This window comes from Panicum virgatum, chromosome 5N (assembly GCF_016808335.1).
Source record: "Panicum virgatum strain AP13 chromosome 5N, P.virgatum_v5, whole genome shotgun sequence".
Classification (NCBI taxonomy): Eukaryota; Viridiplantae; Streptophyta; class Magnoliopsida; order Poales; family Poaceae; genus Panicum; species Panicum virgatum.
The window spans coordinates 8352681-8422576 of record NC_053149.1 but is presented as its reverse complement, the minus strand read 5'-3'; the positions used below and the strand labels follow the sequence as shown (position 1 = coordinate 8422576).

Sequence of the window (69896 nt, the reverse complement as noted above, 5' to 3'; positions counted from 1 at the left end):
AGGAAACTTGACGCCGTCCAATTCCTCGAGCATGTACGCATTCCCAGGCAAAACCTGATCAACCTTGTATGGCCCGTGCCAAGTTGGAGACCATTTACCAAACTTTTTGTCTTTAGTTCCCAATGGCAATACTGCCTCCCAAACCAAGTCTCCCACCTGGAAATCCTTAGGCTTGACCTTCTTGTTGTATGCACGGGCGACTTTAGCCTTATTTTCTTTGATCTTTTCCAACGACCAAAGTCTTAGCTCTGTCAGGTCCTCCACATTATCGTTCATCAAGGCTGCATACTGTTCAGCAGATAGATCATTCTGAAACTCAACACGCCTTGATCCGGCCGTGATGTCCCATGGTAGCACAGCGTCCTGGCCGTAGACTAGATGGTACGGCGACGTCTTGGTGGACCCATGACACGAAATACGATATGCCCACAAAGCTTCTGATAACACCTCATGCCAGCGCCTAGGATATTCATCGATCTTTCTCTTTATGAGCTTGATGAGGCTTTGGTTGGATGCTTCAGCCTATCCATTAGCTTGGGCATAATACGGAGATAATCTGATCAGCTTAATCCCCATGTCATCGGCAAACTTTCTGAATTCCTCTGATATAAAGACCGATCCTCCATCGGTCGTAATGGTCTGAGGGATCTCAAATCTGTGAATGATGTGTTCTTTGACAAAGCTGATCACATCTTTCGATGCTACTGACCTCATGGGCACTGCCTCTACCCACTTTGTGAAATAATCTGTGGCAGCTAAGACCCATTGATGACCCTTGCTAGACGACGGGTTGATTTGTCCAATCATGTCCATGCCCCAACCTCTGAATGGCCACGGTTTGATGATAGGATTCATCACTGATGCTGGCACTATCTGAATCTTGCCAAACCTCTGACATGCTTGACATCCCTTATAATATTTGAAACAATCTTCAAGCATAGTGGGCCAGTAATAACCCGACCGCCTAATCAGCCACTTCATCTTATGAGCCGATTGGTGAGTACCGCAGGCTCCATCATGAACCTCATGCAAAAACCGATTTGACTCTGAAGGTCCCAGACATTTAAGTAGTAGTCCTTCCAAGGTCCTGAAGAACATGTCATCCCCTATCAGAACATACTTCATGGCCTTAAGTCTTATCCTTCTGGGTGCCCCCCGAGCCGAATCCTTCAAGTAATTGAAGATATTGGCTCTCCAGTCTCCGGGTTCTAGAAACTGAACCTCCACGTCGACTCCATCGACTGTCTCCTTGTAACCAGAAGCCATTTGTGCCAAATCATTGGCTTCATTGTTCAGAGTTCTGCGTATCCAGTGGAAATTGATGTATCGGAATTGTGACATCAACTCACGGCATTGCATCCATATTGGGAAAAGAGCCTCGCTCTCACATCTATATACCTCCGTGAGCTGAGAAATCACCAACTTTGAATCTCCAAAAATTTCCACCGCTTCCGCTCCAGCTTCGAGTAGCAATTCCATCCCTTTGCGAACGGCTTCATATTCCACCAAATTATTGGTGCATGGGGCAGTCATTCTGATGGAAAAGGAGTAAGTCGCTGTAAGCATCTAGGCCCTCAAGGTATGTTTCGGTGATTAATGACAACCATTATTGTGACTAATGAGTTTGTGCAGCTTAATAGATCATTATCGCTCATTTAGTCATATGTCAAAAGAGGCCCCTCAATTTCATTATTCAAAAAGGCGATCTCGGTATTCAACTCAATTTTATGTCAAGACTAAGGATCTTTCTAGTCCTAAGTGTCATAAGATTGAGAAGGACACTTAGGTTAGTATAGGTTTTATAGTTTTGTAGTGATCGCACTATTAAGAGGGGTTAAGGCTAAGTAACTTGAGCATGGACATGATCATTTGAAAATGGATGCACACTATGGTCACTCAGGTTTCTAGAAGTTCAAATAAGTGGTTCTCAAACTATATCTCAAGAATATTTGGATTTCATTCAAGACTCAAATCAGAAAAGACAAAATCAGAAAAAGTCTATACACCGGTTTAACCGACGCTCTCAATTTTCTATACGTCGGTTAAACGAAGTCAGCAGAGTCTGGACAAATTCAATACACCGGTTAAACCGACGTGTTTAAATTTAACATCGGTGCATTGGTCCAGAGTTGGTTTTTCCAGGGAAATTCAAGTTCTATTCACCGGATTAACCGATGATGTTTGAATCAAGACGTCGGTGCAATTGACCAGTGAGATGGTTTTTCAGAGGAATTTAAAAGTTGTACTCACCGGTTAAACCGACGATAGGTTTGAGTTAACGTCGGTGCAGTTGTCCAGAGACTTGATTTTTCAGTGGTTCAGTGGACAACTACACTCACCGGTTAAACCGATGCTACGTCGGTTAATCTGCCCCAGTTGTAACGGCTAGTCTTCAGAAGAGGCAGTTTACATTCACCGGTTAAACCGACGATGACAATGGGGGGTACGTCGGATTAACCGGCGCTACGCAGTTTTCTGGCAGCTTTCTCCAACGGCTCTATTTGTGTGAGCTGCCTATATATACCCCTCCAATGGGTCATTTCGCCCACTCTTGACACCAGGCAACATCCAAACACTCATACCATAGTCAAGAGCCACCTTGAGCTTCATCATTCACATACTTGTGCATTCAATCAATCAAGAAGCAAGATTAAGTACTTGAGTAGAGAGAAGCTAGTGTGCATCCGTTCTTGGTGATCGGTTCTTGCTCAAGTGAAGGCCTTAGCTTGTTACTCTTGGTGATTGGCATCACCTAGGCGATCTTGGTGATCGAGGTGTTTCTCGCGGAGCTTGCCAAGGATTGTGGGAGCCCGGAGAAGAAGATTGTACGTGGCTTGATCTCCACCACGCCGGGATGGTGAACGGAGACTCTTAGTGAGCGCCCTCGTCTCGGTGACTTGGGAGGTGACAATACTCTTTGTGAGTGTCACAACGTGGATTAGGGGTGTGTGCCAACACATCGATACCACGGGAAAAAATCCGGTTGTCTCTTGTCCATTCCTTTTATTCAAGCATTTTCTTTCATGCAATTTACTCATGTGCTTGACTTAGAGATCATAACTTAGCTCTACCTTGCTAGGCTTTACTTTGTTTTAGCTCTCTTAGCTTGTGTTAGTAGCTTAGCTATCCGGTTGGTGAATTGGTGCCCTACTAGCATTGCATAGGATAAGGTTGCTTTACTTTGTTTTAGAATTTGAAAAAGGCCCAATTCACCCCCCCTCTTGGTCCATCGATCCTTACAGTCGCCCCACGAGGCGACACCAGCAGAATTCCCACACCGCACCCATCATCACAAGCCGATCCGTCAAAGAACATAGCCCAAGCACGAATAAATAATGCAGCAATATCAGTGCTGATCCTATCTGCAACAAGATCCGCCAGTGCTTGTCCTTTGACTGCTTTTGCAGGCTGATACTGGATATCGAACTCTAACAATGCAAACATCCATTTTCCAAGTCGGCCTTTCAGGACAGGAGCCGACAGCATGTGCTTTATGACATCCGATTTGCATATGACAATTGTTTCCGCCGAGAAGAAAAATATGACGAAGCTTTGTACATGTAAAGTATAAGCAAAGACAAAGCTTCTCGATTTCAGGATACCTGGTCTCGGCGTCTAACATGCGTCTGCTGAGGTAGAAAACCACCCTCTCTTGGCCATCATGCTTCTGGACTAGCACCGAAGTAATGGAAGTGTCACCCACGGATAGGTACACATAGAACGGCCTATCTTGCTGAGGAGGAACCAACACTGGAGGCTTTGACAAATATTTCTTGATTTCATCGAAAGCTTGTTGCTGTTCTGCCCCCCAGCGAAACTCATCATCGGATTTGATCTTCACTAAACCCATAAACGGCTCAATGCGTCCAGACAGATTAGAAATAAATCGCCTGACAAAGTTAATTTTACCGATGAGCTTTTGTAACTTCTTCTTTGTAGTAGGTGGCTTCATCGTCTTCACAGCTTCTTGACTTTTTAGGCCGATCTCAATTCCCCGTTCATGCACCAGGAATCCCAGAAACTGACCGGCCGACACACCGAAAGCGCACTTCTTTGGGTTCATTTTGAGCCCAAACCTCCGAGTCCGCTCCAAAACTTGACGCAGATCTTCTAGATGCCCCCCAGCCGATTTGGACTTGACCACAACATCATCAATATAGATCTCTACCAGTTTGCCGATGAGATCATGAAAAATATAATTCATGGCACGTTGGTACGTTGCACCGGCATTTTTCAGTCCAAAGGTCATAACCAAGTACTCGAACAAGCCAACTGCGCCTGGTACTCTGAACGCAGTCTTGTTCACGTCTTTTGGGGCCATGAAGATCTGGTTGTAACCAAGATTGCCATCCATAAAACTCATCATTTTGTGGCCAGCAGCTGCGTTGATCAGTGTTTCTGCAACAGGCATCGGATATTCGTCCTTTGGTGTTGCTCTGTTGAAATCTCTAAAATCGACGCAAACACGCCATCGCCCATCCTTCTTTTGCACCGGTACCACACTGGAGATCCATTGTGCATACCGGCACGGCCTGATGAACCCAGCGTCCAGCATCTTCTCCACCTCTTTCTTAACTTCTTTTAGGACTTCGGCCTTCATCTGACGTGCTCGTTGCTGAAATGGCCGAAATCCTTTCTTCAGCGGGAGCCGATGCTCGACTATGCTTCTATCCAGTCCGGGCATCTCGGTGTAGTCCCATGCAAAGCAATCCCGGTATTCTTTCAGCAGTGCAATCATCTCCTCTCGCAAAGCCGGATCCAACTTCTTGCTGATAAATGTCGGCCGTGGCTTATCCCCAGGACCGATGTCAACCTCTTCCAAGTCATCAGCTGACGTCAACCCGTATCCGAGTTTGCCATCGTCTGAAAAATCAGCTGCGAACGCAAGTGAATCTTCGTTATCCACAAGATCAGCGGCAAACACAGGGAGATGACAAGAAAAATTATTTGGCCAACCGCACGGGCTGGCCGCTTCCATAAGTCCATTATCATTCGAAACCAGATAGTCGATGAGTGGCCAACTGCCAGAACAGGCCATTGTGTGTACATGATGTAATAATTTCGAACCTAAACATAATTTTTCTATTTTTTGGGGCCGATCGCTAGGACCGGCCTCTCTATTTCTATTACACCCCGTGGCATGCCAGGATGCATCTATTCTGTGAGGCCAGTGGATAAGACCAGCCTCAGTCCGTTTTTTGTCGCCTCGATCCGATCACAGTCTTCCAGGCCGATCCCTGAGATCGGCTCTTGTCCTTCCGCATCCCAGGCGTTCATATCTGCGAGCGAGACCTCGCTGGAATCGTCTGCAGGGACCACTTCTACTTCATCTCCATCCCATTGGACGAGGTACTGATGCATTGTGGAAGGGATACAACAGTTGGCATGAATCTAGTCCCTCCCAAGCAGCACTGTGTATGTACTCTTGCTGTTAACGATGAAGAACGAAGTCGGGATCGTCTTGCGGACCACTGTCAGTTCCACGTTAAGAACCCCCATCGCCTCTGATGGCTGTCCATTAAAGTCATTAAGCATCACATTGGTCTTGATCAGATCGGCAGAAGAACGACCCAATCGGCGCAGCACAGAGTATGGCATCAGGTTGACTGCGGCACCAGTGTCGACCAACATCCTGTTCATAGGATTGCCATTGATGAAGCCCTTGAGATATAACCCCTTTAGGTGCTTATAGCTCTTCTCCTTGGGCTTCTCGAAAATGATTGGCCGTGGACCGAGATCCAGCTGCGTGATGGCCAATTCCTCCGGTTGAGGTGCCCGAAACTCCGATGGGAGCACGAACACCATGTTCACATCAGCCGATGGCTTATCATCGGCTTCTGTCTGCTTGGGGCGCCACTCTTTTCTCGGAGGGCACCTTTCCTCCCTTCGTGGTCGTCTGACTTGCTCCGCAAGATCCGGACGCGCTTTCCTCAGCACGTCGAGGTACTTTGCTTCTGCCTCTTCCAGATTGCGCAAGCGCTGCACCCTGTGCTTCTGCGAGCGATTGAGCCCGTCAGGACACCACCGTGGAAGATGGTACCTGTCTTCTTCCTCTGGCTCGGAATCACCCCTGGATGGCCGCCTCACATGGTCATCCTGACGTGTTCTGGGCCCCAAGCGCCGGAACACCGATGTCTCGTCCTGCTGGCGTCCTCGAGGCCTGCACTCCAAGCAATCATCTATAGTAGGCAATCGGCTCATACCGGAATTCCAGCAATACCTGAAGAACAGGCAGTGCCAGTGGTCACGTATAGCCTGGCGTCTCCCCAGTGTCCTTCCTGTGCGATGCTCGTACTCGTCCTCCTCCGATTCGTATCGGCGACGCAACTTGTACTGGTACTGGTACTTTTCCAGAAGCCGATTAGAAGCTGGGAGCTGGTTGCGGATGTGACGCACTTGCTCTTCAGCCACATGTTGCTGCTCCAGCTCGCGTTCATCCTGCGGCCGTTTGCCAGAAGCGGCCTCTCTCCTCTGCTTGTCATGGCGGCGCATGGGTCCCACCATGTTGATCTGGAATGCCAGATCCTGGCCCTCGGATCCGAAGTCCGACAGCTCCACCATGTTAGCTTGTGGGAAGGGCTTTGTGTCAACCTTCATCGTGTGTTGAGCCAGGATTAATCGGCCTTGCTCGATAGCCGATTGGATCTGACGACGCAGCTCCTTGCATTCACCCGTGGCATGAGTGAACGAGTGGTGCCACTTGCAGTACTGCCTCCCCTGCAGCTCTTGTGCCGTCGGTAGCTTGTGATTTTCTGGGAGCTTCAGCTATTTTTCTTTGAGGAGCAGATCGAATATCTGCTCTGCTTTGGTCACGTCGAAGTCGAAGCCCTTCACAAGCCCCTGCTGCTTGATCCACTTGCACGGGACAGGGTTTGCCCCCCGAGTCCACTCTGCCACGGCCACTTCTTGCTCTTCGCTAGAGTCATCAGATTCTTCTGCCTGGGCCATATTTACATGGCGCTTGAACTTATCCTGGTACAGCTCAGGATGGTAATGCTCGTATGCTGTAAGCTTCTGCACCAGGTGCGCCAGAGATGTGAACTCCAACTGGAAAGCCGCATCCTTGATCGGCTTAGCAAGTCCGAGGACAGCCAGATCGACTGCCTCCTTCTCTGTGATGCGCGACGAGTAGCATCGGTTCTTGACATCTCTGAAGCGCTGTATATACTCCGACACGGTCTCTCCTCGCCTTTGGCTGACCTGGGCGAGGTCGGCAATTCCAGCTTCAGCAGCCTCCGAATGGTACTGGGTATGGAATTGATCTTCAAGCTGCCTCCAAGTTCGAATCGAATCCGGAGCCAGTGATGCATACCATCCAAAAGCTGGGCCTGTAAGAGATTGGCCAAAAAAACCGAACCCTCAACGGGTCCGACACTGAGATCATCCCAAGCTGCGTTAAGTATCGGCTCACATGCTCGATGGAGCTGGCTCCTTCTGACCCGTTGAACTTGGTGAACTCGGGAAGCCGATACTTGGGCGGCAGAGGGATCAAGTCATAATCACTTGGATACGGCTTTGAATAGCCGATCACTTTCCTCTTGGGCAGGATGCCGAATTGGTCTCTCAGTATTGCACTGACCTGCTCCACACTAAGAACTCCTGGGGCCGATGGCTCAGCACTCGGCCCAGTAGCGTACTTTACCAGCCACGCTTGTTTCTCCGCGTCTGCTCCAGAAGCTCATGGGTTTGCCATCTGCACTGAGCGTGTTGGATTGACGCTGTCAGGGATGTATGCGCACGTGTAGCCGTGCGGGATCTCCTTGGGTGGCTCTGTGAGGAATTGGCCTTCTCCAGGATCGCCGCCGATCTTATGGACGACGTAGATCGGCGAATTTTGTGGTCTTGGGGCCGCAAACGAGAATGGCAGCACCAGTCTAGAATGCAGCATAGCTTCCTCTATGTGACTCCCCAGGGTTGGCCCCGATGGAGAGTACTGGTTCTTGATTATCTCCTGGATGACGCGAAGCACCATGCGCTCAAGCTCGTTCATCAGGCTCTGAGAGTGCCGATGAAGTGCATGGGCCACCATGTAGTTCATCTCCTGACGCAGGGCCCTGGTGCGCTCCTCTGATGGTACAGACAGGTCCACGTTGTCGAGAGCGCCCTCTGGTGAGAACCCCTTCCACCTGATGCCATGGTTGCGGGTCCTCTCAAAAGAGCCGATGAGATCGGCTTCCAGCAGTGCTTTGATCTCATCATACTTCTTCTTATGTTCAGGAGAGAGAGCTCTTCATACGTGACGGGCTTGGGAGCAGGTTCTTGATCTTGAGCTCCAGTCATCTCTACGGTGGGCGTTGTTGCCGAGGAGGGTCCCACTGGGCGTGCCAGAATGTGTTGTCGGTCGAAACCAAGGTAAAAGCAAGAACAATGCTGCCCTGATCGCGAGAAGCGATCAGGGAAACATGGCACTTACTTGGATGAAACCCTAGGATTAGGGGTGGCGATGCGCCGAGAGTTGTTGTTTGTGAGTCGTGATGATGCTCTCCTTCATGAATAACAAAGGATACATATTTATAGTCCGGAGACTTGGGAAACAATCTAAACTAATCTTGTCCCGATTGGACTCTATCTCTAATCTTAAACTAAATCTAAAGATACATGCCCCATGTGGCCTAGATGCTCACCCAGGAGCCGATTTACAAGTCTTCTTCAGTCTTCTGCTTTAAGCCCATCTTGATTTCGGCCCATAAATTAATCCTGTTAATTTATGACGATAACAATATCACCGTTGGGCAGAAATAGAACACATGACAAGAATAAAAATTATAATATTACCATCATCAACTTTGGTCAGAAAATGACAACATCATAATAAACTTTAAATTTCGTTTCTTTTAAGAGCAAACTAATGCTCAACTTGACACTTACAATGGTAAAATGGTGCCAAAACAACCTTTCTTTGACTTTCAACAGCGGAAGCTTTTCTTAACCTTAAAATTACAGGCTCCTTTTTCCCACAGGGAAAAAACTCATCTGAGTTTATCTTTCTTATTGCAGCGGAGAACTTTTCTTTCTTTCATAAGCTTTTCTTTGTCTTTCTCTATTCTCTGAAAAAATGATCACTATGATGCAAAAATGTCAGAGAATTAACATTGAAATTAAAATCACAATGAAATTATAATATTGTTATCATCAACGTTGGTCAGAAAATAACAATACCATAATTAACTTTAAACAAAATATCTTTCTGCTCCTCTATTTAAGTTTTCCCGTTGGTTCCAATTTAAATAGAGGATGAAACTTTTACTTTGCAGCGGAAACTTGACAAAAACGCTTATTCAGAAGCATCTTTATACTCATCTATTTTCTAAGAAATTTATCCCGTTGTTTCAAAATTTCATAGAGATAAAAGCGTCATATTCGTATATTCTCTAAAACAATTCTCCCGTTGGTTCGAATTGAATAGAGATAAATAAAACTTGAACTTTGTTACTGTGCATAGTCGAACTTTGGCCCAGCAAAGGAAAAATGACCCGCAACCTGTTTTACTGTGAAAATGCCCAAACTTGCATTAACTCGGCTCGGCTTGCTCATGCGCAGTCGATCCGGTCCAGCAGCGAACGTGGCTCGGGCCTGGCTCCGCTCGCCACCTGGGCTGCCGGCCCAGCAGCAGCGCATCACGCGCGCAACCCAGCAACGCCTGCCCTCCTCTGCCTGGGCTAGAAGTCGGCCTGTTGGCCGCTATCCTTTCCTGGCCGTCCATCTTGATCGGATGGCCATCCGGCTTTCTCGCTGGACCAAAACCGGCGGCCGGCTCCTCCCCCGTAACCCTAGCTTCGTTTCAATCATTCCCTTTCTACTGTCCAGAGTGGACACCGCCGCCGGGCGGCGGCTCTCTCGCCGGCGCGCCGCCAAGTCCGTCCACCGGTACAAGGCCGGCGACCCTGGAGCGAGCCTTTCTTGCCTCCACCTCTTCTTTGCTTCGTCTCCCCCTCTTCTTTCCCAGCGCCGCACAGAAGCAAGCACAGGGCGGTAGCCACCCATGGAGGCGGAGGAAAATGGTCGGCGCCGCCGCAAGCCCACTCGCCGGCGTGCGCCTTCGCCCTCGCGCGAGCGCTCCGCCGTCGAGCAGCCGTGCTGCGGTGCTCCAGTCCGCGCGCCGGCGATGCAGCGGCATGCACGGCCGCGGCCCGATCTTTTCCGCACAGAGGCGGTGGAGCGCCGGCGGTCCGGTACCTCGGGGTGTTCTATCCCGCACGGCTACGGCCGGCGGTGGTGGCGGCTGTGAGGTGAGCCCCAGGTAGGACCCCCCTCCTCGCCGTCCTTTCTCTGAACTAGGTTAGGTTTTCTCTTACTTCAATTCGGTCGAATCCTTTCTTTCTTGTCTGATGCGCATCGAGATGATGCAATTCTTTCGAATCCGCACCCACCATCTAGGGTTAGGGTTCTTGAACATTGACTTTTTCGATCCGACGAGACCGATGTGGATTCTTTATGTTCTCTGATTCTTTTCCCAATACCGATCTACTCGCTATATCGAGGCGTCTGATACCATTGTTAGGACCTTTTGGATCATCTAGCGGTAGATCAGAGGGGTGACTCACTTGTTCTTGAGGAACTCGAGTCGCCCATCACTGGTCCGTTGGTGAAGGTCTGCTCTACGGCAGCGACGCACGGTGCAGAGGTACATCGCGGCGGTGTAGAGGCAGTCATGTAGTCGACGGCGAGCCGGTGGAGGCGATGGCGCGGCATAGTGGTGCTTCCCATCGCTGACCGCCCCCCTCTCTAGATCGGGTTAGGGTTTTGGACGGTGGAACCAGTGACGGCGACGAACCTTGTGTACCGAGCCGCTAGTTCCCACCTCCTCTTTATAGGGCTGCGCAATGGGGGCCCACCAGCCTCTTCTTGGGCTAGACGTCCCCGATCAGGACGCGAGTCAAGGTTCGGCCCAGTCGTTGGACTGGCCCGGTGGAGATCAATCTATCAGCTATAAGCCAAGCAAGAGGGGAATGCAAAGGCCAACATGTAGTCGGCCGGGGGAAGACGTGAATGCCCAACGGTTAATAAGGTTTCACTTTCACCGATGGTTATATGTCGTTAACCTTTTTTTTTATTTTTGTGTCAAGTGACACCCAAGCAGGGTTAGGTGTTCGCGGTAGAGCTTAAGCACAATCTTAACTAGGGCAGGCAGTGGTAAACAAATTAAGTGAATTAAGCTAAAATCTTCGCATGCATGTTATAGTAAACATCAGCCCCCCTCATAACTATGTATACATGGAGATAGAAGATGTCGTCGATCAGGGGTCGCTGCCCAACTTGGCCTATAGGAAGCTCCACCTCCACCCCCTGGGATAGATGCATATACAACAATAGTGCTAAAGGCGGCAAGCAATGTCGTTACAAAAGCAAAACAACATTGGCGGCTTATTCAATACTCCTTTCAATCACAAATAAGTGATGTTTTGGACATCGTATAATCCTCAAAACACAATATTGACTTGTAGTTATTGTTATAATAATGCATTAAATAATCATAGCAAGATTACAATTGTGAAAGTAGTTTTCTCAAACAAATCTGCTTGTGCCATTTTCAATTATGGAAAATTAACATATGAAAAGTAATATGTAATCCAGGTTAAAAATTTTGGCTCCAAGCAACCCAAAACGTCAGTTGTTTGTGACTTGAGAGAATATTTGCAAGGTAATAATTTCTTATAAAATCCTAAAAAATTCAAATTACTGCACACGTGCTGATTGATACTGTTCATTACACAAACCAATTAGACCAAGATGTAATGTAATAATTTTTGGCCTAAGTGGCCCGTCCTCACTGCATATATCTCTATCTCTACTATTTCTAAAGAAAGCAAAGATTCATTGGTCCGACAATTGGAATTCTAGATAATCGGGACCCGGATAAATGAATCGGAATCCGAACAAATCAATATGAATTCTAATCAAAACCTGGACAATCAATACCTCATGTGTTCCACGGCACGGCTTGTACACAGAATGAAAGAGCACTAATTAAAATTAGTGGTATCATGTAGATCTGCGTAAAATTTATATTACCTATAGGAATTGTGTAAAATTTATATTACCCATAGCAACGTTTATGCACTATGCTAATATATATGTAATAAATCCTAGCAGAACATTTTGATGCTGACCAGTGATCCGTTACTATGGGCACCCGATCGAAATCGGAAAGGGTAGTTTTAGGCATATATATATACTGCTGGTGGTAGCATGCTAAAAACGCCACGGTATATCATTAGCCGCCGTTAATTAAATATTTCCGGCTGCATGCATGAACATTGGAAAGTTCTGGACGTTATCATCACCACATGGTATTACAAAAGGGAAGCAAAAGTTTGGCAGGGAGCATGTGGCGAGCTGGACTTGACCTTGAATCTCTCCATCGCGCCGTGGCGCGCGTAGGAATTTTGACCACTTCAACGTTATCTCCTTTTCCCCCCCTTTTTGCTCCCGATTACAAAAGAGAAGACGCCAGGCACGCACGCATGCATGCATGCATGCATCTGGAGAAAGTTTCTGCATCAGCTGACATATATAGCTGCTATATATCTAACATGCATGGGATTGGCAGTTACCCATAAAATTAAATAAACAGAAAATACGTGCATGATTCGGCACATGGGTATAGATTACATGGGCGTAGTATAGAGGTTGCCCATCTAGAAAGTCATCTCATCTCCCTGCTGAATGGACCCGTTATTCGTGGACACCAAAAAACACAAGGCATTCATTCCGGTGGACGAGACCATCTCTTTTGTCGTCCATGGCGCCACGGTGGACCACTCATCCACCACTCTAGAAATTATGCACCAGCTAACGTTCAACACCCGGGTTAATTTTTTTGAAGCTGTATGTGCGTTCCATTTGTTTAGTTACTGCTAGTGCTGCAGTAATTTTGGCAGGAGAGAAACCCTAGGCCGGGTACAACAACTCCTAAAATAGTAACAGAGATAAGAGGTGGCACACATATGGTCACCAAATTTAATTTTTTTCCAACAATCGTAACATGGACATGTAACCGAAGAGTTTAAAAAGGAAAACGTGTGCATGTAACAGAAACAGCTGCCGCTGCGTGCCGACTTCTTGTTGCTCTCATCAGAAGAGAAGGGAAAGAACGAAGAACCAGCTAAGCTTGTTGCCAACAGGGACAAGTTGCGTCGCAAGAGGGCGGGGGCGATGAGTACCACGGAAAGCTAAGGGGCGCCCCGGCCCCTTTCGCATTCAGCTATGCTCGCAGCGGCCTGATCATCTGTCTGTGTGTGTGCGCCCCAGAGGCGCTGGCGACAAAACCAGCATGGTTTCTTGGGGACCTTCGCCCTAGTAGCTAGCTCTCCCCCACCAGCTTTGTAATGCCCATACCGTTCGATCCGATATTCCGATCCATCGCGTGACCAGTAGTAGCTACCGCACACGGTTTCTCAAACTCAAGGAAAGCACGCACACGTTACGTCGTGCCCAAACGAGAGAGTGACACTGACACGGTACTGTAGACGCAGACCGTGCAAACACTGGCAGCTAGCATGTAGAGAGATTTGAGCTAGTGAAGCTTGGGATCGAGGGTGACAGATCTAGGCGGCCGTTGTTTTGCCCAAGTTGCTCGTGTGCATATGGTTTTCTGCTGCGTGCTTTCAGATAGAGTAGCGTACGTTGATAGGTAGCAAACGCTGCAGTTCATCGCGCCTTACTTGTCTGTGGTCTAGAGCTGATATAGCCACCACTTGAGAGTTGAGAGATATGAGTTCGTAGCAATTTTAGAAAACGCATGCACCTAGTAATTAAATTTTGAAACCATGGAGGCTGTATACGAGTTGTTCATATATATATATATATATATATATATATATATATATATATATATATATATATATATATATATATATATATATATATATATATATATACATGCTGTACTACGTACGTACATATATACCCCCTTCCTGCGTAATACTGCAAAGACACTCTCACACGCATGCATGGATTAATGGAAACTTCCAAGGAGGCAAGGAGCTTGCATTTTTTTTCATTCCCCCTCTAGTAGCTATCCGTCCATGTGTGCGCAAGGGAACCGAGCGAAGCGATAAGCATCAGAAAATAGCAGCAAAGGGTAGACGACAAGTCGCCCAAATGGGGCACGAGACGACAAACCAATGCTCATGCTATGCTATACCAGACTATGGAGGGGGAGGTAGGGAGAGCAGTGGGCCCGCCCGCCTTTACAGGGGAGCTGAACTAGCAGGCAGCCTCTCTCTCTCTCTCGTTCGTGGGGGGCTCCTGTCACCTCATGTCATTGCTGGAAGGGCCTCCTCCCCAGTCCCCACAACTCTCTCTCCCCCACTTGGGCACTGGGCCATGTTGCTCCGCTAAATGCTGGGCGCACACGCGCTACGCACCAAGCCAAGTCCTAAGCATGGCTTTGCCACAAGGGCAATGCTTTTCTCTGTCAATGTGATGTGAGCCATGCGCAACCACGAAAATTATTCATATTCAGATTTGGGTGTAGTTTTGAAGAATTCTTTTTACTAACAATGCAATAAAAAATGTTTTGAAAACTACCAAATTCCACCGAACAACAGAAAATAGATCCTATTATTACAAAAAAAAGAAGAAGTTGACGGCACCTAACTGATGTCGACTCAATGCTTCATACAAATGTAATGGAGGCACTTAAAAAAACTAAAGTAATATTCTGCGGAGTGGCGAGTCACCCGAATAGACAAATTCTGATACTGCTGAGCCAAAATTGGCAGTTAATGGCCGATCGGCCTGAATCCTTGTGTAAACCGATTTCAAGGGTGAAGGTCACGGCTGATTGAGAATATTCCCAATTGAATCAATATATTTACATTACTTTTGTTCTCTCAAACCCTAGCCCTTTTCCAAACCCTAATGGTTGTTCTGCCTACGTCCTGTCGGCGTTTGAAGGCGTTCCGAGAGGCATGACTGATCTCAGAGCACCCTTGGTTCCTTGAGCTCCGATGGGAACCCTCCCGAACTCGAGGTGGTAGGTTTCACGCGGCCTTCTACATAACTTATCCGACTGGTTCGCCCTACCGGTCTGACCGGTCGGCACAGGATTCCGTCGAGTTGATCGTTTTGACGATTGTCCACGCGTTCTAGCACATTCAGGTGTGTTTAGCGCAATTTGGTGTCAACACTACCCACAATCACTTCATGTTGAGAAATTCACTGCAAGCGTATATTTAGTACCGATCGGACGTTACTAGTCCCAAAACCGGTACTAATCGGGGACTGCCCACCGGTACTCGTGTTTTCTAGCGGGGATCGATTGTAGCAGTTCTCTCTCCTACCCTTTGTTATCGCTTAACTTTTATAAGTTGTTTATTTAAATTTGTATGTTTGGAAATGCAGACTGTTCGGAAGGTTAATTAGTATGAGTCACTGCTATTCCTTAGGAACTCATAGTTAATTATATTTGGAAATGCAAACTATTCTGAAGGTTACTGATGAGTCACTGGTATTCGCTAGGAACTCATAGTTAATTATATAAGATATAACAAAGCACAGTTTTCTAATTTTGTCTAAGTTGCACATATATTGATGTCCTCGATTATGCACGCTACCGCACATCATGTACTTGTTACCCTAATTAATCTACACAATAATAACCAATATGTTGTCCACTTTAACATGGAAAAATTCGCCAAAGGACAGTGTTTGATCAAGGTATATGTTCGTTCCCATGTTATAAAAAACAATCAAAGGATTCAGAAATTAATTTAATTTCTTGAAATTACTGTGACACGTAGGCTTAAGGCCATGAACAACACGAGCACCTTATTATCCTCCAGCTTCCTGAGAAATTTCCTATTGGATTATATATTAATTGATAAGTACGAAAAGGAAGCCCAGTTGCCAAAATACTTGGCGCACCCTTGTTTCTAAGAATCTTCTTCTCTGTCACCCACCAAATTAGTCAGTTGACCTATGTCGCGTCTTTCTTCCATTCGCCGAATTCTGTGTGACCACACGATTTTTCTAGTGTTTTCTCTCTTTTGTTTTCGAGTCACGTTGATCATATATACACCTAACTTGTATATATTGCCCTAAAATCTCAGTTGGGTTTAATTACCTAGGTATCCAACAAATATATTTAATTTTTTTATGCGAGTCGAGCATCATAATCAAGTTGCAATTTGATCAACTTGCACAGGAAAAAGGATGGTGTTGCGTGTATATTTCCACAGTGACGACGAAGATCATGACTTTGTTCATGCACGTGCACGTCAACAACTATTATACTCCGTAGCACATAACCGCACTTGTTTACGTCACTGTACTGGCTCTTGATTTTTATGCTAACAAACAAACTAAGCATACTACTTTGCTACGAAAATAATATCACATTTACTCCTACAAGATGGAGATCATGGCAAGCATAGTTTGTTTTGTTTTGCTTTTTTTTTATCAAGTTGTTTTGTTTTGCTTGAGTGGGCAAAGATGCATGACCACATGACAGTTCTTGTCCCTGTCATGCACATACTACAGCATGCAGGATCACACATACCCATCCACTCTTTTAACCAAGGCTGTGTTTAGTTCTAAAATTTCTCTCTGCAAATTTTACTATTTACCTATCACATCAAATCTTTTGCTTTATGTATGGAGCATTAAATGTAGGTAAATAAAAAAAACTAATTGTATAGTTTTGATGTACACGACGAGACAAATCTTTTGAGCCTAGTTAAGTCATAGTATGACAATAATTATCACAAACAAACAAAAAGTGCTACAGTGTGCTACAACATCCGATGTGACCCTTTTTACCATTATTTTACGAATCTAAACACAACCCAAGTGGGAATTTACTGATTGAGCAGTGTTTTCTAGTGCAGGGATTTCTTGCGCATGAGGCAGACAAGCACCCCTGTGGGCTGTGGCCTAGGGCTGCCGTAAATAAGACAATAAATAGGATAAATCAATAAGACAATAATATATATAATACTTCGTCCGTATTTATTATTCTTTACAGACACAAATTAACTGCAAATCCTTTTTTTTAGTTCGAAGTTGATGTGCATATATAACTGTCGAAATTAAAGTATTATGTATATGCCGTTCACTGTAGCCCAACTTAATTTGGTGGCGAGTGCCTTCCCGGAGAGCATGAGCTAAAGGAAAGTCCGCACTCTTCTCTTCCTCTTGGTACCTTGTACTAATGTGAAAGCATGCCGCACCAAGGGCTTGTTTGGTTGGTGCCCTGGCAAAGCTGCCTGGCCCAGGCAGCGAGCTCAGGCGTCCGATTTTGGTGGCCTGGGGTCAGGATCGCTGCCTGGGCGGCGTGCTGCTTGGCAGGGCTGCATCCAAACAAGCCCCAAGACTTGCCGAAGATTGAAAGTCCTAGCTAGCTACGTAGATAGACAGAAACGAGAGCGTGACTGGAGACCGAAACAGATAAATAAATAAATCAGACTATGTGTTTTATCAAATTTATTTATTTTATTCAAAAACTAAATTACACGTACCAGACAGGTTGCCAAAACAAAAATTCCAAAGAAATATGAATTGATATTTTTTTTTGAAAAAATTTGATCTAAAGGAGTTTTTTTTTGAAAGCGCATAAATCTCACAGTTAGTAGACTGCTGTAAGGAATTGAGATGCAGTAGGTCGTCGTTATTTGAGAACTAACCCCGGACCTGCAAGTAGGTATTCTAAATTTTCTATATTTTTTTATGTAAATTGGATATATAACAACTTGTAGTTTTTATTTACTCTTTAATTTCTTATGTGTTTGTATGTGATGTTTGATGCTAGCACGCAGCCTGTGCATATATCAAGTACATTGTACCAGTCATAGACGTCCACATCCGCATCCAAGTTGAGAAAATAATAAAGAGATAAATTCCCTCAACCACATGTGCCGTACAAAAAACACACATGTAATATATGTGGCCTTTTGATCAATTCTTCAGTGTAATAATATGGAGCTTTGCGAGGGTGCAGACAAGCAAAAATCACACACCCAAAGCCGGATTTTGCAAGAAGCATAAATTGAATAAGCTACTAGGTAGCTACTAGTCTCAAGATGTATAGATATATCTATATATATGTGTATGTGTATATACTCGTTCCGTTTCAAATTATATGTTGTTTGACTTTTTTGACACTATGTTTGACCACTCGTCTTATTCAAAAAATTTACGAAAATATAGTCAAATTTAACTCATTTTTAAAGAACTTGTATTGATGAAGTAAGCCACAACAAAAAAAATTGATATTTTGCATAAATTTTTGAATAAGATGAATGGTCAAATTTAAAGTGAAAAAAGTCAAATAATTTATAATTTAGAACGGAATGAGTATTTATATATGTGCGTATGAGTCTATCCGCACACATGTGCATGCATCCAAAATTGAAACATACCGTTCGCTATATATAGGCCACGCGCAGCACGCCCCACACCCAGCAACCTAGCTCCATCATCGAACCAACCCCAGCCCTAGCAAAGCTAGAACACAGACTACTACACAGTAAAGTCTTATCAATAATTCCACACTGTTTCTAGCTAGCGGCGATTACTATCACAGGCCGCAGAGGCTGCAGGGAGCACAGAACAGAAGCAAGCACACACGCCAAAGCGAGGAAAGCAGCCAGCAAAGACCAGACACCAGGGGAGCACCGAAGCTGTAGCTCAGCAATCATCATGGGGATGGTGGAGAGCATCAGCCCCACGGCGGCGGAGGCCTCCTCCGCTTCCGCCGCCTCCTCCTCGCGCTCCACCGGCGCGTCCACGGCCACCACGGAGTCCGGCGCCGCGCAGCAGCCGCTTGCCGCGGCGCCGGGAGGCGCGGCCGCCGGGGAGGTCTCAGTCTCGCCGGCGGACGAGCAGGCCGTCACGTCGCAGCCGTCGGCGGCGGCGGCGGTGGCGCAGGGGTCATCGCGGTACAAGGGCGTGGTGCCGCAGCCCAACGGGCGCTGGGGAGCGCAGATCTACGAGCGCCACGCCCGGGTGTGGCTCGGCACGTTCCCCGACGAGGAGGCCGCCGCGCGCGCCTACGACGTCGCCGCGCTCCGCTACCGCGGCCGCGAGGCCGCCACCAACTTCCCGGGGGCCGGGGCGTCGGCGCCCGAGCTCGCCTTCCTGCTTGCGCACTCCAAGGCGGAGATCGTCGACATGCTCCGGAAGCACACCTACGCCGACGAGCTCCGCCAGGGCCTGCGCCGCGGCCGCGGCATGGGCGCCCGCGCGCAGCCCACGCCGGCCTGGGCGCGCGCGCTGCTCTTCGAGAAGGCCGTCACGCCTAGCGACGTCGGCAAGCTCAACCGCCTCGTCGTGCCCAAGCAGCACGCCGAGAAGCACTTCCCGCTGAAGCGCTCGCCGGAGGCCGCCACCGGCAAGGGCGTGCTCCTCAACTTCGAGGACGGCGACGGCAAGGTGTGGCGGTTCCGGTACTCGTACTGGAACAGCAGCCAGAGCTACGTGCTCACCAAGGGCTGGAGCCGCTTCGTCCGGGAGAAGGGCCTCCGAGCCGGGGACACCATCGTCTTCTCCCACTCCACATACGGCCCGGAGAAGCAGCTCTTCATCGACTGCAAGAAGACCAAGGCGGCCGCCACCGACGCGGCCGGACCAGCGGAGAAGCCAAAGGAAGCCGCCCGTGTAGTCAGGCTGTTCGGCGTGGACATCGCCGGAGACGGGTGCCAGAAGAGAGCACGGCCGGTGGAGATGGCGTTCGAGCAAGGCCAGGAGTTCTTGAAGAAGCAATGCGTGGTTCATCACCGCTCTCCTGCTCTAGGTGCCTTCTTGTTGTAGCAGCGATCATATGCATCGTTTTCTAGTTCTTCCCCTTTGTTCTTCCTCCTCCTAGTAGCCTGTTTGATATCGAATCCGAATCTAGTGTGTGTTCTTCGTCTTTTGCAAATAACTACTTGCTATGTCAGACTGCGGCAAGACGAGTTGTATGTACACCATTAGGAAGTCTTGTCTTTGAGAGGGTAGTACATAGTAGTGATCATCCTACAAGATCATGCAAGTTCGTGCCATCATCTAGTACAGTAAAATAAGTTGATTATTCGATATGCTAGATGTAGAAGGTGTAATTTCTTCCAGTTTTAATTTGCTCATAGATACACTCTTGGCAACATATCTAGCATGGTTAGCTTCGTCGCTGTAGCAGTTCGTCATGAATAATAATAATCAGTTGATGTTGTTGTACATTTGTACTGTGTTGACTAGTGCTATTAAGTATTAACTAATTAAACACCGAAGTTAAACAGGTGCAGAAACCTCATTTGCATAATGGAGCAAATTAAGCCTTGGATTCAGAGATTTACGTATATAGCAACATTTGAAAATCTCGAATTTTGCGTCAGTTACACTTTAACTGTGCGAGATTGATGTGCTTAATTCATCACACAGTGATTACCACTTGATCTCGATGCTGTTTACTTGATTCAAAAGGATGGCGAGTCTGGGTATTTATTCATCTTGTTTGAATTAATAGCTGGGTATGATTGAACTAAATATCTCCCTATCAAGTTTATTTCAGCTGCATTTTCTTTCATGATCATAGTTGGTACTCCAGAAGGACGATACATCAGCTAGCTTTTTCTGCAAAAGAGAATATATATATATATATATGTATGTATGTATTATTTTCTTTCTTCGTATATAACTTTATGATTTTCCTTGTATCGTACGTCAGAGATATCCTTTTGATACAATTTGTTTCAAGCTTTTTGGATTTCTTGTGGAAAATCATGTACCATTTGATCATACATCATTTGTATGCCCCCCATAAAACTCAGTAGCCCTTTTGATTCCAAATATTTTTAAAGAAGATATATTTCTGGATAAAAGGGGGAATCTGGCATGGGTATCTATACATCAATTTATGTCTAAGTAACAAATGAGAGGAAGAGTTTTTCTTCCCTTTTGCTTCCTTGTTTTTAAAAAAGTTTGGGAAAGTAATTTGTTCTTCACTAGTGCAAGAGATGTATTGCATCATTATATAGACTTCTTGGCCTCCTGCCGAGGACAAATATTTACATTAAAGCATCTCTAAAGTAACCGCCTTTAATTTTGCTGATAGTCCATGAGTAACAGTCTGCAAGAGATGTGTTATTGCTAGTTACAAGTTATAAGGTACACTGCTTCAATTATACTTTCGACGTTATCTACTTTCACTACTACAGAACAGGCCTTTGATCCTCCTCATTTGTCCCGGCCGTCGTTGGACCCGGGACCAATGAATGCTTTAGTCCCGGGTCCAAATGGGTAGCCAAGCAGCTGGGGGTGCAAAATCTTTTTGTCCCGGTTGGATCCACCAACCGGGATCAAAGATCACTTATTTGTCTCGTTTGGTGGTTCCAACCGGGACAAAAGATTCCTCGGCTGAATGGTCGCGGTTGAAAATACTAACCGGGAGTAAAACGAGCACATTAGTCCCTGGCGGAATCAAGAACCGGGACTAAAGACTGGCATGCAAAAAAAAATTTCTTTTCCAGTCGCCTCCCATCCCATCTATACTTATCTATGTGTGGCGGGCTTTGTTTGTGTATTCCGATTTATTTGTTCGTTTGTTTGTGACTCAAGAACTGGGACGCGGCGGCAGCGGCGAGAGGCCGCGCCGAGCAGCGGCGCCGGCACTGGGCTGCAGCGAGCGGCGGGCTTTGAGATTTATTTGTTTGTTTTCTTTTCTTTTTCCTTCAACGATTCTGGGATTGAAATTATGTGAATGATTTGAGATAGATTACATGAATGATTTGTTTGTATATTCCGATTGTGTTTGGTTTAGTGAATGAATTTGTGATTGAGAATAAAAGATTTGGAAAAGCGGGAGCCGGCGAATGTGGGCGAGCGGTGGGTGAGGTCAGACCTGCGGATGTTTTTTTTATTTCAGAAAAATAAGGTGGGTGAGGTCAGACCTGCGGATGCTTTTTTTTATTTCAGAAAAATAACATTGGTCCCCGGTCGTGAGCTGCCGGGACAAATGGACAAACACATTAGTCCCGGGTGCTCAATCCCGGTTGGAAAACCGGTACCAAAGGCTATTGGCAACCGGGACTAAAAGGCTGTTGCTACTCTTGATGCCACTTTCTGTTCTGATGGTACGGTGCCTATATATAGTATCTATTTTCATGTATTTCTTAAGCTCTAACAGGCAAGAAGATACAAAAATTAAAAAAAACACCAAAAATACTCCTATTTATCCTTCATCACCATTCATCAGATGGGCATGCTTGTCTTCTTTCTAGATTTCGAACCAATCATAACTGAATTCTACTAATTTTCACGTGCTTTACCGTTCCTCTGAAAATACTTCATTTTGAGAAATTAATCTTTTGGATCTTTACCCTTCGGACTGGCTACCTGCAATTCTTTTAGTGGTAGGTGACAATCTCTGCCCAACAACAAGGTGCCAATGGTGACTTTGCCATTAATGTCAAGATTTATCATCCCAATATCTTGGAGGTGCTCACGGGGGTAGAGTCTGCATGTGTGCATTGTAGGCATTATATGCATGCTTGTATGAGTGGCTACATCTAAGCTTCGGCTAATAACTAGTCTATGAATTACGTGCGGCAAAGTTGTTATTGAATTCACATTCAAGAGCACTTTATGATTATTATTACTTTATAACTATTAATAAAACATTGTAGAAAAAAATTGCTGTAAAAGATCAATTTTCGTCATCAGTCAAAATTATGGCTTGTAAAAATAAACAAAGGGGCAGGCACTAGTAGTTTTAATTTGAATTTTTTTTTACTAAATTGAATACGAGTGGTTAAAGATCGATATAAGTCTTCCTAATCAATGCCTTACTTGTCAGCTAAACTACATTCCAGGGTATCGTCCTATATCTCAGCGGACAAAATGAGTTGATAAACAATGAAGGCAAACGACAAGGTCCACTCACACCTGAAAATGGACATTTCATTATTAGTGTCATTTATAGCAGAGGTGTATGTGTTCTATGCATTTATGTAGGAGCTAGCATGTTTTTGGCATTTTTGCAAAAATCTCAATTCTGACGTGCGACTTTATGACTTCGGTAATCTAGACCGACTGCTGAGTTTAGGATTCTAGCTAGGCAATAAAGTTCTGCAGCTTTATTAGTTCTAATTCCATGGTTCCGAACTTTCAATCTTACACATAATGCTCTGATCTTTTTTTTTGGATGGAAGCTATATATGATCTGAATTAGAACATGCCATTTGGGGAACCGCAGACCAGCTGTCATGATATATAGCTTTGGTTTACCACTAGGGTTGCAGAACTGCTGGGAGTGTTCTGGTCCATATAGCTCGTCAAAATTTGGTGAGAGAGGTAGCCCTGATGCTCAGCATTGCTGAGAACGAAACACGGCCTCCAGTGTATCACTTGCTAGCTCCTATAGCATAAAAATTTGTCACTCGATCCATGTATTCAACTTTATATTAGTAGCTTATTTATTTCTTGTTTTAATTGTAGTAATCTTAAAGTGAAAGTCCGAAGCAATGACGACATGTATCTAGTATAGCTACGTAGATACGTTCGCCGATCGAGTAAATCGATCAACGACAGTGAGCATTTCACATTATTCATCCAACGCTACTTGCAAGTGATGCCACTTGCAACCAGTATATATCCTGCAGCTAGCTGCTAGCTAGGCAAGCCAATGCAACTTGCACAAATAGCACGAGATGGCTGGCTAGATTCATCGCACACTGATCGAGTACATTGAATATTTCAGTCCTGTTAAACTGGCCAGCTTCCTTCCTGCAGGAGTATTTGCTATGTCTAGTTCTGTACGAGTGTCGCATCAACATTAAACTCCATAATTGCCGTCTGGAATAATTAAGATTAATGCATACATGTAAGGTCAGAATATGATGAACAGATGTATGCATGTACCAACTTGCTTGCATTATGATCCAGAATCCAGATTATAACAGTTCCTATTGTACGGACTTCGAGGGAGAAGAAAGCCATCTGCTCGTCATCTTTCAAACAAAGCAGCCTGAACTTGTGACAATAGTTAACTGTGCACCACATGTTGCACATTTGAAAATAAATGCATCACTTTTTTCAAATGATTTTGAAGAACAAGGGTTCTTTTTGTTCTTTTGAATATTTATTGCCATAGTTGTGTCCGAAGCACCAAGCCACCAACCAATTAATACTCCATGTTGAAAAGTCCAAGGATCTAGAAGACGCGTGGCGACCATCGCAGAACATTCCTCAGGTGACGCAGGCCCAGTTGATGAAATGTGCTTTATTTTACGGTTATATATACCAACATGGAAAAAAACACAATGTATAAATCAAACCAATACGAATATACGCGTACATGTACAGACACACATCCTAGAGTACTGCGTGTGTGTTTATACAGCTAGCTGTTGTGGATCGTGTACTGACATTGTTAATGAAACATCAGCTACATCTGTGTTAATTTGCAAGCCTGGGCTGCAAGCCAATGCAAGTGTTTTCAGTGTGCAGTGCCAGTGCATCTGGACATGCACTCTCGCTCGGGTTTAAACATGAATCAATTCTCTATATGTTATTAGAAAATATAGCATATTTTTTATGTGTCATTGAAAATTATTACATCCCTTTTATGTCATCGTTTATAATTTTTTATGAGCATGGTGAAAAGACAAGAATACCCCTCCTCCAAAATAGATGTACTGTCACCAGTTTTTTTTTTGCCGAGTACTCTCTCACCTCCCATCCCGACGCCAATGTCGTGAAGGAGCCCCCAACCCCAACCGCCGAACTCTAGATCTAGCTGGGCGAATCTCGCCGGAGAGGAAGCAGCCGCGCGCCTCACTCACGCTGGGCGCTGGGCGCGAGCGCTGGGCAGCGGGCCGCGCGTGCCTCACGCGGGTGCTGGGCGCGAGCGCTGGCGCCGCATGCCCCTAGCGGGAGCTGCGTACGCTCGCTGCCTCGCTGGGGCGGCGGACGCCGCCTGCCTCGCGCGGCAGTGCGGGCCCTGGGCGCTGCACGCGGGCGCCGGCCGCCGGGCCGCGTGCCTCGCGGGGGCTGGGCGTGGGCGCTCTGCGGCGAGCGGCCTTGCGCATTAGCCGGACGGCCACGACTTCGAGTCCACGACGACCAAAATTGCAGAACTAAATTGATGCGTCTTGTTCGTTCAGATAAAGGGCGTCGACGAGAGCGCGGCCAAGATGAAGCAGTTTGTGCTGGACAAGCTCCGAGGCTCGAAGGTGCCACAAGAGGCGCTGGTCACCGCGAGCATCAGCAAGGGCAACGTGTGCGTGGCCGGAGACGCGCTGCACCCGATGACGCCGGACCTTGGCCAGGGCGGCTGCTCGGCGCTGGAGGACGGCGTCGTCCTGGCCAGATGCCTCGGCGAGGCCCGTGCAGTCAAGGACGCCAAGGGTGGTAGCGCCAAGAGGGAGCGGATCGAGGCCGGCATGCGACTGTACGCCAAGATGCTAGGGGTATTTTTGTCTTTTCACCATGCCCTTTAACAACTCCGTTAGCTCATTTTGACAGCAATGGCATGTAATATAAACGATGACATAGAAGGAATGTACCGATGGCATATAAGGGACGCGCTGTATTTTCTAATGGCATATTGAGAATTGACTCTTTAAACATGGCTGGCCAGCCAGCTCTTCTGCAAGTGCGTACGGCCGGAGCTTTTTTATTTCCACACACACATACACTTGTACTCACCTCCGAGGATACGACAACGCTGCAATTGTAGGGCAAACGCATGGGGGTCCTTTCGCTCCTTGTTTTTAGCTAGCAGCGCGCGGCAACAACTAGCTCGCCAAGTTGAGAGACCAAGGAAGAGATGGCGAGACTTTTCCACCATCGTCGTCGTCGTCGCTGCGTTTGTAGTTGTTGCGTTCTTCTTTCTTCTTGTTGTTCTTCTCCTCGTCCGGCCTGCTGCGCCTCTTTTGCAAGTGGATCAAAGAGCACGCGAGTGAATGGCGCCGTCCACGCGTTCTTCTGTTCATTCAGCCATGACATTCTTGGTGCAGTCAATGGTCAATGTTCATAGCAGTGGCATGTGCGCGCGGCAAATTGTAGCGCCCATAGTTGAGAGAGGGATTGAATAGGTTAAGTAACCTGCAGCTTGCCCTAGTGTGTTTCTTTTAATTACAAGATCACACACCCACAACAACTATGCTGGATGCATTTGTCCCCCCACACGCTAACACACTCGCTAAGTGCGTATTTAATTATCACGCGCCTACAATATATAGTAGTATATCATCACTAAACTAGACCACTTGCTTAAGTAAATTGTGGCACACTAAATTTGAGTCTCGCTGAGTAGAGTCGTACTGTATATACCCTCACGTCTTCGCCACGATGTGTTTCTCCTAAAAATTAATGTAAAATGTTACAATCTTTATGTGCTTTCAGTTTGCTATTTCATTAAAGAAATGTTGCTTCTAGAAAAGGGAGATAAAGCAGCTCTGTCAAACAGGAAAGGAATAAGGGCGCACATGCATGCACACAAGACTGCTGCCATGCATGGATGATGTGTACAGATGCCCCCGTGAACTGTAATAAACGGTTATATGCTCAATCAACGTCTGACTTGTCAAACAGGGCTACCATGAACACGGCGAGGTGGGACGAACATTTCATCATTTTGAAAATAAATACATGTACAAGAATTCAAAAAACAAGTATTTTTCCCCAGTGTTGGTATGTGTGTTTGTTGATTCCACATTTAGTTTGTAACTTTTTCACTCTTTCATTCATCAAGTACTATGAGCTCAACAAATGCTAGGAGCTGACATTATTATTGTACATATCGGTTTTATTTGTGCCACCAAACTCAATTTATTCTTGAATTTACTGTTCCCGCCCCCTAATATTTACTTCGGTTTGTCATGCATTAGTACAAATTAACTTTTAACCAACAATTACTCTATTATTAGTATATAATTTTTAATTTGGGCCATGAAGTTGATATTCGTATATATCCAAAAGTATTTTCTTATATATGAGTATACTTTTTTATCACAAACAAGTGAAATACTATGGTCAATGCATTTTCATAGCGAAATGAAATACGCCTTGTAATAACAAAAAGGAGAGAGTACTATATATCACCTATTGTCTTGACCCGACAATAGATTTATTTATCTCGTCATTATACAGAATGTGACACACTTGAAACGCGCACCGGCAATAGGGAACACTCCTCCAGCACCCCAACTACGACCGCACGAGAGAACCAAAGGAATTCACATCAGAAAATTCGAATTGGACTAGGCAATCAGAATGCATGCATGGCTGATGAACAGGCGCGTTCTTCAAACGCAATGTGCCAATGTGGATAACCACACAAGCTAAAGCCAGCCAGCCAGCTAGGGTTGCAACTTGTGCATCCCCTTTCCAACAAGTGGCCAAGTGACCGGCCGGCCGGCCGGCGGCGGCTCAAGTTTCCATTCCGGCATTGCAACTGATGAGCAAGCAACTTGGACTCGGCGGCCGTGGGCACCCCTAGCTTATGTTGTCCCTAGCTACTACCTCCTGCTGCTGCTTATACTGTGGTTTTTTTTTTCTTCAGGAAGCTCACTGTGGCCTTGTTGCATAAAGTTGGATGCCACTTGCACATATATATGAGCAAGTGTGCAATGTTTACAAGGTTCAACGGATCTGGCTCGTGGCTGGACCTGATCCAGGTCAGAGTGCGCGTGTACATGCATGTCATTTCTGTCGTCGATGGCCTACGCCATGCCTCCATCTCCATCCTTTCGCTGCTGGTCAGGATAAGCAGCATTGTGTGTGTTCATCCCTCCTGCAGTTTCAATTTAATTTTTTTACTATAATGTGTGCGCCAAATTAAATTAATTTACATGTGCATGCAGCCCTAGGTAGGTTGCTTGTCAGAGGGAACCCCTGCTGTTCATTCCATGCATGCATTTGCAGGTGGAAGGAGTAGTAGTGGCCCAGTGGGAGGCAGCTTCGGAAGGAGTGGATTGTAATATTTCCGTTTTGGAAGTGACTTCTCCTCCTGGCTTGTCTTTGTCTTGCGCACATGTTGCCCGTGCATTTGTTTTCACCTATTTGAATATATATACACATATATATACACATTTGTATATGAGAGCGATCGCCAAGACCACAGATCTTGAATTCCTGATATCCTGAGACAGACTATGGGCACTAGTTGCTTGGTGGAAGTGGAAAACATTATCATGCATGTACTATATGATGATTTTTTTTAATATAGACCTTGTACTTTATTATTATTCTGTGGCTATGCATCATGTCACGGCCGGCCGGCGGCGCCTGAGCCTATTTTGGCGCACGTTGTGGAATTCGCACGATGGCCGGGAAAAAGAAGAGTACAAAGCTTAAAGTCGATCCAGATGTTTTCCACGACACGAGACTTGGAACTTGGTAGGGTTTTAGACCTACTTATTGTTATTAGTTTCTGACAAAAGATGAAGTCTGGAAAGGTGCATGACCACCACCAGCTGCGATACATCCTTGTTGACTCTCCTTTTTAAAACGAGTCAGTGACAAGGATGCATGTCTCTCTCTCTCCATCTCTCTCCCCGGCACCAACTTGACGATCAAGGTGCATGAACCACTTAAATCCTTAAAAACAATAAATTTACAAAAATGAGAGTTGATTGATAAACGTAGTACATATTTTTTGCTGGGCCCACCCTGCAGGCTGAACCAGCTTTGGGGTGTGTCATCAGTTAAAAAAATCAAGAAACTGAGCCGGAAGTTTTCCTTCTTTTATTTTGTTGGGTTAACTGCCTTGCATTATTGTCACTACTGATCCATCGTTTTCCAGCTGCTGCTCGCTGACACGATGTGGCAAGGCTTTTGTCCTCTGTCTGAGCTGCTCTCATTCTGGGAGCCTGCAACTGCACCATCACGGACATCGACGCGTCCGGCCCGTGTCGGCACACGCTCTGGACGAACCAGCAGGAATCCAGCAAGTTTTCACCAGGTCTCATTACTACAACAACATCGACTCAGCGTTTGTCCTGAGGTACAACGTTTCAGAACAGAAAAGAGTACCAATTACTTCAGAACCCGCAATGATAAGCGTATCCAACAGGAAAGTCTATTGGCCTCATGCACACAACTGCGCGTATCAGACAGAGGCCCAGACACTCGACCAAAACTGATGAAGCTCCTGCAAATAGAAATATTATTACTATGCAAGCTTATGTATGGCACACAAGTAAACTTTTATATTTATTTTTCTTTTCAGCCTGTGCTATACAAGATTTCTGAACATATCACTTGATCTCAAAACCTACATGTATGCTCAAAACAAGACAGCCTTATGATTCCAGATTCCAGTTACAGAACTATGGTAGCAGTCAAATTAGGGAAAGACATTCAGAACTGATGAGGTTGGTCTCTGTTAGCCATGCTTGGGATGTGCAGATAATAAGCAGATTCAAGCTGAGCTCTAATAAAATAACCTAGTAAGCAAAATCAAACTAAGAAACTTGCGGAAAATATCCGACCATTAAGAACATCTGTACATACAGACTGCACCACAAGGACTCCACGTTAAGAATTATTATTCATTAATACACCTGTGGAAAAATTCCAAGTATGTGTAAAATCGAAATAAGATGACAACAGACGCACATCGATAGCCCAACACATGATAAAGCCGCAGCCATGATCAACTTTAGTTGGGCTACCGAATGTACAATCCTGTGAATCCAACTTGCATGCAGAACAATCAAAGTCATAAACAATATACATTTCTGTGGCGCAGCTGTGCATGGGTGAGTGTCCTCGAGCGGTGTATCAGCCCTCCTCGCCAAACTCCTTGGTGAACCTCTCGTGCACCTCCAGGTCCTTCTTGCTAACTGTCGGCCTCTGCCTTGACAGGACCTTTTCAAAATCTGTCCTGGAGATCGGTGGTGGAAGAATCTACCCAAAACACAGCAACTTACCTCAGTAATTCAACAGGGAGGGCATCTCTAACGAGACAATGGAAGAACCAGCATTGTTTGTTACCTTTGCAGCAAGGCCCTTGGATGCGAGCTCCTGCATGGTGGTCTGGATGGCACCCTGCTGCTTTGGTCCACAGGGCATCCACATGTCACCATCTGCCTTAAAGAAGAACATGGCATCCTGTGTTTTGCGGACAGGTTCAAATAACACATCCTTCACCTGTTGATGAAACACAACATAAGATTCCATCCCATGATAGTATGGACAGATGTGAGAATTGTTGAAAGATACTTACACAAACAGCAATATCTGAACCAGAAAACCCATCTGTTCGACGGGCCAAGCTCTCAAAATCACTTTCTGTTAAGCTGTGGGGTGTATCCCCAAGATGGACCTGTATGAATTGAGGGTTCAAGATGTTAGCAAACGATATTCGCAGTTGTAACAGGATAAATTTAGTAACGTGGCACTGGAGAACTGTGTGCAAACCTTAAACATATGCTGCCTTGCTTTCAAGTCAGGTAGCGGAATGTAGATACGCTTGTCAAATCTTCGCCGCACAGCCTGCAGCAATGAACGTGTTAAAGAACCAAGTAGTGCTTCAAAACATAATGGGAATTTTCCTTTTTTTTCTGATGTAAATCTGTAATCAGGCAAAATTGTATCTGGTAAGTTTTTTGGTTACCTGGTCCAGAGCATATGGTGTATTTGTAGCAGCAAGAACGAGAACTTTATCATCATTATGGCCAACACCCTGGGAATTTAGTAGAGACAAATGATAGCATCAGTTTCACATAAAAAATGCATAGAATAAAGTTCTGAGATCTAGAAAAAAAATCCTCTAAAGAAACAGGGGCAGTGATCTTTAAAATGATTTCAGTTCTACTTTTTTAAAACATTTTATAAAAAATCTTGATTACATTAGAGGGCTATCAAAACCACTGGTAAATCATGTGGCCAGATAGTGTATTAATAATAGCAAATCATTTCGAGTTCCATCAGGTAGGTAGTATACACTCATTGGAAACGCAATAATATTTTCTGTTGAAAAATTGACATAATGTTGTGTACTAGGATCAATCTTAATACACAGGATGGGAGGACTATACTGCATTCAAGCAGAAAAATATGTGTTTGAATCTGGGCAATAGAAAAGGTAGCTTAGATTCATTTGAAAGTGAAATTTTGGGTCCAGCTGACTATCAAAATCATTGTGTCCCTAGTTAGCACCAATAAGACACATTAAATTTGTGCCAAGATACCTAAAACCAACGATGCTTGTCACTAATCAGTATTTAGAACCATTATCCACCACTGTTAAAACTTAAAAGGTGGTATCTGACTAGCAAGCTCTCCATATGACCCAATAAGCTTCATAAACCTCGAGTACACTTGACCAAAACAAAAGGGAATGGCAGTTTCTTCCTTTTTGCTTTTATTTCGCAATGTAACAGTGAAGGTAAACAGCAATATGATTGATAACTCCTAACGCTAGAAATTGGCAGGTCATTATGACAACCTGTATACAGCTCCCACAGACTTGGTCAGTTGCTTGCAAAATCTTTTTCCCCGTCATTTTATCTAACTTTCACAGCATTTTTTTATGGAAAACTGCACAGATTTCATATTCTCCGTGTCTGAACTTTTATCAACAGAACTACCCTAAGCAGAACAAGCCAAGCTAAGCATGGCAAGTCTCCGCAGTAGGTACTTATGCATCCCACTCAAAAACAGTTTGCAATATTAGCTAGTCACCTGCATTTGCACAAGTAGTTCAGTCTTGATTCTCCTTGAAGCTTCGCTTTCATTGCCTTCTCCACGTTGACCACATAAAGAATCAATTTCATCGATAAAGATAATTGAAGGGGCATTTTCACGAGCCATTTGGAAAAGGTTCGCAACTAATTTCTCACTTTCACCCATCCACTTTGAAACCAGATCTGATGAAGATATACTGCAGGTAGAGCATTAAAGTGTGAAATATCATAATGAATACCTCATGAAGAACAAATTATAGTGAGACATCAGTATTGCTGACATCCATAGATCAATACAACAACAACAACATAGCCTTTTTTCCCAAGCAAGTTGGGGTAGGCTAGAGATGAAACCCGAAAGAAATAAGTTCAAGGTTTAGGCACATTGATAGCTAGTCTCCAAGCGCTCCTATCCAAAGCTATCTCTTTAGAAATATTCCAATCCTTAAGGTCTCTCTTAACCGACTCATCCCACGTCAGTTTAGGTCTACCTCTACCCCTCTTTACATTATCGACCCGCTCAAGAACCCCATTACGCACCGGCGCCTCAGGAGGCCTTCGTTGGACATGTCCAAACCATCTCAGCCGATGTTGGGTAAGTTTCTCCTCAATTGGTGCCACCCCGACCCTATCCCGAATAACTTCGTTCCGGACTCTATCCCTCCTTGTGTGCCCGCAAAACCACCGCAACATCCGCATCTCTGCTACACTCAGTTGCTGGACATGTCGCCTTTTTGTAGGCCAACATTCAGCACCGTATAACATCGCCGGACGAATTGTTGTCCTATAGAATTTGCCTTTTAGCTTTTGTGGCACCCTCTATCACAAAGGATGCCAGAAGCTTTTTTGTGGCACCCTCTTATCACAAAGGATGCCAGAAGCTTGCCGCCCTTTCAACCAGCCAGCTGAAATTCTATGCCTAACATCTTCATCAATGTCGCCATCCTTTTGTAGCACCGATCCTAAATACCGAAAAGTATCATTCTGGACCACCACTTGCCCATTTAGACTAACGTCTCCCCCCTCATGCCTAGTCGCGCTGAAATCGCACATCATGTACTCGGTCTTGGTCCTACTGAGTCTGAACCCTTTCGACTCTAACGTGCGTCTCCACAGCTCTAACTTCCTATTAACCCCTGCCCTACTCTCGTCAACTAGCACCACATCATCAGCAAAGAGCATACACCAAGGGATCTCACCTTGTGTATCCCTTGTGACCTCATCCATCACTAAAGCAAATAAATAAGGGCTCAATGCTGACCCCTGGTGTAGGCCTATGTAATAGGAAAGTCAGTGGTGTTGCCATCACATGTCCGGACAAACGTCGTCGCATCCTTGTACATATCCTTAATGAGGGTAATGTACTTAGTTGGGACTTTGTGCTTCTCCAAGGCACACCACATGACATTTCTCGGTACTTTGTCATATGCCTTCTCAAGGTCAATGAAGACCATGTGCAAGTCCTTCTGCTCCCTATATCTCTCCATCAATTGTCGTATTAAGAAAATCGCCTCCATGGTTGACCTTCCAGGCATGAACCCAAATTGGTTTTGGGTCACACTTGTCACTCTTCTTAGGCGATGCTCGATAACCCTCTCCCAAAGCTTCATCGTATGGCTCATCAGCTTAATCCCACGGTAGTTAGTACAATTTTGAACATCGCCCTTGTTTTTGAAGATAGGTACTAATATACTTCTCCTCTATTCTTCCGGCATCTTGTTTGACCGAAAAATGAGATTAAAAAGTTTAGTTAACCATACTATTGCTCTATCTCCTAGGCATCTCCACACCTCAATGGGGATACCATCAGGGCCCATCGCTTTACCTCCCTTCATCCTCTTCAAAGCCTCCCCGATCTCTACCTCCTGAATTCTCCTCACAAAACGTCTGTTGGTGTCGTCAAAAGAGTCATCTAACTCAAGGGTAGGGCCCTCACTCTCCCCATTAAACAATTTGTCGAAGTACTCTCTCCATCTATCCATGATCTCCTCATCCTTCACTAACAGTCGATCTGTCCCATCTTTAATGCATTTGATTTGATTAATGTCCCTTGTCTTCCGCTCCCGGATCCTAGCCATCCTATAAATGTCCTTCTCCTCTTCTTTCGTGCCTAGCCGCTGATACAGGTCATCATACGCCTTACCCTTTGCTACACTCACAGCTCGCTTTGCAACCCTCTTCGCTAATTTATAGCCCTCGATGTTGGCTGCACTCTTGTCAAGGTGGAGGCGCTTGAAACACTCCTTCTCCTTAATAGCCCTTTGCACCTCGTCATTCCACCACCAGGTGTCTTTCCCCTCCTGTTTGTCTCCCCTACTCACGCCAAACACCTCTGAGGCCACCTTCCGAACACATATTGCCATCTTTAGCCACATGTCATCTGCGTCTTCTCCTTCCCAAGGCCCCTCACTTAGCATCCTTTTCTTAAACGCTTGTGCCGCTTCCCCTTTAAACTTCCACCACTTTGTTCTCGCAATCTTGGCACGTTTGTCCCGGTGGACACGTACTCGAAGACGAAAGTCCGTCACCACAAGCTTGTGTTGAGAGACAACACACTCCCCAGGTATCACCTTACAATCTAAGCAATCACGTCTATCCTCCCTCCTAGCAAGGATAAAGTCGATCTGGCTCGAGTGTTGTCCACTACGAAACGTCACAAGATGGGATTCCCTCTTCTTAAACACGGTATTCGCTATCAACAAGTCGTAGGCTAACGCGAAGTTCAACATATCCTCCCCCTCTTGACTCCTGCTACCATACCTAAAACCCCCGTGCACTCGCTCGAACCCTACATTAGTCGCACCCACATGGCCGTTGAGATCTCCTCCTATGAAGAGTTTCTCGCTGGTAGGCGCGGTACTAACCATGCTATCTAGATCTTCCCAGAACTGCATCTTGGTGCTCTCACTAAGGCCTACCTGAGGGGCATAGGCACTGATCACATTCAAAACCGAATCTCCAACTACCAACCAGATTAGGATAATCCGGTCGCCTTGCCTTCTAACCTCTACGACTCCATCCTTAAGGCTCCTATCAATCAAGATGCCTACACCATTCCTACCCGGAGTTGCTCCCGTGTACCAAAGCTTGAAGCCAGTATCCTCAACCTCCTTCGCCTTCTGGCCCTTCCATTTAGTCTCCTGAACGCATAGAATATTTACACGCCTCCTAATTGCTGCATCAACTAGCTCTCGCAACTTACCCGTTAGGGACCCTACGTTCCAGCTACCTATACGAATCCTAGTTGGCTCGGCTAGCTTCCTTACCCTTCGCACCCGTCGAGGGAAGTGCGAAGACCCTTGCTCATTTTTCACTACACCCGGGCGTAGATGTAGCGCGCCATTCAGGTGACAACCCGACCCTTGCTCACTTATCATCGTACCCAGGTCACGATACGACGCGCCCTTGGGGGGATGGCGACCCGGCCCTTGCTCATTTATCACCACACCCGGGTTCCGATGTAGCGCGTCGCTAAGAGGGTTACGCCCCAACGAGTTTCTTGTGGGTTTCAAATCCATTAGAGTGGCTATTTTTATGCTGGTTTGCCAAAACCTAACGCAACCCTCCTCCTTTACCCGGGCTTGGACCGGCTATGCTGAGACGACTCAGGAGAGAGAGTCTTCCAGTCAGCATAGGCGGAGTAAATTCAAATCAAGTGCAAAAAACAAAAATGCAAGTTCGATCAAACTTATTTACATCGTATTTGTAAACATGCAAATGAACATTCCACTTCCTTTTTACTAAATTCAAATGTGTTAGTAATAAGCCTTTGTTTCGAACATAATGCACATGCGATTTTTTTTTGCCCCAATCTTCAATCAAAATATAAGGTGAAATTTCTCTCTTTCGTTTAATTGTCCTCACTTTCTTCTCGAGGTTTATTAATAACCATTCATAATAACAATGACTACTATTATCCAAGGCATTAACACCAGGGATATATAGGCCTTTACTTCCATCCTTCTCTCGGTCAGCTAACAACTGTTTTATGTCAAAATACACCTTACACGAAAAAATGGAGGGAGCAAAAACATTTTTCAATCCACTTTAAATATTGAATGCCCTGGCTACGGTAAAGACTAAGAATATTTGTTCCTCGCACAAGGAACATATCTCCAACAACACCATAGGAAGTGGATAGCCACCAATTTCTGTAGACTCAATATCACTGCGATAAAGTGATAATCATAAAACCATCATACATTTAAAGATGAGTGATGTGCCTTCAATGTTCAAGCATCATGCATGCATGACATATTGGTCACCTATAATCGCATGCCATGTTTTGGCTACAATTTTCAAGATTGAGCTACAGTACCTATGTGTCATCAAGAAAGATAGCCAGCAGGTATAGGTCAAGATATTTAACAGTTTATTCAGACAACCAATGGTACAAATGGTATTACTTAAAGTACCCAAAAAGGATACATAACCAAGAAAACAATAATGTTAGCAGGGCATCAATACAACAAATTCTACCATAAGGTAAGCGCTGGCAGTATATCACGCAAAACAACCAATACATTGTTGCACTTATCAAATTGTAGACCTTTGAGCACATCGTAAAATCAATATTCTAAGGATGTGAACAACAAATGGAAACTACACGTCAAATATATGCTCAAAAAGTGTAAGCTATCTTGACCTTCGGGGCGATGATGAAGGTACTCAAGCTACACATATAAATAAACTCAAAACAAATATATAAGCTGCTATCATAAGGCACACCTTTCAAGAGACAACTTTCCTAGTTTGGCAAAAGTTAGTTGTTTTTGAGCTAGAAGCTCTCTTGCCTGCATCAAGCACCAACATGCAATTTTCAGGAAGAAGGCATATGCCTTGAAATAATCTTGTTATATATGGTGTTAATTTAACAACATGCCATCAAGAGCTGACTTTTAAAGTGCAATATGCTGCAAATGAAGAGTTATGCAATGACTCTAGGTACCGAGGAAATAGATAAAGGATGACCAAGTTAGTAATTCAAGCACAACCACTCTAATAGGCATACAACTAGTAGCGCTGCCGCTGAGGCATAGGGTAGAAGACAGTCAGAGTTCAAGAGTCAAAATTCAGTTGTCACTGACCTACTATGCAGGTGAACATGTAAGATCAAGATAAATAGTCGAAGGAAGCATAGCAAGAGATGCACCAAAAGTCTCCAATGGTTTAAATTTCTACTCGAAACATAACAAAATAACATGTCTCACAAAGAACTAGTTAATGGGACTAAGGGAACCAGTAAAGCAACGAATATACAATTATCCACCTGAAAAATGTTGAATCAGCCTCGGTTGCAACAGCTTTTGCCAAATAAGACTTTCCTGTTCCAGGGGGGCCATACAAAAGAAAAGCCCTCCAAGGCTTCCGCTTGCCTACAGGATAGCACTCTGCATTAGTTGACAACACAAGGGTATCTAGACTTCCTATGAGTTCATACTTCATATACACGATATTTTCATCATTGTGTATCACATAAACAAGAAGAATACACCAGTTAACAGTAATTGACAGAAGCAGGTACTGAGAAAATGCTCCTGGTTAAAACAAAAAAGCATGTGCAAAGGCAAATGACAGTATGACACAAGCAAACAAAGAGTTCGGAATTGAAACTAAATTTTATTAGATCAAGCAATTCTAGATTTGAATCGAGTAGTCTAACATTTGTTATATCTCAGAACTCTGCTACATAATTAGCAGGGTAATCATACAAATGCATACATTTTCAAAATAACATATTTGATCCCTCTTGAATTGAAAATCATCTTTCAATTCACACTTTGAATATAGAAGATATTGCAATTTACTAATGATTGATTGTGATGTAGGCAATTGAGGAAGAATTGAGCAAACAAAAAAGTAATAATGATATAATTCGCCAAACTTCACTTCAGGCACTGCCTCTAGAAGTGGTCCTGAAAAATGTTGACAACCTAAATCATCATCTACAAATGAAAACCTAGCCGTAGCACCCTTAGCATCAATATTCAATAATCTCTATCGACAGCAACCAACTATACTACCTAACAATGCATAATTGGATCAACCCTAAGTCACCGAACAATTTTAATCAGGATAAAGATCTGCGAAGCCTATGCAGCTCTGTAGCGATTGCAATCGCCAAATTTTTATCAGGAGCAAAGATAAAAATAGCGCTTTAGGTGCAGCCACTCACCCGTGAAGAACTGCGGAAACTTGACAGGCAATATGACGGCCTCCTGCAGGGCCTGCTTGGCGCTCTCGAGGCCGGCGACGTCGTTCCACTTGATGTTCGGCTTCTCGGTGATGATGGCGGAATTGAGCCCCGCCCTCAGCTTGGACTGCTCGGAGTCGTCCCCGCCGTTGCCGCCGTCCCCGTCCTTGCCCTTGGTCTTGGGGCGCGTGGCGACGGCTGCGTCGCCGCCGTTGGCCCCGGGCCCCGCGCCGCCGTCATCGAGGACGGCCCGGATCTCCTCGGCGCGGCGGAGGTACTCGGTGAACTTGGCGGTGATTGCCTCCTTGATCTTGGGGTTCTTCTCGTACTTGAGGTGGGTCTTGAAGTACTCGAGCGCGTTCATGTAGAGCGGGAACGCCTTGACATAGTTGCCGGCATTGTCCTCCTGGACCGCCTGCTTGACGTACTCGATCGCCTGCTCCTTGAAGTTGCTATACATCGGGGGAGGCCCAAAGGCGCCGCCTTTGCGGCGGGCACCCGCGGATCGGAGGGGGGATCGGCCGGATTAGGCACCGCGGCGGCAGATTCGGGAGGGGAGGGAAGGGGCGGCGGGGCGGTTGCTTGGTGCTGGGGTTTGACGCGGTGAGGAGAAGACGGGATGCGGAGGAGGAAAGGGGAACGAAGACGAGACGAGTTGGGTTGGGCAAAGGAAAAGAAGGGAGAAGCGTGTTTCGGCTGCGATTTTTCTATTTATTTTTTTAGCTTATTGTGGAGGAAAAAGGAAGCTGTTGGTGTTTTTTCACTTAGGTCCCTTTATTCCATGGTTTTATGATATAATTTCTTTCTTGATGGTTGTAACTTTTGTTGGAACTAATAGTTTGGTTTTTCCTAGTTAAAATTAAGCGCGATGAAATCCTAGGAGAAAAGTGATAGATGACATACACTTGCCGTGTTTGTTATCTTTCACAATAAACTACTGGATATTTTACGTAGAAAAAACTACTAGATATTTGGTTCAATTAAGTTCAAATAAATAGATATAGCAGTATTTTGATAAAAAAAACAAAATATTGTATTCTAATTCACTTTTTATTAGAATAGTCGTGTAACCTCATGTTTGTCAATTTTTTAATAGCTTATGATGTCCACAAAATGATTGATTAAAAAGTTATTAATAAGAATGACATTGTGCTAACGGATTTTTAGATCCTAAATGCTAACATGATCTCTTGTATATTAATAAGTCATCACGACCCGAGTTTTAAGTTAAAGCTTTGTAAAATCAAACATTCAAAATGAAACCTGACTCTTAACAATCCGACTCCAGGTTGTTTGTGGCCAAAATGCCTAAAAATGGTCATTTATGGAGTTCTTGTAAGATGGATTTTTTTCAAGCAACAATTTTTAAGATGGGTTTGTGATTGTATAGCGTGCTTTTAACGACTCCGTCACATGTGACATTTTGTTTGGGTTATGGACCTAGCTTCTCCAAAAGTAAAAACAAACTCCTTAACTACAAGCTAGCAAAATGCCTAGCAATGCTTGATAGGCTTTTTGCAGATGCTCGTTACCACAGCCCTCAGTAGTTCCAGCTAGCCATTCCACGCTATATCGCTCGAGACTCCTTCCTACAAAACTGCAGAAATGCAATAAGATTTTCATACGCCTCATGTGCCCGTTGTCATTTTATCTTCATGGATAATGCACCACATCTCTTATTCTAAGTTCTCTAGCTGTTACAAATTGTTAGATGCACCTCCAGCCCTTTCTACTTCAACGGCTTGTTTGGTAGGGCTCCAGCTCCTCAAAAAACGGCTCCGGCTCTGACTTCTCTGGTGGAGCGGCTTCTCTGGTGGAGCTGGAGCCGTTTTGCAAAGCGTTTTACAAAATAGCTTCACTTGTTGGATTGGGGTTGTAGAATGTCTAATTTGTCATTCTATGTTTTTTTCTTAATTTTTCCTTTTCCTTTTTTTTCTCCTCTCCATTTCTTTTTCTTCATCTTTTCTTTTTTTTCTCATCTCCTCTTATCCATCCGCCACTCCTGTCCCCATCGTCTCCCGAGATCCATCTTCCTCGCGCCTCCTCCACGGGAACCCGCACCGCCGCCGCCTCCTCCACGGGCGCGGCTCTTTCTCCTGCCGCCGGCGGCCTCCTCCTCCACGAGCGCGGCTCCTTCTCCCGCCGCCGCCAGCCTCGGCCTGAGGCTCCACCTCTGCTCGCGCTGCCTCCTCCCGTCGTCGGCTGCCTCGACCTGCACCTCCACCTCCCGCCGCCGGCCAGCCTCTGCCTCGCCCCGCACCGCCCCGCCCGGCCTCCCGCACCGCCCCGCCCGGCCTCCTGCCGCCGCCACGCCTCCTCGCCGGCCGCCGCGAGGAGACGCCGCGCGCGCGGCCGGGGGCAAAACGGTCTTGGACCGCGGGCCTGCGCTCGGAACGAGGCTCCACCTCCTCTGTGGAAGCCGCCGCCGGCTCCAGATGCAGCTCCGCGCATGAAGCTGCTCCAAAAATGTCCGTTTAGGAGGGCTTCACCTGGAGCCGCGCAAGAAGCCCTCCCAAACAGGCCTCAAATATTTGTCCTACTTTTTTGAATTAGGACATCATTTTGAAGAAGCAGTATAAATATTTGAACTAGAGAGTGTTGCAGGTACACCTAAAAATCACCAATTTACATCCTTACACATTGGTGCCACCCCCATGGCCCTCCGTGCATTCACCCTAGTGTAGCGGAACTGCCAAATCTTTGCGAAGTTCCCTCCTATAGCGGAACTGCCGAACCTTTGTGAAATTTTGACATCAGTATTTCTAATAGCTAACTCTCGACTCATCCAAAAGCAAGGCTGCTCGATGGCCTTTATCTTTTGTGAAAGTAGGTCCTGTTTGGTAGAGCTCCAAAATCAGCTTCAGGATTGAATCTAGGAAAAGCTTTGCCAAACAATTTTTCTGGAAGAAGTGATTCTGAACTAATTCTGTGGAGCGATTCTCTTAAATGAACTAAGGAGCTAAGAGCTGAAAAAAAATAGCTTCTCATGATTCACTCCACGCTGGATCTGTTTTTCATACAATTAATCTTACCGCCTCCCGTCGCGGGTAGGGACGACCGCACCGGCGAGCATGGGGCCCGCCCCGGCGAGCAGCCGCCGGATCCGGCCTCGCCGAACCTAGGGACGGGATCGGGGTGGCGGTGCGACGGGACTCGCGAGGACTGAGCTGGCGCGATGGAAGAAGACGGAGAGTCGACGGACGTGCGCGTGCGTCAGCGTGACGTGCGCCAACCCACGGGAGCGGCTCCGTCCGTCGTTTTTTGGCGGACGGTTCCAACCCGCATCTTCACGGTATATTCCCCAGAGGTCGAACCCAACCCACCTCCAACCCCCATCAAACATCCCAAAATCGGGTCGAATCCAATCAGGTCGAACCCAACACCCCAACCAAACACACGGTTAGAGAATCATATGGAATAATTTTCAGCGAGTGAATCACTGCTCTCAGATAATCACCTCCCAGCTCTCAGATAATCATCAGCGAGTGAATCAGAATAAGTCGGAGGTCTACCAAACTAGCTCTAAGATAGAGGTGACAAACAAATTAGCTTCTCTAGAAAGTACAGACAGCTATGACATGTTTAATTTTCCCCAAAAAAAAGAGGGAAAAATTTCAAGAGCCATGGCGGAGACAGACATGCGTGTGGTGTTGCCACAAGCACAGTTTTACGGAATGTCAGAATAGGAACAAACAATTTGCGTCTCTACCTGTATCCACGATTGGAACTTGGACGTAATAATCCATTTAAATAGCATCCTTACCAGAGCGCTAAACGAGTTGAGACGTAAACCTAATGGGGACATCATCATTGGAATACTGGAAAACAGGAGGTGCGAGAATGCAAAACAGTAAAGAATCCTCCAACGGTGGACGTGCCCATACCGGCGGCCTTCCAAACCCGTCAAACTGTCAAAACAAGCCCTCCAATAATTTAGGCCCGTCGAATTAGGGCTCGCCGGCGTCGCTCGCTTGCCATGTCAGCGAGCGACGCCGCATCGGAAGAACGCCGGCGGCGGCCGCGTGATCGCGAGCCCGCGCTGGCGTGTGGAGCGAGCCGCCGAGCCGCCACGGTGCTGCCGCGCCACGCCCCTGCGCGTGCGCGGAGCAGCCGCGCCCCCGTTGTCGCCGCGTTGGCTAGTGCTGGCGCCTCACGCCCTCAATCGGACCGCTCGTCGCAAGGCTCCGTGTCGCGGCAGATATCATCGTGCCCAACTAACCTCATACTAGGTCATAGCATCATGCATGCAGCATACCTAAATCGTACAAAAATTGTAGAGGTTCATCCAGTGCAAACTTGCAAACTATGGCCATGTTTAGATCTTTACACCCAAAATCCAAAAATTTTATAAATTGTCTGCATGGTGTACTAAATGTAGTCGAAACATAAATCGTATTATACAAATGGACTGTAAATCACGAGACGAATCTAATGAGCCTAATTAGAACATGATTGGACACTAAATTGCTACAATAAAGCTACAGTAAACATGCTCTAATGATGGATTAATTAGGCTCATTAAATTCGTCTCGTAGTTTACAGACGAGATAGTTTTGTGATTAGTCTATATTTAATACTTCAAATGTTGAAAGATTCTCTCCCAAATCCCAAAATCCATAATCCAAAGTGATCTAAACAGACCCTATGGATCAAAGACCACAGGTTTCTCATCTGATGGCTCCCATTAGAGATGGGTTCATTTAGCACTTAACCCTTTTAGCTTTTCTAATCACAGTTTTTCTCGAAACCCCTCCACCTAATCCCCCAGCCCTAGCGATCGGGGCTGCCCAGGCATCGGCGTCCAGGCATTGCCAAGCACGCCGCCATGGTATCCACCAGCCAGCGCGCCATGGAGATCGCCGCCGCCGTGGTGGCCTTCGCCAGTGCCGCCACCATGCACGCCGCCGCGGCCATGCAGGCCGCCGCTGGCTCCTTCATGATGCAGCCCTCTGCGGCTCCTTCAACTGATACTTGCGATCCAAGATCCTTCTCCAGCTGATGCCTTCGTAGACCACAGCAAAGAGTGATCTCTGCTTTCGCATCCGTAGAGATTTTTTTTGTACCAATATGTATCTCAAATATGATCTCAAATATGTATCCAGAAAACATTGATTAACAAAACTAATGGTGGGGGAGGGGTTAAGTGCTAAATGAACCCACTAAAAGGGAGCCATCAGATCAGATGAGAAACATGTGGTCTTGATCCATAGTTTGAAGTTTGCATATGTACCTTGGTTTGCACTGGATATGATCCCAAATTGTAGAACTAACGAGAACCATTGAGTTTGAGCAATTGATCAGAGTTGAAAATGTTAGAGATCTCAGGATCACTAACTCTAGCTAGAACACCATGAACTGAAACAAATTCATGCACACATACCGTCGTTCGACGAGTTAGCCATAGCGGCTTGCTGAAGTCAGCGTGCCTGCTTGATGCAGGCTTGATGTAGTAGCTTTAGGTGTTGGAGATGCCCTTCCCTAGTGCTTCAATGCCCAGCTGATTGGTAGCTTTATCTAGGATGGAATGAGAGGTCCTTTAGAATGCCTCTCCTTATATAGATGGCATTGCACATAGGGGGGACAACCCTTGGATGAATTGAAGTGCTTCTAGTGCCTCCAATCAAGGCATAAAAACAAATTGGCTTTGTCAACTTAAGCCCACAATCACTAAGGTGTTTTCACACCTAAGTGTTCACATGATCAATGCCAAATTGGCTTTGATATCTTAAGCACACAATTCTCTTAAAGCTTTCACACTTAGTACATTCACATGATCAATCTAACATTCTCCCCCTTGATCATGTGCCTTATTATCACAAAACTCATCTCTCAACAAAACAATATACCAAGACCACAGAATTACAATGGTTATACAAATACCATTGAACCCTAGTGACTATAGTACATCATTTCATATCGAAATGAGGCTCACTGTACATTCATGAAGATATATACATATTGGACCCTCTTTCTTCCAGGATCACAGGCTCTCTACCAAACCCATGCCGGCAACATGCTCTTTAAATACACTGGGTGGTAGGCCTTTAGTGAGCGGATCCGCCAACATCAACCTTGTATTCAAATACTTGACATCAATTGTCCGATCCTGGATTCTATCTTTCACAACATGATACTTAATTTCAATATGTTTGGCAGCTCCACATGACTTATTGTTACTCGTATAGATCACTGCGGGTTGATTATCGTAGTATAAAGTGAGTGGCTTAGATATGTTATCGACCACTCTTAACCCCGGGATAAAATTCTTGAGCCACACTACCTGCCCTGTAGCCTCATAACATGCCACAAATTCTGCCTGCATTATCGACGATGCAGTAACACTTTGTTTGGAACTTTTCCATGAAATAGCTCCGCAAGCAAAAGTGAAGATGTATCATGAAGTTGATTTCATACTATCTTTACACCCTGCAAAATCTGCATCTGAATAACCTACAACCTCTAGGTTATTGGATCTTCTATATATGAGCATGTAATCTTTAGTGCCTTGCATATAACGTAAGACCTTCTTAACAAGTTTCCAGTGTTCTGGACCTGCATTTGACTGAAATCTGCCAAGCATCCCGGTCACAAATGCCAAGTCAGGGCGAGTGCATACTTGAGCATACATAATGCTTCCGACAGCTGAAGCATACGGAATTGATTTCATCTGCGCAGTTTCATACTCATTTCTTGGGCATTGCCACTTCCCAAACTTATCGCCCTTTACTATCGGAGCAGGCGACGCAAAGCATTTATGCATATTGTACTTCTTCAGTACCTTTTCAATATATGCCTTTTGCGATAGCCCCAATGCGCCTTTGGCTCTATCTCGGTCTATCTCAATGCCTAAAACATAGGCCGCTTCACCGAGATCCTTCATGTCAAATTTAGAGGAGAGAAACCTTTTGGTCTCCAGTAGTAAATTCATATCACTACTGGCTAGCAGGATATCATCGACATAAAGGACCAAGAATATAAACTTACTCCCCTTGAACTTGATATATATGCAATTGTCTCTCTCATTCTCTTTGAAATCAAATTTTCTTATAATTTCATCAAACTTGAGATACCATTGCCTTGACGCTTGTTTCAATCCATAAATGGATTTCTTAAGTCGACATCCTAAGTGCTCTTTTCCTTCCATAGCAAAACCTTCCGGTTGAGCCATGTAAACTGTTTCATGCAAATCTCCATTTAGGAATGTCATTTTTACATCCATCTGATGTAATTCCAAGTCATAATGAGCAACAAGCGCCATAATTATCCTGAATGAGTCTTTAGTAGAGACAGGCGAGAAAGTTTCATTATAATCAATGCCTTCTCTCTGTGTGAAGCCCTTAGCTACGAGTCTTGCTTTGAACCTTTCAACATTCCCTTTGGAGTCACGTTTGGTTTTGTAGACCCATTTACAGCTCACAGTTTTGGCTCTGTCGGGAATCTCTACTAAGTCCCATACATCATTTGTACTCATAGATTTCATTTCATCTTTCATGGCATTATACCATTCAGATGAATGCTCGCTTTTCATGGCTTCTGAAAGTGATCGGGTGCTCTAGCCTAAGAGGGGGAGGGGGTGAATTAGGTACTAATAAAAACTTGACATATGGCTCCAACTAGTTTGCACAAAACTTAAACTAAAACATGCTATCTAGATGTGCCACTAGGTTGTTCTAGTGTGAAACCCCTATCCCAAAAGAGTTATGCACCCTATAGCCTTTTCTAACAAGAAACTATTCTATGAAAGTAAAGGCACAAAAGGTTGCAAGAATTAAATGCGGAAGCTTAAAGAGCGGGATAGGAGATAGCAAACTCTTGACGCGGGTGTTTATCCCGTGGTTCGGTTAGCCACAAAAGCACACCTACATCCACGTTGTTGTAGCACTCACTAAGAGTATTGCTACTCGGCCACCAAGTCTTGTGAACACAATCACGGTCACCTTGGCCCCGAGTTCCACTAAGGAGCTTCTCCACAAAGGATGGGGTCCCCACGTCCCCCGCACAAAGATGTCGTCGCCGCTCCACGCCAAGTCGGAGGGTCGATGACGTTGCCGGCGAGGTTCACGCTCCAAGGTGCCGGCGCACCAAGCTTTTGTTTTGGTTCGCTAATGAACCACAGCACAAAGGCTCGAAGCCTTGCAATCTCACTCATTAAGAGCTAATCCTTTACACAACACTCTCAAAGTGTGCTAAGGGCTAAGGATATGATCTTGATGCTTTTGTATGGCTTGGAGATGTTCTTGGGTGTGTGTGGGATGTCCAGCAACTCCAGCAAGCTTCAAATGGCCGGGGTGAGGCGTATATATAGGCCACCAAGTCTTGTAGCCGTTGCTCCAATGTCAGCAGAAAATCTGCGTATCACCGGATGAACCGATGCCTCTGGCAGGGTAGCGTCGGTTCATCCGGTCACTCTAAGACACGAAATAGCCGTTGAACTTCTGACTGCGGACACAGTGACCATCGGTTGAACCGATGCTTACCCGTCGGTTAAACCGGTCACTCACAGCCTTCTTCACTTCTGCTGACGTCAATGCACCGACGCAATACTCCGATGCACCATCGGTTGAACCGGTGCTGAAGAAACTTCTCCTGGGCACTTGACATCGTCTCTGGTACACAGTACGCCCAATGCACCGATGCCCTTTCTTGGACCGTCGGTTCAACCGGTGCCTATAGGCTGACTTGGCTTCGACTCCCTTCTGCACCAAACATCATAGCGGCGGTTCTTCCGACAAGCGTCGGATGCACCGATGCTTAGGTATCGGTTCTTCCGGTGCTCCTGATCCGAAGAGCTTTCAAGGCTCTGGTGCCATTGTTAGAGATCTCAGGATCACTAACTCTAGCTAGAACACCATGAACTGAAACAAATTCATGCACACATATCGTCGTTCGATGAGTTAGCCATAGCGGCTTGCTGAAGTCCGCGTGCCTGCTTGATGCAGGCTTGATGTAGTAGCTTTAGGTGTTGGAGATGCCCTTCCCTAGTGCTTCAATGCCCAGCTGATTGGTAGCTTTATCTAGGATGGAATGAGAGGTCCTTTAGAATGCCTCTCCTTATATAGATGGCATTGCACATAGAGGGGACAACCCTTGGATGAATTGAGGTGCTTCTAGTGCCTCCAATCAAGGCATAAAAACAACTTGGCTTTGTCAACTTAAGCCCACAATCACTAAGGTGTTTTCACACCTAAGTGTTCACATGATCAATGCCAAATTGGCTTTGATATCTTAAGCACACAATTCTCCATCATCCCCAACTGCAAGTTCATCGTTTTACTCTTTGACACCCTTGAAGAGGGTCGTGCCTTGTCCTCAGATGAAATGCAGGTTCGATCTATGTGCCAGGACCGGCTGTGCCTAGCGATCAAGGAAAGGGCTGCTTTCTGGCATCAGCGTGGGAAGCAGCGGGCCATCAGGGAGGGCGACTCCAACACGGAGTTCTTCCATGCTCACGCGATGCTGAGACTTCGACGCAACACCATCTGTGGGATTGAGGTGAATGGTACCCTGATCACCTCACACCAAGAAAAAGCTTTCTGGCGTTAGCGTGGGAAGCAGCTTGGACGCCCTCCACAACACCGGACAAACGTCTCTGCGTCTTTGCCGAGGATGATGGAAAGCTCCACACCTCTGCCCTCTACAAGCTGCTACAAAAAGGAAGGTGCAATGGAACTCGTCCAGGTGTGACATAAAAGGAAGGTTCCAACCATTGTGCTCAAGCTTGATTTCGCCAAGGCTTTCGACACGGTCAATTGGGAGGCGCTGATGACAGTGCTGACTGCACGCGGCTTCAGCGAGCAATGGTGTCACTGGGTTCTTGATCTGCTCTCCACATCCAAATCAGCGGTACTCGTGAATGGGTGCCCCGACCCATGGATACAATGTAAACGTGGTTTACGGCAAGGGGACCCCATGTCCCCCTATCTCTTCTTGCTTGTCGCAGATGTGCTACAGACCCTGTTCAAGAGCGACGGTGGAGTGTGACATCCAATCTAGGAGGATGGGTCTTGTGCTGTCCTACAATATGCATATGACACACTGATAGTCTGCCGCGGCGCACTGGCTGATGTGTCCCGTTTACGGCTCCTACTGGATCAATTCGCAGCAGCCACTGGCCTGAAGATCAACTACTCCAAAAGCACTGCAGTTCCAATGCATGTCCCTGAAACTCTGCTGCAACAATGCATCACAACCCTCGGCTGTCGACGGGAGGGGTTCCCTCAAACGTACCTAGGTCTGCCACTGTCAAGTGATAAACTCAAGCTCACCGCGTTCGCCCCTTATGTGGCCAAGGCAGATAAGTATCTTGCTGGTTGGCAGGCCAGCCTGCTCAATCCAATGGGAAGGACTGTCCTCATCAACTCGGTCCTAGATTCGCAACTAGTTTATCTGATGAGTGCCTTGCCGCTGCCTGCCGGGACGTTGGCGCAAGTTGACCAGCGGCGCCGCCTTCCTTTGGACTGGTGAAGACACTGCTCGGGGGGCAAACTGCCTGGTTGCCTGGGAGCAAGTCTGTTTGGACAAAGACAATGGTGGATTGGGTATTAGAGATCTCGGCCTACAGAACACCTGCCTTCTACTCAAACTGATCCACCGGCTCCACCAAGAATCAAGCTCATCCTGGGCTGGCTGGGTGAGGCGTCATTCCTGCATCGCCACAATGGAAGGGGTGGTCGCAGGGCACCACTGGAATGCACTGCGAGAGCTACTGCCAACATACAGGGCGATCACGTCGGTTGCGTTTGGTGATGGGTGCACAACCTCCTTCTGGTTTGATGTCTGGCAAGGCGAGGATGCACTGGCCGACCACTTCCCGGCCCTCCTCAGTCACTGCAAGCACTCGAAGCAAACTTGTGCCGCTGCAAAACGCGATGGCCTTGGTGCGGTGTTGGAACCCAGAATAACACCGGCCGCTCAGAGTGAGCTCTCACAAGTTGAGGCACTGCTCGCAGCTTGGACGCCCTCCACGACACCGGACAAACGTGTCTGCGTCTTTGCCGAGGATGATGGAAAGCTTCACACCTCTTCCCTCTACAAGCTGCTACAATCGGCAAGGGGAGATAAAAGCGCCCAAGCAACATTCACTTGGGGCAACAAGGCGCCACCGCGGGTACAGTTCTTCACCTGGCTTCTTGTCCGAGAGCGGATCCAAAGCGGCACTCATCTACACCAATGGAAGGTCCTAGACCATGCAAAATGTGAGGTCTGCTCTGGTGCTGATGAAACTGCAGCTCACATCATGTTTGGGTGCCCGCTTGCGACCTCCTTTGTAACACCTGCCTCGCGGACAGTCCGCTCGGGACTGGCGGACAGTCCACCAGGCAACGCCCAGATATTTATCTGGATGGTCGTGGGACCCACCTGTCATTCCTCTCTTCCTCCTCACTTCGTCCAGAGTCGAGCGGAGCTCGAGCGCTCGCGCCATCGTCGCCCCCTTCCGTCGATCTCCATGCTCCAGCCACCAAACCTCGATTCCTCGCGCGGGAACCTTCCTCGGCACCTCCTCCACCTTCCCCAACCCCTAGACCGGCTTCTTACGGCCGGAATCATCCCCCGCTACCGCCGGTTGCCATTGGAGGTGCTTGAAGCTTTGCTCCACGTCGATCAACTTCTCCGGTCGTCCTCCGCTCGAACCGACCGCGGAAATGGATTCGTGGTGAGTTCCTTGTGCTCCCCGGTCTTTTTTCCCTTCCGTGGTGTGTCGTCGGCGCCGGTGAATGGCCGCCGCCATCGCCGCCGCACTTGCTGCCGCCTATGGCGTGGGTTAGAGGTTATGTATCGCGGACGGTCTGCCTGGGAGGCGCGGACAGTCCGCCGGTCAGATTAGGTTTTGTCCAGAGACGATGTTGTCTCTGGTGGTTTAGCAGAATTGACTGCGGACAGTCCGCTATAGGGGAGCGGACGGTCCGCCATTGAAACTTGAAGTTTGTCCAGAGACGATGTGTAACATCCCAAAATCCACCGAAATAATTCACGCGATAAAATGGTTTAAAAAGTTTTTTGTCGTTGAGCTCAAACCATTTTCCCGCCTGATCTCCCGATCTCCGAAAGACCCGACCCCGACATCTGAATCCATCACACTGTTCGCCCTCGGCCCGCGTGTCGCGCCCGACCGTGCACGCGTGCCCGACGCCACACATGGCCGACCGGGCGCCGCGACCGCGGCGCGAATCCCTCCACCTCCCTCTCCTTTTTCTCTCCCTCTCCCCTCCTTTTCTTTTCTTTTTCCATTTTCCATTTTCTTTTTTCCTTTCTTTTTCTCTTCCCCCTCCTTCCTTCTCCCGCTTTCCCCTTCTCCTCTGCTCCGCTCCCGCGCGTGCGCCCCGAACGCCGCTCGCCCCTGCTCCGCCACGCTCGCCCGGCCCTTGCCTGAGCCCCTGGGTCGTGCGCACGCGCGTACGCGCTCGCCGCGCCCAGTGCTCCGAGCCGAGGCACCGCGCCAAGCCACGGCCGCCTGCCCCGCGCACGCGCCCGCCCGCCACGCGCACCAAGTGTTCCACACACCCCCAAGACCCGCCGCGCCGCCCGTCGTCTAGTGCCACCACCACCTTCCTGTGTCCGCCCTCGCCGCCGGCCGCCCACGCGCACGCGCGCACAACGCCACCACCTCGCCGCTCGAGCCCACGCGGCGACACACACCGCAACCGGGGCCCTCCACATGCCTGCGCGCCTGCCCGAGCCGTCACCTCGCCCTGGTCCGCCGCGAATCGCGCCGCCGCCGCATCGCGACACCGAACGCCATTAATGGCGCCCGCGCCGCTCGCCGGCCGCCACCACCGACGCGCCCTCCCCTCCACCGACCTACTCCGCCTATAAAAGGGCCCCTCGCGTCGCTCACCGCCACCATAAGCCACGCCGCCCCACACTCCTCCTCTCTGGTCCCCTACAGCCGCCGCCAGAACCGCCTAGCACCACCGTCGCCGGCCCGCGTGGCTAGACCGCCCCGCTCCACTTCAGCCCGACCTAGGTAGGGCACCCGAACCTCCTCATCCCTCTCTCCATTTCCCCTCACTTCCCGACCACCACCACGCTCCACAGTGCCACCGCCACAGCGCCGCCGCCTGCCACCCGCTAGCTTCCGTGGCGCCGCCACCTCACCGTGCTCCGATTCAAATCAAGGAGGGGACGGGATCCCCACGCCACCCTCCTCCTTTCCCCCTCCTTCCCGGCCGCCGCAAGCTCCCAGGGCCGCCGGCCCAAGGTCGCCGGCGCCCTGTGCCTCCCCTCCCCTGTTTTCCGGTCGGGAGGAAGGAGAGAAGGGCACTTTTGCCCAGACCCCCCTCCCCTCTCTTCTATTTAGTTAAGAGTCCCTCCACCCTTTGGCATTTTTCCAAAAGAAACCCTTTCAACAATCCTATTTACAACTGAACCCTTTTACCATATAAACACATTTATAAATGAACCCCTGAACCTTTTCAGAATAACCCAAATACTTTCTAAAATACAAACCAAGCCCTTGCCCCTAAAAAATATTTACAAAGAAGCCCCTGGACCCCGGTTTAGCCCTAATCACTCCTTTAACCTATCATTTCATACGCCGAACGACCTCGGATCTACCTAAAACTTTATCACGCCTATCATAACATAGTTTTGGCCATGCCATTAAGAAACCACTCGAAAATATCACTCCTATCACCATATCATAATTATTTCCGAATCGAGCTCAACGATAAAGCTTTTATTTCTTTTTCCTGATTGTGTGTTTGTTTGTTGCGTCGTAGACCACGGTGTGAACGAAGGAGAGCCCGTTGACGAGCAGTACTATGAGCCAGCGAACGAGGACCAGTTCCGCGACCCCGAGCCTGAAGGACAGTGCTTCGACCAGGACCTCTCCGAAGGCTTCGAAGACGGCAAGTTCAATCCCATCCTTTGATGCATGCTTTGGTCCTAGTTTTTATAAACACAACCTATTGGCCTGTTTTACAAAATTGCATATGTTTTGCTTGCTGAAAACACGGTTGGATAGCCACCCCTTGATTTGTTATGATCATTCCTTGACCACCTAGATTAATGTCTGATTTTGCTTGGATGTTAATCGATACTAGAATGCTTAGGACCTGCTACTTTATACAACGTGTTTTATAAAGAAAAAGTGTGTGTGTGGGAAGGGGTAAAAGTGGATTTTCGAAAGATGAGTCTAGACGGGATGGATGGCATTTCAGTGCGATTTGCCATTTGGTGTGCTCGTGCCAGTGTGGCAGGGCAAAGACAGGAGATGTCCATCTTGTCACCCCTAAGGACCGAGTTGGTGTTACATCTCACCTAACTCCGCTTTCGTGCAAACCACTCGACCGTTGTATGGGCAACGGCTTAGCATAAATCCCACTAGTTAGTCTGATAGCCATCAGGAGAGCTGAGAGCAACGGGTGACTAAGGAGAAGGGATAAGCCCCGAGTGACTTATGCCCCGGTTAAACCTAGGTGAAAGGTCGATGACCCCTTGGTGCATCCCGTGATGGCTAGTCAGGTCTAGCTAAGGTGGGTAATGGCTTTGTTGGGATCTGCACCGACAGTAAGGTGATCGAGTTGCGGTACCCCGCTTGTGGGTAAAGTTGCACACCTCTGCAGAGTTAAGAATCTATTCGAATAGTCCGTGCCCACAGTACTGGGCGAGTTACGGTGTGGTCTCACAACTTGTGTTTACTATGGGATGGGTTGGCGTGAGTTGTTTTGGAAATGTGTCCGACAGTTGTGACGTGTGCTACGGCGGACGAGGAGTCCGGTAGCAGTCTTAAAATTTGGATCCTGTGAGGATCAACCCTTGGTGTTACTCGGTATAAGAAAACTAATTTTAAAAATGCTTTTTTTCAAACGAACCCATGCATAAAATATTGCTTTCCGAAAATCGAACCCTAGCCTTATCCTTGATTTACCCTGTGCATTATACTCTGTTTATACCCCCCTCCGTGGGTGTGGTTGGACTTGCTGAGTACGTTTGTACTCACCCCATTCTTTATTTTTACAGAAGAAGATCCAGATTTTGTACCTGACGACGTTGAGTAGGGGTGCCGTCCTGCACCCAGCTTTGCCTGTGGATTTGGGTCACCCGCAGGAGATACCGCATGGCGCAAGACTCTGATGATTTTCTTTTTATATTTAATATTATTGCGTGTGTATGGATTGTAATCCTCGCTATAGTGGCGCTTCTCTGATCACTACCGCGTAGAGTTGTACGGTAATGAACCATCTGATGTAATAAATGTGTCATCAGCCTCCTGGGACTGATGTTTGTAACACATTTAAGTCTTCTCTTATGAGGGGACGCTTCACGATGTCTCTGGTGGGGGTGCGCAGGATTGAACTGCGGACGGTCCGCCACTTGGGCGCGGACAGTCCGCAGTAGAGTCTAGGATTTTGTCCAGAGACGTTGACGTCTCTGGTGGATTGAATACGTGAACTGCGGACGGTCCGCCATGTGGGGCCGAACAGTCCGCATGTAGGATTAGAAATTGTTCTAGAGACATTTTTGTCTCTGGGGGTCGGTAGAATGATACGGCGGACGGTCCGCCACTTGGGCGCGGACAGTCCGCAGGGTATTCCAGTTGAAGTAAAATAGTTACATTATTGAGCTGCACTCATTTATTTCATATGCATACGTGTAGCATCCGCAGCTGAAGGCGCCGTATTTGAGGTGATTGCGGCACCGCAGGAGCAGCCGACGCAAGCCCAGGAGGAGAGGTGTGAGCACCCGGGCCAAGGCCCGTCTGACCCCAATTCTGTACAGCAGCCCGAAGGCAAGCCCCGGTGCACATCCTATTAATTTTAAATTATGACACATATATATGTATTTATTAGTTATGCATTACGTTTAGGAGTTGTTTTGAAACCCTAGTTGCATGAACCCTGGGTGTCCTTGAGTTGTACTAGTATGTATAGGACGATAGAAATGCTATGCTAGATAGGGTTCGGTAGAAGTCGAGTAATTCTTGGTTACTCGCGAGATATATGATAACTTTATGTTTTTAGATATGAGTTACTAATTTATGTATGAAAGTCTTGAAATGAAAGAAAGAATAGAATCTGAGACCGGGCGGGAGAGGTGTAGTTCCGCCTGTGTCGGTTAAGGACCGATCCGTTGTTGGCCCTGCTGATCATGTTTGAACTGTACTAACCGCATGCCAGGAGTAGGAGGTAGTCGAAACCGGTAAGCCGAGTACTGCCTTGCTTCGGAAGTACAGAACTTCTACCCACCTCTTAGGGCGAGTCGAGTGGCCGCGGAGAATTGGGATGCATGAGTTTACTTTTGTTGGTCTCTCGTAGGGCTCGGCTGACTATATGCAGGTGGGGCGGTTCTGTAGTTCAAAACAGGGAGGAGAAAAGTTGGTGCGTGTGGTCCGATGGGGCTAATGCGTGCCGTGTTGGTTAGGTCCACCTTGCAAGGTTAAATCGAATCGATTCGCTGTCAGTCGCTCTCGGATATGAGCACCTTGGTCACTGCGTCGCAGCGTAGTGTTGTGATGGAATAATGGTTATGCCTATGTTGATGAACATATGATTTATTATTTATTGTTCTTCTATGTTTGCTCTAGATTTGATTATGCAAATATTAGACTATGTTAATTTATATAGAACTTGGGCTAAAATAAGGAAAGTGAGGAATTACTTTAGTCGCTGTTTTCTGCAAAATAACCACCAGCCAAAAGCCTTGCATGTCTAGATATGTGGGCTAAGTTATACCCACTGGTCGGGTAAGCCTTCCTGAGTATTAGTATACTCAGGATTTGTTGCCACAATTATTTCAGGACACGCAGATGTAGACTTCTGTCCCTACTGCGTCAAGTTCATTCGTCGGGACGCAGAGGGATGGGAGGTTGTGGAGCCAGATGTTTAGTTAGGAACCTTCCGAGGTTACACTTTTGGTAGTTGTAGGCTCTTTCGAACTCTAATTTCGGTATTGTAAAGTTATAAACTATGGATGTATTCAAATGGGGTTTATAAAACTTAAGGTGGAATCGTATGTATATTTGTTGTATTTTCAAATATGTGTCGTGCTTGTACCATCTGCGTCCACCTCCGCGTGGGACTATCGGTGATGTTTCGATCGGGACGTGAGTTAAGAAAGGATCGCCAAATTAAACCGTTAAGCTAATGAGCCCGATGTGTTCAAATGACGGCCATTACACTTAATTAGAATTTTAATTTGGCGGTTCGGTCGCATCTTTCGGGGCAGCGCTCCACATCACCATGCCAAGAGAGATGGCAACGACACAGCTATGTGACCTGAGACCACCCTCCCATGTGCCGCCGCAATACTACTCTACGCTGCCCCACATCACCATGCCAAGAGAGATGGCAACGACACAGCTATGTGACCTGAGACCACCCTCCCATGTGCCGCCGCAATACTACTCTACCTTCTTGCTACTGTGCTGTTGGCAGCTTTGGAAGGAAACGCCGTAACAACGTCATCTTCCGATCCCAGCAAGACACGCTGCAAACAGTCCTGAGGTCCGCCCGTGAAGACTCTAGACTTTGGGGATGCCGCCTGCCGATTGATCATAGACACATTAGTGTGTCTTGGTGTTCTCTCTTTGAATCGGCAATGTAACACTGATGAAAAATGTAAAACTCTTTGTATTCTGATGGGCCAATCAGGGCCAGAGTAATGAATCAGGTGGGGGATCCCCCCCCCCCCGGTTGACCTTCAAAAAAAAGCACACAATTCTCTTAAAGCTTTCACACTTAGTATATTCACATGCTCAATCTAACAGAAAAGCGTTCAAATATCAACTGATATATAAGTAACAAACGATACGTTCTATGACCTACTACTGGTAATTACTAGCATGCTTGCACGATCAATCTTGTCAGTACTCCCACTTGCGCAGATCCATGCCTTCCGGCGGGCTGGGCTCGATCTTCTTGGAGCCGACGTCCTCCCAGTTGGTCGACAGCACCGTGCCGTTGGACTCCTGGAACGACTTGGTCATGGCCCGCCGCATGTCCTCGTCCGCGTTGCTGAAGATGTCCTGGAAGAACTTGTTGGCCGCCGCGTCGCCGTCCAGCTTCTCCTCCTTCTCCGCCCTCTTCACCTCCGCTTCGATCTTGTCCCAGTCCTTCCGGCCCCTGGACGACGGGTAGCTCGGCCTCTGGGCGCCGGCGGCGGCGGCGGCGGAGCTGCTCCCGCGCGGTGCCGCCGCGGCGACGAACCTTGGCTTGTCGGTGTACTCCAGCGACGTCCACGTCGTCCCCGGCTCGGCCTTGGCGAGGCGGACCTCGATCTTGGTGGAGAGGACGGCGAACCGGCACTCGTCGGGGACGATCTTGCCGAACAGACGGGGCTGCAGGTGGTACGGCGCCTCGCCGGGGACCTCCACGGACACGCTCAGCAGCTGCTCGCCGAAATCCACCGCGACGTGCTCGGGGGCTACGCCCTTGGCGAACACGGTCACCACCACCTCCGCCGCGCTGTTGTAGTAGTCGGGCCGGTACTTGGGCTTTTCCGCAGAAGTCGGCGCGGGCGTGGGCACGGTGGCGGCGACGGCGGCGCTCGCCTCGGACTCCATCGGCTTGGGCGCCTTGTCGTCGATCTCCCTCATCAGCTTGGCGAACCGCGCGTCGCCGGGGGCCAGGGCGGCGCCGGCCTCGACGGCGGCCCGGGCGGCGTCGTACTGCTCCAGCTTGACGCAGGCGTGGGCCCTGCGGAGGTGCGCCCGGGGCATGGCGGGGTCGAGCTCGGCGGCGCGGGCGGCGTCCGCGGCGGCCGCGGCGAAATCTCCCATCTTGATGTAGGCCTGGGCGCGATCGGCGTAGAGCGCCGCGGAGGGGGGACCCGCGGCAATGGCCTGCGTGTAGAGCGCGGCGGCGAGGGCGAAGTCGTCGTCGAAGAAGGCCTCCTTCGCCCTGTGCTCGAGCTCGGAGGGTGTCGGCGTCGCCATGGCTGCGGATGCGGCGGCGAAGTCGGCGAGGCTTGATCGAGGGAGGCCGCGTGTTTCCCGAGATTTTGTTGGCCGCTGTGTACGTGACCACGACGTCGCGTATTTGCAGCCTCTGCTGGCGCCCACGGGTTGGTTCGTGCCGGGTATCTAGGGCGTGTTTGATTTCACGCTCCTAGCGAGCCTGGCCGATGAGCCTGGCTGTGGCCAGCCAGAGCCAGGCTCCACCCATTCACGTCTTATGTTTGATTTGTTTTCTCCTGTGAGACATGCTGAGTTGGTATTTGTGTTTGATATGGTACAAAGATGGGTAAAGTAATCTTGCATCTGGCACATGGTGGCCTTATCACCCCTCCCCCGCTTTGGCATTTTATCAAACACTCGGTGGGCGGTGTTGAGGATGGCGAGCACGGTGCCACGAGGCTGCGGCGGTGGGGCGGCGGCGGGAGCACGCGCTCATGGCGGGCCTCCGCTCGCCGAACGTCATCCCTGCACGACGGCTCCTACAGCCCGTGCACGTGTAGTCGGCGGAGAGCGGGGAGGCGTCCTCGACCGCCGTGGGGAAAGAAGACGAGAGGGTGTCGGCGTCCTCGACCGCTGCGTGGAGGCGGTGCTCCGGGAACGGGCCCCCGCCACAACTCCCTGCGCGGCCAGCACGCCGTGGCCACGTGCGCCGTTCTACACCGGCGACGCCCTGCGGGTGCCCTTCCCGGCCTCGCCTCCGCCGCAGGCCGTCGGCGCTCCTGGCTTCATCGTTTCTGCCGGCCGCGAGCCGATCCAAGAGCACCCACGAGTGCGCAAGGGCTCCTGGCTGCCGCGCCGCCACTCCCTGGCCGCCGGCGAGCCACCCATGGCCGGCGTCTCCGCTCGCCCGCGGGCGGCGGCATGAGGGACGAGGCAACGGGCTTCGACTCCGCGGTTGAGCGTGGGGAAGAGGGAGGTGAGCATGGGGAGGTAACCGAAGACGAGCACAAGCGCCGGAACGAGCATGGCTCCAGAAAAAACGCTCAATCAGGAGCGTGCGGCCAGAGCCAAGAGAGAGAACGTTTTTTTTGCATCCACAGGGACAGGCCGGGGAACAGGTAAACGAAATCAAACACGGCGCCCTGCAGCTGACGGGCTCGGGCACACAGTTTTGCCCATATCAAACACACGCTAGACTACCCATCTTCGACTCCAGTTCTTGCCAACTTCAGCTCAGCATCGCAAATTTCTTTCCCCTTTTTTCCTGCAAATTTAATCAATTTAGAAAGGTGAAATACCTTGGTTTATGGAAAGGGGTAAAAAAGATCAATTTCGAGAAAAACAGGGCTCTGTTGTGGATGCCAACCTTCGCACAAGTGGACTGTAGCGGAGCATATCCCTCCAGGTATCCGTTCCATCCGAACCATCCACCCTCGGGACAAGCCCTCTCGTCGCGCTCGAACTCCGGAGCATGCTCTCCACACCCGCCGCCGGCGGGCGCTTCCGCGTGGGGGGAGCTCTCCCCTGGAGGCTTCGTCCGCGCTCCTGCCTAGCATCGCCGCCGGGCTCCAGCGGCGGCGGCGGCGAGCCTGAGTACGTTTCTGAATTTCGCTTTCTTTGGGTTGCTCTTTTCTTTCTATAAGTGAAGGGAACGTGTGTGTGCTCTGCAGAAAGGCCAGGCCTTTGCTCGTGGAGCGGTACCGGGACGGCGTCACAAAAAGGTTCTTCACTTCTGAATTCTAGATTTTGAGAATGCCATCTGATATTCTGATTTCCCTGTAGTACATCCGAACTTGCAAAGATACTGTCAAGTGCATTTTGAGTCGGAGACGATAAATTGGACAATTATGCCAAATTTCTTAATGTTTAATCGATGTGGTGGGTAGATATATGTCGGTTGGCAATTCTAAGATGGAAATTCGTTTGGAGAAGCATGAATCTTCGGTGAACGCAGTTGAAAATGAGCATGCGGATTCTTTGATCCCACAGGCTGTTAGGGACTTTGTACTTCCAGCGGGGTTTCCAGGTGATCCTTGACATCTCTCCGTTCTCTGTGTTCTCATCCGTATACTTGACAGCAATGTTTTAAAGGCGACAAGGCGACCCAAGGCGAGCTGGGTACGCCTGGACGCCTAGGCGACATGGCGTGGCTGTTTCCCAAGGCGAGCTGGGCTCGCCTGGATGCCTAGGCGTCGCCTAGGCTAAACCTTTAGAACTATGCTTGACAGTTACTCTAGTCAATTGTTTCACTGAAAAGTGATTTTTAAAAGCTAGTGGAATTAGCCACTGGAGTGAATTGTTATTTTCTGTTCTAGTTTTGTAAACTGTTTTGGTTGGGAGCTTTGCATGCCAGTTTTGTCAATTCAATGCATTCTGAGACAAAGATACATCACCATTGTCATCAAAAGTAAGAAACATAATGACAAATGCTGGTATTCTGGTAACATGTTATGGCTCAGTTTTGCCTAAATTCTGTTGGTAGCTTCAAAATTTTGCACACGTTTTAGATGTACTATAACACAAAATGTTTGGGCGGCAACCTAACGATGTACCTGCTGCTCATGGCCCGTAACATAAACTATGCCCGACAGATATGAAACTATACCACCTGGTAAATTGACTTTTTGTTCTTTGTTTCTTTATTTTAGAATCTGTTACGGTTGACTACCTGGAGTATATGCTATTGCAGTTCCCAACAAATGTGACAGGATGGATCTGTCATGTACTGGTTACATCAAGTCTGCTGAAGGTACTTCTTAATTTGTTAGTCAAGTGGTCCAATTACGTAACTCATATTTTGTCAGCGAAACCTTGCTCCTGTTACCAAAGAATGAAGAAAATTGAACTTACTACAGTATCTTATTTCACATGTGATAATCAGACTTCATTATTAGATAGTTCACAAAATAAGGTAGACAATATGGTTAAGATTTCCTAAACAAAGGGGGGAAGAACTCCAGTTTCAAAATGGCCTTACTTTCCGGTCAGATTTTGATGGCGAACCTTATTACTATGTTCTCTGATGAGCAAAATTACAGTGAAACGTGTTGCCTAATTTTGATATTGTTGTATTGTTGGCAATAAATTAGTTTTAGAGTCAGGCTTGTTTTCCAACTCATGCGTTTTAACCAATATGTTACATATTTTCAAAATATACTCTTCAACCATAGCCTTCTGTCACCATCACTGATTAGCTAATTGTAGATTGGTACAGGCTGTAGGTGTGGGGTCTTTTACAGGAACTTCAGCAGCTGCATCTGCTGCTGCTATCAGGTCATAATCATCTTTTCTATTTATACCATTATGTATGTTATTGAAAAGTTGAAACATCAGAGTCATTTTTGGGGAAGAAAAAAATATTACATTAATTTCAGCTTCCTTCTCTTCTATTCTTGTTTGGTTATGTTAATTATACTCCTATAGACGAGAGAATTATCTGTGTCATAAGTCATGACCACATAGGAGAGACATACATTTTTTTTCTCAAATACGCAGAAGAATAGAGAGACATATAAGCACATGAAAACTCGGGATGCGAATGTGAGTAGTTGATTTCATCTTATGAGCACAAGTGCATAACTAACTTGAACCTTGTTGATTCAACTTAGATGGGTATCGAAGGATGGCATAGGGGCCTTTGGGCGTCTTCTCATTGGTACGGTTATTACATTTTGCCATCATTTCAGAATATGCTGTCCAAGAAGACTTATGGATGGCAATATTTAGGTGGACGTTTTGGAACACTTTTTGATGATGACCCAAAGAAGTGGCGGATGTACGCCGATTTCATTGGAAGTGCTGGAAGGTTGACACCAAGTCTTGTAAAACAATAAAGCAGATCTTTAAAATCAACTTCAGATTGTCTGATAAAGAAACAAAATTCTCTTCTTAAATTGTCTGCAACATTTTGCAGCATCTTTGAGCTCATCACTCCACTGTATCCAGGTTACTTCCTCCCACTTGCATCATTGGGGAATCTTGCAAAGGTGTTCTGAAAATATATTGCTCTCTTGCATTTAGTTTGTCAGTAGCAGACATCTCCTATTGGCCAGTAAGACCATTGACTCCAGATTTTTAAGCAGGCTGTAGCAAGAGGATTTAAAGACCCTTCCTTTCGTGTGATCCAAAATCACTTTGCAGAATCTGGAAATCTAGGAGAGGTTGCTGCAAAGGTACCTACTGCATTGCGATACTTTTCTGATAGTTAGCTGTGTCCTAATATCTTCTTAAACTGCAGCGTCGATGCTGTCACAGCCTCTGATCTGCGTTAATCAATTTTGTATCATGTTACTTTCTCTACAGATAATGGAAAAAATATTACAATCACTAAAAAGTTCCTTTAAACCTAAGGATAAAAATGCCTTAAAAACTCTTTTGGCTGTGAACTACATCTTTTCTGCTCAGGGTATCAACAGATCTTGCAAGAATATTTTTTTTGCAAAATTTCTTTTTAAGAAACAATGATGTATTTTCAGGAGGAAGTATGGGAAGTAGGATCCCAGCTGATAGGCCTTTCGATCGGAGTACTTATAATGGTATGTAGATTATTTAAGCTTTACCTTTTGTTTGTATTAAACTCCCTTTCAATATGCCAACCTTATCGATCAGTTCTGTTATTGCACCAAAGAAGACACGTGCCTTTTTTTTGATCCATTTACAGTTGCTGTTTAATACCAGGATACATCAGGTGTAAAGTCATCATACTTAACTCTTACTCTAACATGGCTGAGTGTTCGTCTTCTACATCTTTGGCTGCGCTATCAGTCCCTATCAGTTCTCAAGTTCCGCACAGTAAGGTGCTTGATTCAAATTGTGTTTTGCTTGATGAAATGGAACAATTTATGTAGCCATTGAAGATTTCCATGAGAAGGACAGGCCTGGCGCAGTGGTTAAAGTCACCCCACTGAGCCAAAAGGTCCTGGGTTCGACGCAGCCTCTCTGCATGCAGGGGAAAGGCTTGCCTCGGTTATTCCTTCCCCAGACCCCACTCACGTGGGAGCTACCAGCACTGGGTCTGTCCATTGAAGATTTCCATGTTTAACTACATTTTCCATATACATTAATGCACTATAGACAGGGTAGCCCCTGTGAATATTTTATTGATCACCTTTTTTCCTCTTCATGGTAATATTGGTAGATAAACCTAAAACGTGGTCGGATACTTGTGAGATCACATGTCGCGCAACATACAGTTCCTGGTGACATTTTCTTCTCTTGACTATTTTGACATTTTCTTGGTCATTTTTTTAAGCAGTTCTAGTAACTTCTTATTAGCTGGTGTTTTTTTCTTACTATTTTAGGTTATATTGTTTGCAATGAGGAAGAAAACATTTTAACATGGGAGAGATTCTTGCATCCACAAATTTCTTTTGGCGTGCCCATGGAAAGAATGCTTGGTGGTGAGGAATCCAGTGAGATGGTATGAATAGTTTGATTCCATTTAGTTCAGTAGATTCATTTTTCCCAGCCTTGGCTTTACAGTCTGTAGTTGTGCTTCCTTGCGAAGGAACCTGGGGAGTTAAAATTAATGGGGGTGTCAAGACATTATGTCTGATTGAATGTCTGCTCGGTCATCGTTAATGTTTTAGGACTCATTTATAGCTCAGTTAGCATCAAAGAGCATGGTATCTTCGTTTCTTTTCTTATCCCAGCCTTGCTCCTGATTGACATCTTTTTTTTTTTTTGCCTCTGATGGTGTTTCTAATTACTTTTTCGCTTTCCGCGCATTCAAGTTCGATTGGTCTATCCTTGAATCAACTAGAAAGTGATCAGAACATGCCCACTTTTTTTATGAAAAAGTGTGGTTCACTCAGCAACTTTTTCATTATTGGATCATAGTAATATGTTTCTGCGAAAGAATAATTTTAATGTTGGTGAATGCCAACAGGAACCAGTAGCTTGTCTGCAACTTAGTTGAAATCATCTGTAGTCGTTACTTGTAAGCCATAAGCTATCCAACTAATGGATTTTTGGTATCACTTGTTCATGCATTTTTCAAACCTGTCCACTCTTGAATCAGCAATTATGTCTTCACCATATTATTTAAGTTTGTCGGTACAAATCTTGTAAACTCTTGGACAGGTGAATAGATTATTGAAGTTGTACAAGAATGAGAAGTATGTCCTCTTCGTTGAGCAGTTTGGATCAAGAGAACCAAAATTTCTTGTTGCTTTCAAGGTGTTCTACTGCTGAAATTGCGTATAATTAGCTGTGCATCAGATCAAGAATGCATATCATGTGTCTGCTTCACTTATTTTCAGGAATCGGCTACCAGCATTTCGGTCCTAAGAAGCCTCTGGCAGGCACATTGGCTTCAAAAAAATCTGCAAAACCAGGATGACGTTTTCTCTTGGTTAGAGGATAGCATTCTTGCATTAGAGCTTGGATTTACTGACTTCCTTGAGCAAATGGAAAGAGCTAGCTGGGATCGGAACCAAATCATTGTGAAAGTGCCAAAAGAACCAGTTCTGGTGTCAGAATACCTGAACCAAGATGTTTAAGATGCTCTGTTGCTTAGTAATTCCCTCCGGACGTACTCTCCGGCGGCAACGAATTTGTTCCTTTGAGTGGTTTAAGGGTTCAGCCGGTGCTAACCTAGAGACAATATTGAAATTTCTTTTCCAAAGCATGATCTTGACCTGCTGAATCAATTGCAACTGCCAACTGAACATTGGATATTTGGATATCAGCCAAGATTCTCATGCGGGTGATGCTTATAGTGATCTAACAATCCATATTGTAAGAAACTATGTTTGGCATATGACCAGATGTTTACAGTTTACCGTGTGAAAAATGGAAATGCTATCATTAATGCATTAGCAGCTTGTGTGCTGTGCAAAGGCCCTCCAACATCGCCTATTTCCATGACTATTTGATATCTTATGATTATCATTCAATCTGATGCATAGACTATCCTGTCATTCGCATGATATTACGTGGTTCTTTGCAGAGAAGCGGAGTGGCAGACTCGTATTACTTGTTACTTTGCTTAGAATTCATTTTATGTACCCCTACGGCTTCTCTATGCACACGGATAAAATAGTCGCCCTTTAAATTTCAGTTCATCACTCATCAGCATGGGTAACAAGTGACGACAGACAAAAAAAAAAGAGAGCTCCAATAAGAAATTTTATGAATATAAACTGCATCCAGCCAAATTGTACAGGAGCATTTATATATTAATATTGGATGACAGTTAAAAGCCCACTCTGATCAATGCCCATAAGCATGTCAGGATTCAAAAGCATCAGAAACCTATTTAACAAGATCCAAAAGCATCAGAAACCTATTTGGGGGCATGGGCTCAAGTAGACCACTATGGGTCTTCTGCATCTTAGCTATGGGGCGAGATGGTACAAAAGATTTCTTGTGGATCTTAGGCGGGGCTGGTAAATGGCTGAATTCTTGTCAAAATTGCTGCTTGACGAAGGACACCAAGTATCAGACTTTTGATTTGCCTTTTCCCTTTGTGGTACAAGTGAAACGAGTCTTCTTTGCTTTTTTGCTCTTTCTGCCAGAATCCCCATCTGAATCGTCATCACTACTATTGTCATGCTTGCCATTTGTTTTCTTCCGGGAACCTGATCCATATATGTATTCCTTGGCCTTCTGCTTGGTCCTTTCTTCTGTAAGTTCATCTTCAGTCTTTGGTTTCCAAATGAAAATGGACCTGCAAGGACCACCTCATGAATTGTGAGGAAGGATCTAGCATTAGATAGTGATGCTGACTACTTATACATCGATAGTTATACCTTGAGCTTCCTGTTGCTAGGATATCATCTTGCGGATGTAGCTTATTTACTGGGCTGATTGTTGTTATGTCAGGGTCCATCACCTCAGCCAGAAGCTTCCCAGAACTGGTATCTATGAAATCAATCGGATGCAAAGCAACACCATTGTAGTTCTCACTTATGTAACGACCAACAACCGCAACAGTTTCTGTGTAATCCTGCAGAACATTATCACCCGTTTCAAAATTGGGCACATCTTCATGAAATAATAATAAAATTCAAAAATGAAAGGAAGTTTTAGTTATAACTGAAACCTTTGGGTCCCACTCAGCCTTGAAGGGAGTCAGGTGACGGTTGAAATCATGACTGTGTACAATTTCTCTACTTGGGGATTGCAGATCACCGAAAATATAGTCCCATACACGAATCCGGTTGTCCTGACATGTTGTCAAGATCTTATTACCACTTTGTGGAGAAAAATATCCTGAATTAACAACCCGTCCATGAGCAAGGTTGGCAAGGGGTGAGTTGGCTTCAAGCTTTCTTGTATCCCAAATACGGGCCTAATAATCAGAGATGTGGAAATATTAAGTATGAAATAAGAAAAGGGGATATTGTACATATGCACGACACACTCACATAGTGATCATTTCCACTGCTCAGAAGAACTTCAGGTCGGGCAGGGCTGCAATGAAGGGTGGTTACCTTGCTACCCTTTTTATGTATGAGAACCGGATGTCCAATTCTTGTCTTTGATCGTCTATCCAGGCTACAAGAATTAAGAATAGCTTACAACAGAATGCCAAGGCATATTTCATACATGCAAGTTTTACAACAATATCTCTGAATTCAAATATAAAATAATCACTGATGACAAACTGTTTGAATTGAGCTAGCAAACAAATGAATCAGATGCATCACATCAACAATTCAACCAATTGTTTCGAAGGAAGCTGCATATATAACCATATTGTGCACTGTAAGGTATAAATCTCAGAAATGTACCACCCACTTCCTAGAGATACTCACAAGTAAAGAAAACCAAAGTTATCTGCCACCAAAATAAGACCTTTGTCAGTGTTTAAGTCCATCCCATATATCATGCGCCAAGAGCTCGGACCCTGTTGTGACCAACAAACAAGGACTGGGGTTCATTAAAAACAAGCCCACAATTGATGCAAATCAATTCAGATCAATGCTATCTAATTACAGTACACGATGCTCGTATATGGACTGAAAAATAACATCTCTATAAGTTCTTTACTTCTTTTCGACGCTGCAATCGTAGAAGCTTGACTCGAAAGTAAACTTACATTCCAACCATTCGGGTTGAGATTTAACAACGGGGAGCCCATGCCAGTATCCAAGTCTGTGCAACTGATAGTACCATCAGAGGAAGCTGTATATAATATCCCATCATTGGCGTTATCAATCCTGAACAAGGTCATCATGTTGCAACATTTTCATCCTTGCAAGAGAGAGACTGATAACAACTATCAAGGAATATTCTTACTTCATACTGTTCAGAATGCAGAAGTGCACAGAATCATATGTAATCTTCTCATGCAACTTAACATAATCCCAAATACCCAGAAGCCCTTTCTGTGTGGAAATAAAAAAGATCCATTAGTACTTGGCTACATGTTCCTGCAATATAGCCATTTTTGCACACTTGCAGTGCAGAATATTTGTAAGGAATTTAAGAGGGCAAAACTTCAGGGGTCTCCCTTGGGGTATCTCTTTCAAAAAAGGAATTTAAGAGGGCAACACGGTTCAACAGTAGGAGTGCAATACCTTGTCTCCTGATAAAAGAACATTGTTCTTAGTTGGATGAAATTCCAAGCAAGTCACACGCCTCTGATGAAATTTTATGTTTCCAGACACTAGTTGGTTGGGTATCAGAAATTTGGGCTTAGCCTAGCATTGTAAAGAGGAGAAAACTGACAAATGTGGTACTAGAAAAGAAGAGCAATATGAGATATTGCAATTGACAACAATAAGAATACAGTAATACAGAGGATTAGGCATTAGTCAAATCTCACTCAGTACCATGGAAATCTTGCCCTTGACTTGGCTCTGAAAGACATAATCTAATGAAGTGTTTGTATTCCTTCTAGGGGCTGGGATAACACCATGCTCCATTGCTACTCTATGTGGGCAGGTCAAGGTTGTATGACCTGTTTATGAGGAAAACATAGGGTAAGTGACTCAAATAGAAAACCAACATTCGTATCATTTTCATCTAAGGATACGTGATCTCTAATTGGCACCCTCATACTCCACGATTCATTTGGTACTGTTCATAAAGCTTCTGAATCGTAAGTGAAACATGTAAAAGATGAGGCATTCAAAGGAAGCAGCTTTAAATTTTTCTGCCAGCAGAAAAACAACGAAATACTATGTGCTGATTCATCAGTGCAACTTCTTTCAGATTTTTTAAAAAAAAACAAATAATGCCTAACCTACTTTCATGAGCATGAATTACTTAGACAAGAATCCTTCAACAATGATATTTCCGCATGTAACACGAACAATATTTCATAAACAACAATCCTTGACAGCCCCATCCACAATGCAAAAAAAAAAACCAAAATTAGTGACTCTTGTACTCCAAAAGCACAAAGAGATAATCACGCAGACATAGATGTGAGAACCTGGCATCTTGCATAGGAAGCAGGGCTTCATGGGGCAGTCGATGTACACGGCCCCCTTGAACCCTGCCTCGTGCCCTGTCTTTTTGCACACCTGCAACCAGACACAACAAAGAATACATGAGTTCCCCAGCACGGGAAATGAATAAAGAAAGGGTACCACGGACACCATAAAAGGAAAGTTTTCCAACAACGAAGCACAAATATTTTCTGAATTCAGCAGAAAAGAAGAGACATTTACATACCAAGACAATAAACAAATTAGTTTAAGATGATTCGAAAATGTAACAGTCATTTCCCCGTTATTTGACCCAAGTAGTGCATAAATAGGTAGGTTATCAGCGGACCGACTTAGCATCCCCAAATCCCGATTTTGCGCCGAGGACGAGAGGCAACATCCGCTCTCAAAGACGGCCACAGCGAGCGAAAGAACTACTTTTCTCGCTCCAAAATTCAAGTTAGGCTCGAAGCATCAGCGGGGATCATCTTTCTGAACATAAATGGAAAGGACAGAGCAGAAATACGAGGAAAAAGAGCAAGAAAATCGTGATATTAGACTTGTTGCACCGACCAGTACCTTGCACACTTTCTTGAGGCTGATGGTGATCCGGCCCTTCCTCCCGCCCCTCTTCTCCCCCGCCGCCGCCGCTGCGTGATCCTCCTTGACCGCGGGCTCGACAGCTGCCGCCTCCTCCTCTTCCTCATCAGCGACTTCTTCTCCGGACGCTTCCGCTTCGTCTTCCTCGTCGGAGGATGAGGAGGAACTGTCCTGCCGCTGCTCCTCTTCGTCGGAGGCCTCCTCGACGGCGTGCCGCCCGCCGCTGCGGCGGCGGCGGTTGTAGACGAACTGGGCGCGGGTGGTGGGGCCCATGTGTCGGCGACAGGCCGTGGCCTCGGGAGGCGGGAAGGGGAAGGTGTGGTGGGGAACGGGGAGACGACAGACGAGGCGGTTCGTTCGGTTGGGTTTGGGGTTTATGGGTTGGCCAGGGATTGCTAGCCTGCTACCTTGCTTTGATGTCGGTGCGATCAAATGGAAATGAAGCAAGGAAAAGGTCCGATATTTCTTGCTGCACGAGTTTTGATCAACGCAACGCACAACACTGCTATTAGATTAAGTTCATAAGCTTCACATTCACATACTTTAGATACCTTAATGACTCCTCTAATTAAGAAAATTCCTCCCTTATGTTATGGGCATATCACGGAACAATCCTGCTCTTTTCTTTGGTAAAAGATATTTTTCCCGTATATTCAATCTTAAGAGCTACTTGCTCTTAAATTCTCTCCTCTAATTATTCGATTACTTACTTAATCTTATTAAAAAGAAACTTGTTTAACAGCCCAATTGTCCAAATTATTCGAGTTGGATATGTCTACTCCAATAAGATTAAATGTCGTTCAGGATTCGACTTTGGTCACTAATTTTTCATCAATAAGAGAAATTACGGTACAAGTCAACACACACCCTTCGGGTCAACACATAATTGTCATGTAAGTCTCCTCTACCATCTTCTACTATCATGAAAATGCATATCATGCTATGACTTCTAGGCGACTCAGTCCCATCTCCCTTTAATTTATAAATATTTACCATATATGTCTAATTTCAGCGCAACTTTTAGCTAAGTAGTCATGCACCTATCAGTTAATATGCATGGCATATTCTACAAAAGGACCAAATGAGATTGAGATAGTTAACTTCTTAGTTTCGATTGCAACTCTAATGGTGCTCTATTCTATTTTGAACCGGAGTATTCAAAATGAGGCATTTTACATGAGTACTCCCGTGATTAAAGACATACTCCCGTGATCTGAATGATGCAGCTTATTGCCAAGACCAGCTGTTGTGCGCCATAGGAATGAACACCTGGTCAATAAGTCAAGAGTCATGAAAAGCTCGTACAAACAAGCTTTTTTTTCAATACGTGGGTCTAAATAATTTTCCTTGTGCTCTAAAATTTTGCTTTCTTTAACTTTTCACACTATGGTCTCCACTACTATAGTAAATTTATCTAAGGCGGGCATAATATCACTGTTAAGAGCCATTTACTGAGGCGGTCGGGCAACTGCCTCAATTAATCTATTAATAGAGGTGGTTGTACAGCCGGCAGCCCAGCCACCATCGTTACCAGAGGCGGGTTGCCTCAAAGATCTTTTTTAAAGGTATGTGTTAATCCCATTTTGTAGCAGTGCTCATCTCAGCACAAACTCTTTAAGATAACAAAAAAAACTTAAAGTTTTTGGCTGAAAAAAGTATGTGTGGTGGATCCACTCTTGTTCATTTAGGGCATGTTTGGCATGGTTCTGGAGCTAAACTCCAGCAACTCCAAACAATTTTGTAGCAAAACTCCATGGAGCTCCAAAACTCTACAGCTCTAGTTCAAATTTCTTTAGAGTTTTGGAGCACCTCTTTTGCAACTCCAATAAGCTCGAATATAAATCTACACTAGAGTTGTGGAGTAATTACCCACCACTGCTATGCATTACACAAAACGGTGCGTTCTTTCTTTCTCCCCTCGCGCCTCCCCCTACTGAGCGCGTCCCTCTCCGTGGCCGCCGCCGGCGCCGCCACCTGCAGAGCGCCACCCCCTCCCCTACCACCACGCCAGGCCCACCCTTCTCTTCGTGGCTTTCGCCGCCACCTGCAGAGCGCCGCCCCCTCCCGTCCCTCAGCGCCAGCGCCGCCCTCCCCTCTGTGGCTGCCGCCGCCACCCCCTGCGAAGCCCCGCCGGCCCTCCCTCTTCGCCCTGACCACCGTTGCCACCACCTACGGAGCCCTGCCGGACCCTCCCTCCCCGCCATGGCCACCGCCACCTGCAGAGCCCGGTGGCCCCTTTCCACCCTACCGGCCCCGCTCGGGCTGCGGTAGGTGCGGCG

General features: G+C 46.5%; 6 protein-coding genes across 12 annotated transcripts; 3 read left to right on the top strand and 3 right to left on the bottom strand.

The window, feature by feature from the left end:
- The first annotated feature begins 18393 nt into the window (after positions 1-18393).
- Positions 18394-20156, top strand: LOC120675936 (AP2/ERF and B3 domain-containing protein Os01g0141000-like). The gene has a single exon (XM_039957139.1). It carries the CDS (start codon positions 18643-18645, stop codon positions 19750-19752), a length of 1110 nt encoding a protein of 369 aa, XP_039813073.1. The 5' UTR covers positions 18394-18642; the 3' UTR covers positions 19753-20156.
- A 4537-nt stretch (positions 20157-24693) lies between these two features.
- On the top strand, positions 24694-25490 carry LOC120675872 (monooxygenase 2-like). Its single transcript, XM_039957083.1, has one exon. It carries the CDS (start codon positions 25110-25112, stop codon positions 25413-25415), a length of 306 nt encoding a protein of 101 aa, XP_039813017.1. The 5' UTR covers positions 24694-25109; the 3' UTR covers positions 25416-25490.
- Positions 25491-28499: 3009 nt separating this feature from the next.
- Positions 28500-38512, bottom strand: LOC120672721 (protein SUPPRESSOR OF K(+) TRANSPORT GROWTH DEFECT 1-like). Of its 2 annotated transcripts, XM_039953275.1 has the most exons (9): positions 37786-38512; positions 36880-36985; positions 31609-31807; positions 30539-30607; positions 30343-30417; positions 30149-30247; positions 29917-30072; positions 29657-29829; positions 28500-29071 (listed from the first exon to the last, which is right to left on the bottom strand). In XM_039953275.1, the coding sequence occupies exons 1-8, from the start codon at positions 38261-38263 to the stop codon at positions 29704-29706; spliced, it is 1308 nt and encodes a 435-aa protein (XP_039809209.1). In that variant the 5' UTR covers positions 38264-38512; the 3' UTR covers positions 28500-29071; positions 29657-29703. The 2 variants fall into 2 exon arrangements, with proteins under 2 accessions (XP_039809209.1, XP_039809208.1); XM_039953274.1 differs by lacking the exon at positions 28500-29071 and having other exon boundaries at positions 29386-29829.
- Positions 38513-55440: 16928 nt separating this feature from the next.
- On the bottom strand, positions 55441-57753 carry LOC120672026 (protein SGT1 homolog). The gene has a single exon (XM_039952317.1). The coding sequence runs from the start codon at positions 56675-56677 to the stop codon at positions 55607-55609; it is 1071 nt and encodes a 356-aa protein (XP_039808251.1). The 5' UTR covers positions 56678-57753; the 3' UTR covers positions 55441-55606.
- A 323-nt stretch (positions 57754-58076) lies between these two features.
- LOC120672025 (protein root UVB sensitive 5-like) lies at positions 58077-63502 on the top strand. 5 transcript variants are annotated; one of them, XM_039952313.1, is made up of 15 exons: positions 58077-58231; positions 58309-58359; positions 58525-58664; positions 59287-59387; positions 59853-59911; positions 60247-60293; positions 60365-60443; positions 60552-60624; positions 60721-60810; positions 61114-61173; positions 61316-61429; positions 61776-61836; positions 61939-62057; positions 62720-62815; positions 62899-63487. In XM_039952313.1, exons 1-15 carry the CDS (start codon positions 58110-58112, stop codon positions 63136-63138), a joined length of 1452 nt encoding a protein of 483 aa, XP_039808247.1. In that variant the 5' UTR covers positions 58077-58109; the 3' UTR covers positions 63139-63487. The 5 variants fall into 5 exon arrangements, with proteins under 5 accessions (XP_039808247.1, XP_039808246.1, XP_039808248.1 ...); XM_039952312.1 differs by lacking the exon at positions 60247-60293 and having other exon boundaries at positions 59843-59911; positions 60325-60443; XM_039952314.1 differs by lacking the exons at positions 60247-60293; positions 61316-61429 and having other exon boundaries at positions 59843-59911; positions 60325-60443.
- A 256-nt stretch (positions 63503-63758) lies between these two features.
- Positions 63759-68002, bottom strand: LOC120672024 (DNA damage-binding protein 2-like). 2 transcript variants are annotated; one of them, XM_039952309.1, is made up of 11 exons: positions 67597-68001; positions 67023-67113; positions 66418-66545; positions 66163-66285; positions 65882-65970; positions 65682-65802; positions 65398-65489; positions 65008-65137; positions 64683-64931; positions 64390-64586; positions 63759-64307 (listed from the first exon to the last, which is right to left on the bottom strand). In XM_039952309.1, exons 1-11 carry the CDS (start codon positions 67888-67890, stop codon positions 64079-64081), a joined length of 1743 nt encoding a protein of 580 aa, XP_039808243.1. In that variant the 5' UTR covers positions 67891-68001; the 3' UTR covers positions 63759-64078. The 2 variants fall into 2 exon arrangements, with proteins under 2 accessions (XP_039808243.1, XP_039808245.1); XM_039952311.1 differs by lacking the exon at positions 66163-66285 and having other exon boundaries at positions 67597-68002.
- Positions 68003-69896: the final 1894 nt, after the last annotated feature.

Coding starts and splice junctions, on each gene's coding strand:
- LOC120675936 (XM_039957139.1), top strand. CDS start 18,643: ATGGGGATGGTGGAGAGCATCAGCCCCACGGCGGCGGAGGCCTCCTCC.
- LOC120675872 (XM_039957083.1), top strand. CDS start 25,110: ATGAAGCAGTTTGTGCTGGACAAGCTCCGAGGCTCGAAGGTGCCACAA.
- LOC120672721 (XM_039953275.1), bottom strand. CDS start 38,263: ATGTATAGCAACTTCAAGGAGCAGGCGATCGAGTACGTCAAGCAGGCG. Junction 30,418..30,538: donor CACCATATGCTCTGGACCAG/GTAACCAAAAAA, acceptor TCATTGCTGCAG/GCTGTGCGGCGAAGATTTGA. Junction 29,830..29,916: donor CCAAGGGCCTTGCTGCAAAG/GTAACAAACAAT, acceptor TGTTTTGGGTAG/ATTCTTCCACCACCGATCTC.
- LOC120672026 (XM_039952317.1), bottom strand. CDS start 56,677: ATGGCGACGCCGACACCCTCCGAGCTCGAGCACAGGGCGAAGGAGGCC.
- LOC120672025 (XM_039952312.1), top strand. CDS start 58,110: ATGCTCTCCACACCCGCCGCCGGCGGGCGCTTCCGCGTGGGGGGAGCT. Junction 58,665..59,286: donor ACTTCCAGCGGGGTTTCCAG/GTGATCCTTGAC, acceptor TCTTTATTTTAG/AATCTGTTACGGTTGACTAC. Junction 59,388..59,842: donor TTACATCAAGTCTGCTGAAG/GTACTTCTTAAT, acceptor AGCTAATTGTAG/ATTGGTACAGGCTGTAGGTG.
- LOC120672024 (XM_039952309.1), bottom strand. CDS start 67,890: ATGGGCCCCACCACCCGCGCCCAGTTCGTCTACAACCGCCGCCGCCGC. Junction 64,932..65,007: donor GCAGTGGAAATGATCACTAT/GTGAGTGTGTCG, acceptor TCTGATTATTAG/GCCCGTATTTGGGATACAAG. Junction 64,587..64,682: donor AGGCTGAGTGGGACCCAAAG/GTTTCAGTTATA, acceptor AATGTTCTGCAG/GATTACACAGAAACTGTTGC.